The sequence below is a fragment of the Notamacropus eugenii genome, chromosome 7 (genome assembly GCF_028372415.1).
Source record: "Notamacropus eugenii isolate mMacEug1 chromosome 7, mMacEug1.pri_v2, whole genome shotgun sequence".
Classification (NCBI taxonomy): Eukaryota; Metazoa; Chordata; class Mammalia; order Diprotodontia; family Macropodidae; genus Notamacropus; species Notamacropus eugenii.
The window spans coordinates 15,975,787-16,047,875 of record NC_092878.1 but is presented as its reverse complement, the minus strand read 5'-3'; the positions used below and the strand labels follow the sequence as shown (position 1 = coordinate 16,047,875).

General features: G+C 36.0%; 2 protein-coding genes and 1 pseudogene across 2 annotated transcripts; 2 read left to right on the top strand and 1 right to left on the bottom strand.

The window, feature by feature from the left end:
• Window positions 1-15,827: 15,827 nt before the first annotated feature.
• LOC140513209 (eukaryotic translation initiation factor 3 subunit I pseudogene) lies at window positions 15,828-55,607 on the bottom strand (annotated as a pseudogene).
• On the top strand, window positions 25,952-26,890 carry LOC140513210 (olfactory receptor 4K14-like). Its single transcript, XM_072622680.1, has one exon. It carries the CDS (start codon window positions 25,952-25,954, stop codon window positions 26,888-26,890), a length of 939 nt encoding a protein of 312 aa, XP_072478781.1.
• Window positions 54,985-55,920, top strand: LOC140514621 (olfactory receptor 4K13-like). Its single transcript, XM_072625123.1, has one exon. The coding sequence runs from the start codon at window positions 54,985-54,987 to the stop codon at window positions 55,918-55,920; it is 936 nt and encodes a 311-aa protein (XP_072481224.1).
• Window positions 55,921-72,089: the final 16,169 nt, after the last annotated feature.

Here is a 72,089-nt window from a genome sequence, read left to right as displayed (position 1 = left end):
GCAATGGATGCATCAAATCAATAAGCAAGGTCAGTATACTCCATTTTCCCATTGTTACTTTCAGAGTCTCCCTTGATTGTCATCTTTTTTCAAACTTTCCTTCTTTGAAGGTCACTCCAACTGTTTATATATTTAGAGACTGTATACTTGTTTTTGGTCTTCAGGTTATATGCCCTTTTCAAATATTTTAATGTCAGAGAGTGTTCCTTTTTAATAGCAGGAGATGCAGAAGTCTTGGTCCCAGAATCACTAAGACTTGAATTCATATTCTGCTTCAGGCAAATGTCACAGTAGCTGTGTGACCATGGGAAAGTTATTTAAATTCTATTTGCCTCAGTTTGCTTAACTATCAAATAGGGATTATAACAATAGAGTCAATAGTAATATTGCCTAAAGTGAACTTGTTGGAATCAAAATAAAAAGGATTTACATCAATCTAACTAGGCATATGCATTAAACATGTATTATGTTCCAATCACTGTGTGAATTTCTTGCTATACAAACCAAAAAAAAATACCCCTGTTCTCAAGGAGCATATATTCTGTTGCCAATATTCAAAGACATTGACAGGGAACCTTTGACAAAATGGACTTCATGCTATGGTAAGAACTTTGTGGTCCATGCTTCAAGGCGTTTTATCTACCATGGATGTTCTAGGGCCAAAAGTGTCCACATATTTACCAGGATAGGAGTGATCCTAAGCAGGAAGATCTGAATAATATTTTAATAACTGAATTGACTAATCAGGTAGAAAAATAAATATTTTCAACCTAGAAAGTTCCTGTCATAGAAGATCCAGAAATGTAACAAAACTGATCAACATATTAAAAAAGAAATCTGAAACAGTCTTCCAGAAGTAGAGTCAAGATGGAAGAGTAAAAAAAGCACTCAGACAGGCTTTCTTAACATTCCCTTTCAAACACTTTATAGTGATTCGTCAAATCAAATTCTGGAGCTGCAGAGACAACTAAAGTTTAGGGTGAGCCTTTCTTCTATCTCAAGATAACTTAGGAGGTCAGAAAGAGAGCTCGGTGAGATGGGAATGGAGGCAGGCCTAGAGCCTACAGTTATGTAACAATAGTTGTGGGACTCAGTAGTGGCAATGGAAACAGCAGCAGTTTGGGAGCTCTGAGAGATGGTAAGGGGACCTGGCAACTCTTTAGAAATTGATTGCATGGGACCACTGTGAAGTACTGAATGCAGGAATAGAAAGAGTTTGAATAATTCATTGGGTGTGTTCCTTGGTTCCAACCCATGTAGTCTTCAACAAGAGTTTTCACAAGTGGAATGAACATCTCTTAATTTTGGTTACCCCATGAGAAATTATGTGGTGAAAGATTGATGATGATGATGATGATGATGATGACGATGAATAGAACTTAGGTAGCAATTTAAGCTATGCAAGAGGTTTTACTTATGTCAACACTCATAGCAGCCCTGTGAAGTAGGTGCTATCAGGTCACCCTGCTAACTATGTATGTATGTAATGGTCAGACAGTTGGAATTCTTTTTGTTGGTCTTTATTTCTGTTCTTGTATTTTTCCCTATTGGTGAATGATATATGTGCTTGATTAAAGGAGATTATTAAGCTTCAAAAAAGGACTTGTTTACATCAGCGAAATTTTTACCTCTCTTTCAATATGACCAAATCTGTTATTTAAGATATCATTTCTTCAGTATTTTTGTGCCACTTTTACCAACCTCTTAATTGCATGTTCATAATTTTCTTTCTTTGCTCTCATTTTTTATCCAAATTATCCTTTACCTGTGCTATCTGACTTTAAAAATCATTTTTAAGGTATCTTAGAAATTCTTGTTGGATTTCTGTCCAATTTTTTTTTCTTTTTACGATTTTGACTTCATTCTCTACTTCTGAATTTGTGTATTAATTTTCTCTTTTACCATAGTACATTTTTGTAGTCAGAATTTTTTTCTTATTTGTTCATTTTTCTACACTATTTCTTCATTTTGATTTTTATGTTGAGGTTGGGCTCTATTGCCAGAATGCAAAGGCACTCTCTCAGACTTTAGTTTTTTTCACACTACCATTTTTAGAGGGTTTTGGAAGTTTTTGGTGCTTCCAAGGTGGTGTGATCTATGGAGAGGTGTAGTCAATGCTCTCATGGTCTGTACTCCGGTCCTTATCCAGAAAGAGCCCCTAAACTCCAGGGATTACAATCAATACTGTTCCTTCATATCACTCCATACTCCCTTGGGATGAGAAGTGATATTTTTCCTCAGGGTCCCTGATCTCTTTTGACCAAAAATTATACAGCTCTTTGGGGCTCAACTCACCAAGTCCAGCACACAAGCCATTCTCCACTTCTGCTGCATGGAGAAGTACTCAGTTTTCCACTCGAGTTCCAAGGTTCTGCGTACAATACAATCTCAGGGCATTGACTCCTCCAGCACAGTCCAGAGCCAGGATAATGCACTGAAGCCCAGCCTCTAGCCATCCCCACCACCAGGGGCTCCTTCCACAGAACTATAGCCACCACAACTGGGAAACAACAGACAATTATCCTATTCCTGCAAAACCACATAGTTTCCTTTTAATTATTCAGATCTCATCCTCATCAGCATAATGTTACATTAAGCACCCCAACATACATAGGGGGTCTGCCATCACAGGTTCTGAGATCTGCTTTTCTAAAAGGAAAAGCAACTTTTGAAGAGTTAACAATCTTCTTTAATCAAGCACATTTAACATTCACCAATAGAGAAAAATACAAGAAAAGAAATAAAGAACAAACAAACAGGAATTCAACAGTCTGACTATTACACATATACATAGTTCACAGAGAGGGAAGCACTAGCATCTGTGTTTTCAAAGCTGGGGGGCTGCTTAGTGACTTTGCAGAGTCTTATCTGGCACACAAATCTTTTTCCAAAAACTAAGGCCCTGAAAACAGCTCCTTAAAAAGCAGAACTGGCCAAATGGAAAAAGAGATACACAAACTCACTGAAAAAATATTCTTTAAAAAGTAGAATTGGTCAAGTGTAAGGTAATGACTTTATGAGCCATTAAAAAACAACAAAGCAAAACAAAAAGAATGAAAAAAACTGAGGAAAATGTGAAATATCTCATTGGAGAAACAACTGACGTGGAAAATAGATCCAGAAGAGACAAATTAAGGATTATTTTACTACCTGAAAGCCATGACCAAAAAATAGAGCCTACCACATCATCTCTCAAGAAATTATCAAAGAAAACTGCCTTGATATTCTAGAATCAGAGGGCAAAACAGAAATTGAAAGTCTACCAATCACTGCCTGAAAGAAATCCACAAATGAAAACTTCCAGGTGTATTATTGACAAGTTCCAGAGCTCCCAATTCAAGGAGAAAAAATTGCAAACATTCAATTATTATGGAAAAGTAGTCAGAATAACACAGTATTTAGGATTTACTCCATGAAAAGCTCAGAGGTCTTGGAATGATGTTCTAGAGGGTAAAAGATGTAGGATTACAACCAAAAATCACCTACTCAGAAAAAAATGAGCATAATCTTTTTTGGGAAGAAGGAATGTTTAATGAAGTAGAGAACTTTCAAGCATTCCTGATGAAAAGATTAGAGGTGATCAGAAATTTTGACCTCTAAACTCCAGAGTCAAGAGAAGTATCAAAAGGTAAACAGGAAAGAGATATCATAAGGGATTCAATAAAGCTAAACTGTCTATATTCCTACACGGGAAGATAACACTTGTTATTTCTAAGATCTTTTTCATTATTATCAAGATTGGAAAGGGAATACAATGACAGAGGATGTGTTTTGAACATGATCATCATATAAAAACAAAATTAACGAGGGAGAAAGGAGTCCACTAGCAAAATGGGAAAGGGAGAGGTAGAATGGAGAAAATGATCTCATATAAAAGACACATGCAAGGAAGAGCTTTTATTTTATTTTATTTTATTTTTTACAGTGGAGGGGAAAAAGAAGGAACTGCGTGGTGGAGCACATGAACCTTGCTCCTTTATGAATATGGAGTGGAAATGATGGACAGATTTAATGGATTGGATCTGGTAGACAGAGTGCCTGAAGAACCATGTACAGAAGTTTGCATTTACAGGAGCCAGCAACAAAAAGCATCTATAGAAAAAGAAAATCAAGAAAGCAAAATGAGTGTCTAATTAGGCCTTATAAATAGGTGAGGAAAGTTGGAAAGCAAAACATAAAGGAGAAAGGGAAAGATATACCCAGTTGAATGCAGAATTCAGAGAATAGCAACGAGTGCTAAGATTTTTTAAATCAACAATACAACGAAACAGAAGAAAACAATAAACTGGAAAGACATATCTCTTCAAGAATATCAAGGAAACACTTCATGCAAAAAATGGCGATGATAAAAGACAAAAATGGTAGGAACTTGACAGAGGCAACAAAGGAAAAAAAAGAAGTGGGAAGAATGTACTGATAACTATTCAAGAAAGATCTTAACGTCACCAATAATCACAATAGTGTAGTTCCTGATCTACAGCCAGATATCCTGGAGAATGAAGTTAAGTGGATCTTATGAAATTACTAACAATAAAGCTAGTAAAAGTGACAGAATTCCAGCTGAGAAATTTAAAATCCTAAAAGATGATGCTGTTAAAATGCTGAACTAAATATGTCAGTCAATTTAGAAAACTCAGCAGTGGTCACTAGATTGGAAAAGATCATTTTACATCCAACTCCTAAAGAAAGGCAATGCCAAAGAATGTACAAATTGTTGAAGCCATTTCCCATGCTAGCAGGTGTCTGCCTAAGAGTCTGTAAGTTAGACTTTAGCAATGTGTGAACTAAGAATTAACAGAAAAGTAGGCATATAAATCAAACCTACTCAAAGAAAATCCCATTTTCTCTTTTCATAGATAAGTGCAGTGTCATCCTAGGTTCTCCTAGGCTACCCCACAGATAAAGATCTAGACGTTGAGTCAGGAACATCTGAGTTCAAATCCAGCCAGTAAGTGGACATTTAGCCATATAACTTGAGAAAAATCATTTCATCAGCCTCAATTTCTTTCTCTGTAAAGGTGTGGATAATTGGATTACCTACCTCACAGTGCTTTTGTGAGGACAAAATGAAATGTTAGTAAAGTGCTTTACAATTCTTTTTTTTCAATTACTTTATATATGTGTGTGTGTATGTGTATGTGTGTGTGTATGATTTATTTTAGATTTCAACATTCGTTTCCACAAGATTTCAAGTTCCAAATTTTCTCTCCATCTGTCCTCTCTCCCCACCCCACGACACCATGCACTCTGATTAGCCCTTCCCCCAATCTGCCCTCCCTTCAATCACACTCCTCCCTTCCCTTATCCCCACCTCCTTTTATTCCTCGTAGAGCAAGATAGATTTCTGTACCATATTACCTGTATTTCTTGTTTTCCAGTTGCATGTAAAAACAATTTTTAACGTTTGTTTTTAAAACTTTGAGTTCCAACTTCTCTCCGTTCCTCTCTCCCCACCCATCCCCACTGAGAAGGTAAGGAATTCGATATATGTTATACATGTGTAGCTACGCAAAAGGCTTCCAGAAAAGTCATATTGTGAAAGACTGATTATATTTACCTCCATTCTATCCTGAATCTCATTTATTCTATTATCTCTTTTGACCTTGCCCCTCCCCAAAAGTGTTTACTTCTAATTACTTCCTCCTCCTATTTGCTCTCCCTTCTATCATCTCCCCACACCCCACTTACCCACTTCTCCCCTATTTTCCTGTAGTGTAAGAAAGATTTTCATACCAAATTGAGTGTGCATATTACTTCCTCCTTAAGCCAAATGTGATGAGAATAAGCTTCATTTTTTTTTACCTCTCACCTCTCTCCTTTTCCCCTCCATTACAAAAAGCTTTTTCTTGCCTTTTTTATGAGAGAAAAAATTTCCATTCCGTTTTTCCCTTTTTCCTCCCAATATAACCCTCTCTCACCCTCTAATTTTATTTTTAAAATATCATCCCTTCCTTACAACTCATCTTGTGCCCTCTGTCTATATGTATATACTTACTCCACCTCCCTAAATACGGAGAAAGTCTCAATAACTACCAATGTTATCTTTCTTTGTAAGAATTGAAACAGTTCAACTTTAATAAGTCCCTTATGATTTCTCTTTCCTGCTTATCGTTACACGTTTCTCCTGATTCTTGTGTTAAAAAGTCAAATTTTCTACTGAGCTCTGGTCTTTTCACCAAGCATGCTTAAAAGTCCTCTATTTCATTGAATATCTATTATTTGCCCTGAAATATTACACTCACTTTTCCTGGTTAGGTGATTCTTGGTTTTAATACTTGTTTCCTTGACTTCTGGAAAATCATATTCAAAGCCCTTCATTCCCTTAAGATAGAAGCTGGTAGATCTTGTATTATACTGATTGCATTTCCACAACACTCAAATTGTTTCTTTATGGAGGCTTGCAATATTTTCTCAATTGTTTTTCCAATGAGACATTTCACATTGTCTGCTATTTTTTAATTCCTTTGGTTTTGCTTTATAATTTCTTGACTTTTCATAAGGTCATTAGCTTCCATCTCCTTCATTTTAATCTTTTTTTTTTTTTTACAAATCACTTTTCAAAATTTGTCTTCAGTGTTCTACAATACTTTCCATATATCTACAATTTTTTCCCCTGCTTCTCCTTCTCTCCCCGCTACATCCCCACTCCTTCCATGAGATGTTATACAATTTTATATAGGTTCTACACATATATTCCTATTAAATATATTTTCACCTTAGTCATGTTACGTGGAGTAATTAAAACGAATCGGAGAAATCATAAAACAAACCAAAACATGATACAAAAGAAAATGATCTGCTATATTCTCTGATCAAATTCCATAGATCTTTGCCTGGACGTGGAAGGCATTTTACCTCAACAGACCATTGGGAATTTTTTAAGTTCTTACATTGCAATGAAGTTCTAACCCTAACAGAAAAAGCTTCACACACTGTGGTTGTTGCTCAGTATAAAATTCTCCTGGTTCTACTCCTTTCACTCAGCATCAGTTCATATAAGTGTTTCCAGGCCTCTCTGAAGGCTTGCCCTTCATCATTTCTTACAGTAAAATAGTATTCCATTACATTCATATACAACAATTTATTCAACCATTCCCCAATTGATGGGTGTGCTCTTGATTTCCAGTTTTTGCCACCACAAAGAGAGCTACTGCAAAATTTTTTATAGGGGGAGGAGCCAAGATGGTGGAGTAGAAAGACACATATATGCTAAATCCTAACCCACAGCCCATAAAATACCTGTAAAGGACTCCCAACAAATTCTGGAGCAACAGAAGCCACAGAACAAAGAAGTGGAGGAGATATCTGTTCCAGAGACACCTGATAAATTGACAGGAAATGTCCGGGGCACCAAACATGGAATAGAGCCCAGCCCTGCCTTGGCCTTGAGGCACCTAGGGGAGCAGATCCAAGCAGGCTTCAGGGACAAAATCTCCAGTGGCCACACAGGTACCTCCACCCACAGGCCCCAAAGGTCAGTGAGGGTGTCTTATCAGCTTGCCAAGAGGGGAGATGGGTGTCTCCATAACTCAGGCCCCCCAGGAGGCAGCAGCAGAGGCAGAAGCAGACAGGGCTCTCAGAGCAGGCAGGAGCTCGAGTCCATTATTGAAGGTCTCCACGTAAACCCCCTGAGGGAACTGAGCCCCTAAATGTGGCTTCTCTGCCCCCACCTGAGCACCTGAACTTAATCTCACACTGAATAGCAGCCCAGCCCCCACTGAAAGAACTGAGGCTGGGAAGCAGCATTTGAATCTCAGCCCCCAAGTACTAGCTGGGCAGATCTGGAGGCGAGGTGGGTGTGGAGAGGAAACTCAGAAGTCAAGTCACTGGTTGGGAAAATGCCCAGAAAAGGGGGAAAAATAAGACCATAGAAGGTTACTTTCTTGGGGAACAGATATCTCCTCCCATCCTTTCAAATGAGGAAGAACAATGCTTACCATAAGCGAAAGACACAGAAGTCAAGGCTTCTGTATCACAAACATCCAAAATATATATTCCGTGGGCTCAGGCCATGGAAGAGCTCAAAAAGGATTTTGAAAATCAAGTTAGAGAGGTGGAGGAAAAACTGGGAAGAGAAATCAGAGAGATGCAAGAAAAGCATGAAAAGCAGGTCAACACTTTGCTAAAGGAGACCCAAAAAAATGCTGAAGAAAGTAACACCTTGAAAAATAGGCTAACGCAATTGGCTAAAGAGATTCAAAATGGCAATGAGGAGAAGAATGTTTTAAAAATCAGAATTAGCCAAACGGAAAAGGAGGTTCAAAAGCTCACTGAAGAAAATAGTTCTTTCAAAATTAGAATGTAACAGGTGGAGGCTAATGACTTTATGAGAAACCAAGAAATCACAAAACAAAACCCCAAAAGAATGGAAAAATGGAAGATAATGTGAAATATCTCATTGGAAAAACAACTGACCTCGAAAATAGATCCGAGAGACAATTTAAAAATTATAGGACTTCCTGAAAGTCATGATCAAAAAAAAGATCCTAGACATCATCTTTCATGAAATTATCAAGGAAAACTGCCCTGAGATTCTAGAACCAGAGGGCAAAATAAGTATTCAAGGAATCCACTGATCACCACCTGAAAGAGATCCAAAAAGAGAAACTCCTAGGAACATTGTGGCCAAATTCCAGAGTTCCCTGGTCAAGGAGAAAATATTTCAAGCAGCTAGAAAGAAACAATTCAAGTATTGTGGAAATACAATCAGGATAACACAAGATCTAGCAGCTTCTACATCAAGGGATCGAAGGGCGTGGAATAGGATATTCCAGAAGTCAAAGGAACTAGGACTAAAACCAAAAATCACCTACCCAGCAAAACTGAGTAGAATACTTCAGGGGAAAAAATTGTCTTTTAATGAAATCAAGGACTTTCAAGCATTCTTGATGAAAAGACCAGAGCTGAAAAGAAAATTTGACTTTCAAACACAAGAATGAAGAGGAGCATGAAAAGGTAAAGAGCAAAGAGAAGTCATAAGGGACTTTACTAAAATTGAACTGTTTACATTCGTACACGGAAAGACAATATTTGTAACTCTTGAAGCTTTTCAGTATCTGGGTAGTTGGTGGGATTACATACACACACATATACACACATGCACATGGGCACGCACGCACACACAGAGACAGAGAGCACAGAGTGAATGGAATAGGATGGGATCATTTCTTTAAAAAAATGAAATTAAGGGGTGAGAGAGAAATATATCGGGAGGAGAAAGGGAGAAATGGAATGGGACAAATTATCTCTCATAAAAGAGGCAGGCAAAAGACTTTTTAGTGGAGGGAAGAAGAGGGGAGGTGAGAGAAAAACATGAAGTTTGCTCTCATCACACTTGACTCAAGGAAGCAACAAAATACACACTCATTTTCGTATGAAAACGTATCTTACAATACAGGAAAGTAGGGAGAAGGCGATAAACAGGGTGGGGGGGATGATGGAAGGGAGGGCAATGGGAGGAGGGAGCAATTTGAAATCAACACTCTTGGGGAGGGACAGGATCCAAAGAGAGAATAGAAGCAATGGGGGGCAGGATAGGATGGAGGGAAATATAGTTAGTCTTACACAACACATCTATCATGGAAGTCATTTGCAAAACTACACAGATATGGCCTATATTGAATTGCTTGCCTTCCCAAAAAGAATGGGTGGGCAGTGAGGGATGAAGAGAAGTTTGAACTCAAAGTTATAGGAACAACTGTCGAATACTATTCTTGCTACTAGGAAATAAGAAATACAAGTAATGGGGTACATAAAATTATCTGGCCCTACAGGATAAAAGAGAAGATGGAGACAAGGGAAGGGAGGGATGATAGAAGAGAGGGCAGATTGGTGATAGAGGCAATCAGAATGCTCGATGTTTTGCAGTGGGGGGAGGGGATAAATGGGGAGAAAATTTGGAACCAAAAATTTTGTGAAAATGAATGTTAAAAGTTAAATAAATTAATTTTAAAAAAAGAAAATGTGTATTCTTTTCTATCCCCAAACAATTTTCTCCAGATATCTATCATATCAACATATCAACCTTTTCCCAAGTTTTTAACTTCTTCCTTGTTTATTTTGAGGTTAGATTTATCAAGTTCAGAAAGTAGGAAGTTTAAGTCTCCCTTCAGTATAGTTTTGCTCCCTATTTCTTCCTGTAACTTCCTTAACTTCTCCTCTAAGAATTTGGATGCTATACCACTTGGAGCATATATCTTTAGTAATGAATTTGCTTTGTTGTCTATGTTGCCTTTTAGCAGGATATAATTTCCTTTCTTATCTCTTTTGATTAGACTTATTTCTGCTTTTGCTTTGTCAGAGATTAGTATTGCTACCGCTGCTTATTTTTTACATCAGCTGCTGCACAGTAAATTGTGCTCCAATCTTTTATCTTTACTCTATGTGTATCTCTCCTTTTCAAATGTGCTTCTTGTAAGCAAAATATTTTTGGATTATGGTTTTTAACCCATTCTGTATCTGTCTCTGTTTTATGGGAGAGTTCATTCCATTCACATTCACAGTTATGATTACTATTTTTTGTCTTTCTTGCCATCTCCTTTTTCTTTGCTTATGTTTTTGGTTCTCCCTTTCCCTCCCCAATACAGTTTCAGTTTTTGACCACTGCCTCCCTCAGTCTTCCCTCCCTTATTTTATCCTGTCTTCCTTTTAATCCCCCTTTCCCTTACTACTTCTTCCCTACCTTTTAGCCTCCCCTTCCTTTTCTTTCCCCATTCCCCTCTTCCTGCCTATAGAACTAGTTTTAATTCTTTACTTACCTGAGTTTGTTGCACTCTCCTTGAATCCCATCAAATGAAAATACCTCTCAAATAATACTGATCTTCCTCCTCTCTTTCCTTCTACTTTAAAATATATTTGTGCCTCTTCCTGTGATGGAATTTATTTTTTTTTCTTTCTGCCTCCTCCTTTTCACATCTCCCATTACAATCCCATCCCACCTTTAAACCACATTTGTTATCATCACATCATTTATTTTATACCCACTCCCTCTATCTATGTATATCCCTTTTACATTTCATAATAAATATACAAGTCTCAAGATGAACAAGTATCATCCTCCCTTACGGGGATGTAAAGAGTTTTCCCATACTATGTAACATGTTTTTTTTTTTTCCTCTTGTTTACCTTTTAATGCCTCTCTTGATACCTGCGTTTGAAGATCAAATTTTCTGTTGAGTTCTGACCTTTTCATCAAGAACGACTGGAAATCCTTTACTTCATTGAATGTTCATCTCCATCTCTGAAACATTATGCTCAACTTTGCTGGTTAATTAATCCTTGATTGTAGTCCCAGCTCCTTTTCTTTATATAATATCATATTCCAGTTCCTTAAATCTTTTAATGTAGAAGCTGTAAGGTCCTGTGTGATCCTGACTGTTGTTCCTCGATATTTAAATTGTTTCTTTCTCGCTGCCTGCAGTATTTTCTCCTTCACTTGATAGTTCAGGAATATGGCAACGATATTCCTTGGTGTTTTTTATTTAGGGTCAGTTTCAGGAGGTGAATGGTGAATTCTTTGATGACTATTTTGCCTTCTGGATCTAGAATTTCTGGGCAATTTTCCTTGATGATTTCTTGAATGAGGTTGTCCAGGCTTTTTTTTTTTTATCATGGCTTTCTGGTAGACCAACAATCCTTAGATTTCTTTCTCCTGTATCCATTTTCCAGACCAGTTGTTTTTTCATTTAGATATTTTACACTTTCTTCTATTTTTTCAGTCTTTACATTATGTTTGACTGGTTCTTGATGTCTCATAGATTCATTAGCTTCTACTTGCTCAATTCTATTTCTTATCAAATTATTTTCTTTAATTAACTTTTACATCTCCTTTTCCGTCTGTCCAATTGTTCCTTTTAAAGAGTAATTTTCACTAGTTAGGTTTTGTGCTTCGTTTTCTATTTGCCCAATTTTCCTTTTTAAGGAGCTGCTCTCTTTAGTGAACTTTTTCTTCATATTTTAAAAATCATTGGTCAATTTTTCTTCTATTTCTCTAATTTTGCTTTTAAAATTGTTCCTGAGCTCTTTCAAGGAAGCTCTTTGTTCTTCCAACCAGCTGACCTCTTTGATTATTTGTGTTTTGGTCCTTTGTCCCCATAGAAAGATTCTATGGTCTTTTCTTTTATGCTTTGCTTTTCATTCATGATAGTAAGCCTTTTCCTGGCTTTTAAGGATGATCTCTGTGTCTGTGGCACAGGGAGCTCTGTTCCACCATTCTTGTCCCTAAAATTTGAGGTTTTGAGTGTTTTGACCTCTGGTTCTTTCAACTAGATATTCAATTCTGCAGCTTACCTGATGATAAACTGACTGATGTTTGAAAGCAGAGACTGTTTAAGTCTTTTTGGGTTTCCCAGCAATGACCCTGGACGTAGCTCCTTAAGTGTGGGGGAGGATTGGTCTGGACACAGGAAGCTCCTCTGCAGAACTAGAGCATAGGCAACCTGAGGAAGTGTCTTCCAGATTCCACTGGGTTACTGAGACACTCCTACAGTCCTGATGTTGGCAGTTGCTGGCTGGAGTTCAGGAACTTCACCCAGTGGGACTGTCTGGGACAGCTCTGACTCTGCACTGTTTGCCTTTGGCCACAGCAAGAGGAACTCTCCTTAGAGATCTTTCTAGGGTCCCGTGCTGTGAGTCTGTTTACCCCTTCTGCTGTTCCAACTTTTCCATGTTTTTTTTTTTCCCTGGGAAATAATCTCTGGCCTGGTCAAGGTCAACAAGGGGAGGGAGATACCAATTACTTCACCATCTTGGCTCCCTCCATTTTAATCTTCAAGGAATTATCTTCTTCAGTGAGCTTTTGAATCTTCTTTTCCATCTGGTCATTTCTATTTTTTAAGATATTCTTCTACTCATTAGCTTTTTGAATCTCTGCCATTTTAGTAAGTCTATTTTTTAAAGTTTTCTTTGCTTCAGCATTTTTTGGGTCTTCTTTACCAGTTGACGCTTTTTTCATGACTTTCTTGCATCACTCAATTCTCTTTCCAATTTTTGCTCTACTTCTCTTATGTGATTTTCAAAATCCTTTTTGAGTTCTTCCATGGCCTGAGATTAATTTTTATTTTTCTTGGAGGCTTTTGATGGAGGTGCTTTGACTTTGTTTTCTTCTGTTTGCATGCTTTGGTCCTCCTTATCACCAAATTAGCTTTCTATAGTCTGATTCTTTTTCTGATTTTTGCTCATTTCCTCAGCCATTTACTTGACTTTCGAGTTTTTTGTGAAGGTCGTTGCCTGCTTCCAGTGGGGTAGGGAGTGTACTGTCAGTCGATTGATTCCCCCCACAATCTGTGAGCCTAGAGCTCCAGAAACAGTGGTTGCAGTTGCCTCTGCTGTTGCTGTGACTGAGGCGGATTCTGCTTCCTCCCCCTCTGCTGTCCTGGGGCTGATAACTCCACTCTCCTGCGCTGGTTTTCACAGGTTTTTCCTACTGACCTTCCAATTTATCCTCAGTGTTTTGGCGTAATGAAATATGGAAACCATTACAGGTATGAGAGATTTAATCTCCCCAAGGCCAGCTCAGGTCCTGTCTGTCTTGGCGTGACCCACTTTGTTCTATGCTTTGGTCCCTGTGTGTCGGGATAAACACTTCCTGGCGAGCTTCCAGGCTCCTTGGGGATGGAGATTTGCTTCACTCCATCATTCTGTGGATTTTGCATCTCCAGTATTTGTTTAGAGCCATTTTTACCGGTATTTTGCTGGGCTTGGGGGCAACACTCTGAAAAGTGCGTGCTGTTACTCAGCCATCTTGGCTTCCCCCCTTCAAGTCTTTTTCTCAGACAATACATCAGTGCATGCTTTTATTTGGTGATCATTGGACTTTGTTTCATTTCAGTTCTCTTATGGGCTTGGGGTCATTTTTTTTTTTAACACTGTAAATTAGACTCCTGGGAAGGACATGGAAGAAACAAGGCAGAATTGAAATTTTAAAAGAAAATGTTCCAAGAATAAAAATCAAAGGCTAGACAAAGAGGCAACATCAGTTATAAAGCATTTTAAGATTTGCAAAGCACTTTACAAATATATCATTTTAACCTCATAAAAGCACTAGGAGGTAGGTACTCTTATTACTCTCCCCTTTATATATGAAGAAATAGAGTCTTGTGAATTGTCTTGTCCTGAGTTGCATTGCTAAGTATCTGAGGCTGGATTTGAACTCAGTTTTTGCTGATTCAAGGTCCAGTTCTTTATCTGATGGTTGACCTAGCAGAACACTATATTTATCTAGGGAAAGAGAGAATAGGATTTTATTTGGCTAGCTTTGATTCATATGCCAAATTATTAATTCTAACTATTAAAAAATGATGCCACTAAACAAAGAGGGAGCTTATTATGATGATCATGGTTATTTTATTTAGTTATACTTTTAATATTTTTGTTTACTTTGTCACTTTGAGAAGGTTCTATAGCGGCAAACAGCATAACACATCCAGGATGACCTGCTAGCAGAGGTTCTTAGACCTGTTTTTTTTTTAAAAGGAAGGCAACTTTTGAGGGGTCAACAATCTCCTTTTATTACAATGAATATATTAAACAGACAAAATACAATCAGAGAAATAAAGACTGACAAGGATACTAACTGTTTGACTATAAACAATACATACATCACAGATCAACAGACAGATGCAACTGTCTGACCATTACATACATATATAGTTATCAGAGTGAGAAGTGTCAAAATCTGGGATTTCAAAGTTGGAGTTGTCCTTAATAGCTACCCAGAGTCTCATCTGGCACATGAACCTTGTTCTAAAGAATAAGCCCTAAAGCAAAACCTCACCTCAGAGTGTATATACACTTTTCAGAGGTAAAGGGCATCATGACCCTCCTGAAATAGTGCCTTATTGGAAATTAGCAAAAGGTGTGGGCTTTCCTACAAAACAAGCCTCCCCTAAGTAAACTTCCCTTAATGAGCTCCACCTCAGGCCTATTAACAAGTGGGGAAGATCTTTAACTCCTTTTAACATTACATTAATATTATAGCTTCTCTTCTGTTCTGAAAGTAGATCTTGAGTCCCTGATGAACTCTTAGGTTGCATTTACAGTCTGTTTATTCACCACCTTTAGTCCACATTTATATCACTTTCTTTTACTGAATTATTAGTTTCCTCTATTAAGTGCAACATATCAAATTCATAACTGGTGCCTCATTATAACTTTTGTGTTCACCTTATCTCTCCAGTCAGTCAAACTAGTCTTGAGAGCAAAGAATATATTAGGTTCACCACAAAACTATGTACAGTATTTGGACACATTGGGGGTTCAATAAATAATTACCTGATTGGTCAGCATTCCCCTCAGAAAAATTCTTAATAGACTTGAAAAGTATAGTGAAGTTGTCTACCTCATGTCAAACAAAAGGAGATTTCAGTCAGGGTAGCGCCACAGTGTGAAAGAAGCACAATTCCACTTCTCCCACCTTCTGCTCCATCCCCACATCTAGTAGCTTACCTGATTCTTAATTTTTAGGTATTTATTTTGCTGCCAGATGTAACATACTTTACCAGTGTACAGGTAATGTTAAATTACCGTTGCAAGCTTATGTTTACCCAAAGTTATAATAATATCAAATAATACAGATTTAATATCATATATTTGCAACTGAAAGGGGCTTCAATCAAATCCAAACTTTTAATTTCACAGATTAGAGAACTGAGATCTAGAGGTTAAGTGACTTGCAAAGATTATACCCAGTTAGAGGGTGAAATAACGGAAATTCAAACCTAGGTCTTGTGACTTCCAGTGCTTTTTATCTTATACCATACTATAATTAACCATGAAATTACCACATGCTACATAAAAGTTTCATTTTAATTATTGTTGTATTGTTTGTATTTTAACTGTTATTTTAATAATTTCATGTATAAAGGGCACAACTAGCTCTTCCAGATTTTGTTGCTGCATCATCTCCATCTCCATCTCCATCTCCACTAAAACTATGATTTTATGGGTGTGGAGAACAACCTCTAACAATTCAAATCAACAACTATTGTGCAAACCACATCTTATTCTTTGTTTTTCTTTCTGATATGTGATATATCTCTGAGTGGCATATTGACTTTCACAGTGACACAAAGTCAGTACAGGTAAGATTTGAATTCAAATCTTTTTTTTTTACTATTCCATTTGGTTTAGTGTCCACAAACTCATTAATCAGGGAGTAGGAGGTTCAGGAGACTCCAGTTCTGACTCCTTACTCCTCAAACTCAAACTCGAAGTATTGTGGATCGAAATAGTGAATTCAGACATAGCCATTCTCCCCACCACTGCTGTAGCTCTTGCCATCACGATGGAAAGCAACACTGTTGATGGGGTCAAAGTGACCCTTGACTCTTCTAAATTCCTCTTCAAAGGTAAAGTGGAAAAACCTGGCCTCAAACTTGTCAATTTTGGTAGAGGTTGTGGTTACACCTATGGCCTCCTGCCCACCACCCAGAACGATGTGGTCGTAGATGGGAGAAAGAGCAGCTGAGTTGACAGGTCGCTCCATTCTGAATGTTTTTTAGTGCTCAAGGGTTGTGGAGTCAAAGAGCTTGGCAGTATTGTCCTTAGAAGTAGTGACCAATATTGTCATGTCTCGAGACGTCTGGATGTCATTGATCTGCCTCGAGTGCTCCTTAACATTCACCATCACTTCACCAGACTTAGCACTGTACTGGTTCAGTTCCCCATTTTCATGGCCAGCAATGATGCACTCCCCCAAGGGTCCCCACATGGCACTTGTGATCTTGGCATCAGCATTACAGGACATCTTCATGTGTGGTTCATTGCTATCCATCTGGCTGGGGTCTCGAAGATCAAAGAAACTGACAAAGCACTGGTATCCCATCTGCTTGTCCGTGGAGAATTTGATGATGTTGCCTCCAAAGTCAAATTCACCTATACGGACAGATGAGTTGGTCTTCAGCAAAGCCAGCTGCTTCCCTGTCTCACAGTGCCAGAGGCGGCAGCTGTTGTGGGCAGAGTCGGTAAGGACATGTTTGGTGTCCCAATGAGCATCCACACACCACACAGCTCCAGTGTGCCCTGTGTAGGTGCCCAACCTTTCTCCGTTTACCTAGTATCATACATTGACAATGGGGTCCTTGGCCACAGCGAAGAGCAGGTCTCCCTCGCGGTTGTACTTGATCTGCGTGATGGATAGCTTGTGGCCCTGGAGCAGGATTGACCTCATCATGGTGGCTGAAGAGACTGCCTTGAACCCAAATCTTGAGTCTCTGAGGCTGGCAAACTATCCAATTGACTATGGTTCTATCCATATGTGCCAGTATCAAGGTGTTAATTGTGGTAAAAGAAAATATCAACACTACCAGAAAGAATAAAATTTATCAAGTGCTTTCACATATATTTGATTACAGTGCATGGAACTTTGTTGGGATGGTATAGGAGTGATTATGTCACTAAATATGTAGTGGCAGTGTTTCTCAATATTTTCTTCTTCCTTGCACACAATCCTAGTTTAAGAGGACTAATTATTTTCTCCCTTTAGTCATAAGTAAAGAGATGTCTAGTGTTGAGCTTAAGGGCAGTTTTCCCCATAAAAGTTCTGGCAAAAAAAAAAAAAAAGAATTTAAAGTCTATTTGATAACATTCATATCACATTTTCTTCTTCCTTGTCATCAGTAAATTTGGAGAAAAACTAACTACCATTGCATAATATATATCTTTAAATTAAAAACCTAAATATACATCCTCCCCAAAGCAGAAATCAAATAATTTTTAGAACGAAATATGAATTAATTAAATCATTCTCTGTGATTTTGAAATTTAAAAGTGTCTACTCCTGCCTCTTCTCAATCTTCTTTTGGGTCTCTGTAATACCACAAATCTGGGTGAACCAATCTGTTACAAACACTTACTAATGGTCAATTGAGTAGAAATTCCACAAAGGAAGAGTATCCAAAAGAATGTAGCCCACAGCATCAAATCCATTAGCTTGGCAAAAATATAAGAATGAGAAAAGATCATCAGATTTGGCAATTGAGAAATTATTGGTTACTTTTGAAAGTGCAGTTTCATTTGAGTTTTGAAGTCAAACATCAAATTGCAAATGATTGAGGTGAAGAGAAAGTAACTGAAAGTGGCAAACATTGACAGTTGTTTTCAAGGTATTTGTCTGAGAAAGGGAGGACTGACAAAGAGCATAGTAAAATCTAATGATTTTTCTTTCTTTTTTTGAATGAAGGAGATGGGTGTGTTTGAAGATACTAAAGAAGTTAACAGTTGATAGGTAGAGGTTGAAGATCTGAGGGGGAGATGATTGAGGATTCAATCTACTAGGAAGGATGGTAAGAAACGGGATCAAGGGTACCTGTAGAGAGACTGGCTTTGGCAGAGAGGAAGGCCATCTCATTATTAGAGACTGAGGAGGAAAGGAGAGAGTGGGAAATGATGTTGAATTTTTGAGATGAGGAGAATTAGAAAGAGGTAACTCACATTGAATGGCCTTAGTTTGTTCATCAGAGCCAGTGGCAAGTTCCTCAGCTGAGAGAGATGGAGGAAGAGTTGGAGTGGGCACACAGAGAAGTTTGAGAAGATCTGTGAGGAATGAAACATAGTATCAGTTAGGAAAAAATAAAACAGAAATGCCTTGATATAGTAAGGGTCCACTTCAGGTTGGATAGCATGCATTTGTAATGTACTCAAATCTTGTCATTTCTTTCTTCATAACATCACTCTTATAGGTATAGTTCACTCGACTCACAGTCATCAACCTAGTTCTATCATCATTTCTTACCTTGATTACTGGATTACTGATATAACCTTCTTACTGTCTGCACTGCCTCAAGTCTCTGCCCATGCTAATTCACTCAGTTAAGATTTTTCTGAAATGCTGTTCTAACCTTGTCACTCCCCCACATTCTGCCTCTGCTCAGAGCTTCTTTTGACTTTCAGAGTCAAATATAATGTCATCAATTTAGCATTGTAATTTTTTCATAGTCTTATTCCTTGTTATCATTCTAGTCTTTTGCCACCTCATTCTCCTTTATTCAGTCAAGCGAGGATTCAGCAACCTTGGCCTACTTGCAATTCTTCCTCACAGAGGACATTTCATGGACTCTGGAGAAGAAAGTGAGATTGGTTGCCTTGCGCAGCCCTGTGTCACTCAAGTGAAAGTCAACTGCAAGTCAGATCATCATCTTGATGTCATGGTCCCCTTTGAGAGTGAAGGACAAACACAACACAAGGACCGTTCATATTCCATCTCTTTTCCTGGCCACTGGCTTCCCCTCAGTCCTGGAATACTCTATTCCCTGACTTCCAATTTTTAGTTTCCTTCAGTTCCTTCAAGGCTCATTTCAAAGACAACCTTCTGTAGGGGGCCTTTCCTGGTTTCCTAGTTGCTAATGTATTTCTCTTTTGCATTACTTTCCATTTATTCTAGCACATCTTTTTTATTTGTCTAGATATTTTCATTTTATCATCCCTATTAGAATATGAGCACCTTGACGGCAGAGATTTATGTTTTAATTTTTTTTTTTTTTGTATCTCTACCACTTAGCATAGCACCTGATTCACAGTGCTAAATAAATGCTTATTGGCTGACTGGCCAAATCATCTATGTGAAGGACAGCGCTTGTTATTAACCCCATCCATAACTCGCAAGATCATCTGTACGTACAGAGGCCTGAGGTTTGTTTTGTTTTTGTTTTTTGTTATTTTTCCTTAACTGGTTGCTTCTCAGGAATCAGTTTTCTCTCCCTCTTACTTCGTCTCTTTCCGGGAAATAATGCTGCTCCAGAACGCACCTGCTGACATATGCTGAAAAAATTCTGTGAAAAGACATCTCAGGAGTAATAATCATGAATTTCCATAAAGAGCAGATTTGTTGCCACCCAAAAGCTGGTCAACATCTATTTGAAATATTGACATATATTGTTGCTCTTTCTTTAATGGAGCTCAAATCTTATTTGTGCCTAATTTCAAGATTTGTTGAAGTCATCACCTCAAATTAAACATGACCTAAACAATTATCTTGTCATTATCTTGCTGTCTATATTGTTTGCTCCTCTATACTCCCTATCTAAACTATTTGTACTCAGGGGATTATAGGGAATTTTTAGACACAAACTGTCCTATGATCTCTAAGTCAAAATTGGCATATGACTGATTATCAATTCATAGGCAGGTTTACCTGTTAGAAACTGTCGATTTACCTCGCTGGTATAAAATCTGTAACATATGATCTTCTCAATCCTTTGCAGTCATATATGTCACAACATCATATTTCAATGACAGCTCTCAAATAATATCAACACTATGAACAGAGTTTCATGCTGGACACTAAGGATATAAGTATGAAAGAAATAACAACTTTGGAGTTACTACCCTCAAAGATCTTACAATATAAGTTGGATAAAGGAATATGACATGCATGCTTCAAGTAGAAACTGAGAAGCATAAAACACTCTTAATGGTAATATTGGGAATTTTAGAAAAGAAACACTTATTTCAACTTTTGTTGAAAGGGGGTGATGATCAGGAGAGTCTTCCTGAAAGAGATTGCATCTGAAAGGTACCTTGAATGAAGAGAAAGATTCTAGCAAATGGAAAACGTGGAGGAAGTACATTCCAAGGACAAAATACTGAAGAAAACATTCAGGGAAAGACTTCTTAGAAGTTTGCTTATTTAGGGGCTTTCTATTTACGTTTAGTTGTTCTTGGTCTTGAATTTTGAGAGATGATTTGTCAGATAATAATCTCATCCTAAGGAGCCTTAGACAAAAAGAGGTCCCAGAGGACTACAGAAGATTAGTCTTTTCCATGAACCTTTTGCCCTGCTCTGCACAAAACTCAATGTGGGAAGTTCCTGATTTACCACAGGGACTACACTACTTCCCTGAAGTGAATATAAAATATTATACACCAAAAAGAGTGCTCAGTCAAAGATCATGTTCTCTACTAAGCAACACTAGATGCCCATCACTCTTCACAAACTTATATCCAAATGAAAAATCACTAATTGTACAGGGACTGCATATGGTAAGTCATTTCTGTTATTTTTCTACCTCTATAGTTATTTCCCTTTTCTCTACCTTATAATAATGCAATTTGTTAATATCAACATATGGCATTTACATAGCTGATAGGAAAGAGGCAAAAGCCTCACTTAACAGGGACATAGGATGGAGTTTTAGAATATTGAACATAATCTTCTGTCTCAGAAAACAGAAGAAAGGTTAAGCTCATTTTTGTTTTCTTTGATTTTTCTACTTTGCTATTTTTTTAGGGTGTTGGGAGTGGGGAGAGGTAGAATTTTGCTTGTACTCACATGTAAAATTAATCATGCCAGGAAGCACAAAGAGACTCATCCCCTCAATGGGACTTATCTAGTCTCTCCAGTATTAAGAAGGCAGATTCATCTTGTGGCTTTCATTATTAGAGTTTTAATCAATCCAATAAAGAAAGCAGTGAAAGAAAACCGGAGGAAATTATTGATCTTTTTGAGAGTAAATTTATTTTGTGTAACCCCACAGGATCCAGTATATTTGAAAATATAGCATAAGTTCACAGAATCAGATTTTTTAGACCTAGGAGATCTTAAGTTCTTCCATTCTCTTTTTATCTCCACCTTCATATTATGAATGCAGGAATTTAAGACAAAAGATAATAATTGTCATATAGCCATTTAGTAAAAGAGTCAGAATAAGAACTGTGACCATGTTTACCTCCATCCAAACCTCATTCTGTCCTACCATATCACCTCCAAGTTTTTAATAAATTCTTTCTAATGCTATCTATCTTGAGAGTAGTGGTGGTGGGGAGAATGGAAGAAAAAATAAAAAGAAATAAATTTACATGATAATTTTATTACGTGCTTAAAAGGAACATCAAGTTGTACATAATGGATTTGCAGTTTCACGTACAATCATATTTTTTATTATGCTATCTTATATAAAGTCTTGTTTTATTGCATATATTAAAATTAAACACATAAAACTAAAATTACATTAAAAATTCTATTTTAGCTTGACTTAATCCTTTGTATCTGGAAAGTGCTGTATAAACTAAAGGAAAAAAAATCCCTTCCAGTTTCTTCTTGTTTTCTTTCTGATTTCTCCATTTTTCCTGTCTTAGAATCGGTATGAAAATGAAAACAAAAACAAAATTTTACTCAGCCATATGTGTGTGTATCCATTAAAGAAACCCAAAGTAAAGAAAGATCTTAGTGAGGGAATATTTTCGCGGAACTTAGTTGTATGGATTTCAATTATTGAAAAATATTTCCAATTATTTCCAATATTTCAATATTCAAAATCCACAGTAGTATGAGTTTAGATTTTTTTTCTGACTTGATGACTGGAAATGGAGTTAGAAAATACTATTATGAAATTTTAGCAACATTTAATCAGTAAGCATTTGTTCAGTGCCTACTGTGTGGCACCTGCTGTGCTGAACAGCAACATATCTCAGGAACTTGTTTTAAGGAGGAAATATCAATAATTAAGTGTTACAAATCATAAGTAGTAGGATCCCCCAAACAACTAGAAAACAATAAGTTTTCTTAAGTGAAGCATTGCTTCTCTAAAATCCATTTCTATATTAATTTTCTACAGATATTCTTTTTTTTTGTAAAGGTGGGACACACAATTTTTGACTACACTTGTTGGAAGTATTGCCTATTATCTTTGGGGGTGAAACAATGAACTTCGCCAGAAAGAGCCAAGGTTAAACAAAGGTTTAACAAAGGAAAACTGAATTTGAGGACTAGTCCCACTGCTTTCTATGTCATATTGGGCAAATCCCATCACTTCTCTAGGTCTTAGTTTCCATGTCTGCCAAAGGAGGATTTGGAGAATTTCCATTAAAATTCCTTATAAAAAAAAATCTCTGATTTCTTCCATCTCAAAAAATGCCACTATTCAGTAGTTTTTCATTATGAAAACCCCTTATACCTCATATAATAAATATTTGCTTGCAAAGTAATTTCTTTCTCTCAGGGGATTTATGTCCATGGGTACATGACCTCACAACATTTATTTTAACATAAAAATTTACTTCAAATTTATATTAAATGGAGAATATGTTTTTAGTGAGTTTTGAAGTCTCAATGTACAAACATTTCCTCTTCAATCAGTGCAAATTCCCCCCACTTTTCCCGAAGGAACTCTCTTCTAATGGAAAGAAGCTAATTTCAAATGATAATCAAACTTAAAATCTAAGACTGAACTACTTTAATCCTGTGAAATTTGAATTTTTCATCTCACTTCAACAAAAGACTGAAGAACTAGCTAAGACACTAGATGAGCGAGTCTGAAAATCTTTCTGCCTTTTATCTTGAGAAATCATGCAAAATATTTCAATGGTCATTTTGCTCTTTATCTTTATGACCTAAGGAGCTTATTAATAATTTAATGAACAGGGATGACATAATTTTCCAGTACTCTTCATAAGAGTTAAGAAAATTTCAATCAATCACTCACTAGACAATTATTAATCACTTAATATGTACCAGATACTGTGCTAAGGGCTGAAGATTTTCACTTGAATGAATTTGTAGAATGCATGATTTAAATCACTCTTATGGCCTTGAGGTCCTCTAGATCCTCAAGTACAATCCTTTCACTGAATCCAAATTTCAAAGAATAAATCTCCTTAACAAAGTGATTTGTTCTGTAAAACTTGGACTCAGTCAGAAAACCACACCCAAGTACCTAGAAGGCCACATGTGTTCTCCAGGCTACAGGTTCCCACCTCTGACACAGGACTTAAGAAAGAAAGGTTATTAGTGGTAACGGTGCAAAAAGCAGGCAATATTAATAATGAAGAAAGGAAGGTAAAGGGTTCCAATAGCTAAGGAAGAAATGATTGAGCTTAGTGTATCTTCCTCTGTGGATGCTTAGGCAGCTTTTTCTTTTCCTTTTGGTCCAGACCACCTGTGATTTAATTGGTGCTGGAAATCCCCCTCCTAAACAATAGTAAAGTTGGGCACTTGCCTGCAGTTTTTAGTCTTAGAGCTTTCCTGAAGCATTGATATGTTAAATGACTTGGCATAATGTCTCACAAGTTTTTCTACTGTGAAAATACGTAATTATTACATCTTAGGGTACTGAATAGTGTCTGTTTTTAAATGAAAAAGTTTAATCTGTTTCATTGGGCAATTAATGTGCAGCTTCTGCTTCTCTCCCAAGTCACGATATTGTCATAAGGTCCTATAATTTAGACTTGAAGCAAACTTAAGATTATTTATTCTATCTGTATCGTTTTACAGCTAAAGAAATAAAAATTTCCAATTTCATTGGACCAAGCCAATGTCACATAAATAGTAAGTAATAGAGTGCAAGTTTTGAACTCCTCTCTTTCTGAAACTTTCTAGTTGTACCAAACCGCTTCTGAATTAGGTCAATAAAATGGATTTCCATTTAGTGATTTCTTTTAGTTATTGATTAGTCACACATAGAACATCTTTCTGGATCATTTCAGGGTCTGGATTTTGGTCATTCAGGTAATGATTATGTTAAGTGCCTACTATGAGCCAGAGAGGTGGATAAACTATTACCATGCTGAAATCTCAGACTGCATTTTAGAGTTCTCTGATTAAGATGTTAGATAAAGTCATTTGCTTTGGTTCTACATAGCAATCTTTTTTTTTGTTTTTTAGCATTTCTTACTAAATCTGATAGTTGACTTTAATTATTTTTCTTCACTTGGATTCACAAAATCATGGAATGTTAAATATTGGTGGAATATTTGAGACATATTTTCCCTCAGATTTTTCAACTTTTTTTTTTTAAAGTCTTCTTGGCTTTTTTAGTACCCCTTGACTTTTAGCAAACTTACACATAACCCTAATTCAGTATGAAAGGAAATAAGTTCTAGAACTTGTAATGCATAAGACAAATAAATATAATTATTCATAAAATTAAAGTATCTGGATTTAAATTTGATGCTAAATTTAATTTAATGAAAATAAAATAAATGGTGGTTTGTTAGCACATGCTTTTAATATAACAACACTTGTAAATCTGTCTTAAAATGCACTTAAATAAATTACTGTGAACCATGATTTTATGTCTTATTCAACCACAGTTTTATTTTCAGTATAATTTTTGAAACAAATATCTGCACATGATGTTCAGCTTCCAGTCTCTTTTTTGCCTTGCATTTGATTGAGAATAGAATTGATAAACCTGATTCACAGGGATAATTTTAAAAAAATCTACTGAAAGTATAATGGACCATTTTTAAAAATTAAGAATGGAATATTATTTTCCCAGTTTATGCCAAACATTTAACTTAACTGGTTGAATTATAATTTAGATCTTCTGGTTATTGTAGGAAATCAATTATATCATCTTTCATTTGTTGAAATTGGTTTTTGACTTTTTTTCTGGCTCATTATGAATAGGACTTCTTGTCTAGACCTCATTCATTTAGTTTTAATCAGATTTTCTTCAGCTGTTTCTTCTTTTTTAAACATGTCCTCCCTTTCCAGCCTACCTCCATCTCTTTCATATTCTCTCTCCATCTTTAAATTTTTTCAATAAATGAAATTATTTTTCAGATATTTCAATAGGATAATGTAGTTATTTTTTTTTCAAATATTCCATATACCCTTTTGACCAGATGTCCCTTTTCCATTGGGGCATGTGCATCTCAAATAGGTACCCTTAATCACTCAACCCATGTTGTAATATCTATCTATTTATCTATCCATCTATCCATCCATCCATCCATCCATCCATCCATCCATCCATCCATCCATCCATCCATCCATCCATCTATCCATCTATCTATCTATCTATCTATCTATCTATCTATCTATCTATCTATCTATCTATCTATCTATCTATCTACTTAGTTGCAAGACTGGTTAAATGAATATAAGATGTGGCCTCATATTTATGTGGGAGAGTATTTATTTGAGCATTAAAGGCAGAGAATTAAGCTCTTTTACATTCTAATAACTATTTTTCTCACTTTTTCCTAGTAGGCTTTATAGTAAAGACTTGAATAAATGGCTGAAGTAAATCATTCTACAGTGTCTGAGTTTGTGCTACTGGGACTCTGTGATTCATGGGAACTTCAGATTTTCTTTTTCATTTCCATGTTGGTGCTCTATCTGATAACTGTCTTAGGTAATATCTTTATTGTGATTTTAGTTATCACTGACTCTCATCTCCATTCCCCCATGTACTTTCTGTTGTCCAACCTCTCTTTTGTTGATTTGTGGCTTTCTTTAGTCACTACTCCAAAGATGATCACAGACTTGCTCAAGGAAAACAAAACCATCTCCTTTGGGGGCTGCATGTGTCAGATCCTTTTTGTGCATTTTGCTGGAGGGTGCGAGATGACGCTGCTTGTGACCATGGCCTATGACCGTTATGTAGCCATATGCAAGCCACTTCACTACACAACTATCATGAGCCAAAGAAGATGCATTTGGCTTGTAACGATCTCATGGACTATTGGATTTATACACTCTATAAGTCAATTAATTGTGATTGTGGAATTGCCTTTCTGTGGCCCTAGAGTAGTGAACAGTTTCTTCTGTGACATCCCATTGGTGATTGAGCTTGCCTGCATTGATTCCCATTCCCTGGGAATCTTGATGAATTCTGATAGTGGTATTCTTACTCTGACATGCTTTATTGTCTTACTTGTCTCCTATTCTTATATCCTTCTCACAGTCTGTCATTACTCCAAAGATGGGGCATCCAAGGCACTCTCCACTTGCACTGCTCATATCACAGTGGTGGTGTTATTCTTTGGGCCCTGCATCTTCATCTATGTGTGGCCACTTAACATAACATCAGTGGACAAATTTCTTGCTGTGTTTTTCTCAGTCATCACACCTCTCTTGAATCCAGCTATCTATACGTTGAGAAACAAAGAGATGAAAGTTTCCCTGAGAAGATTTAAAAATCTTTATGTGAGTTCTAGGTGGAATTTGTAAGAGCTTTGTAATTAGCAGTTCCATGTTCTACGCATTTTAGTGAACCTCCGTTCAATGGCTGCTAACATGTTACATACAGTTCTAGTTTCTTTATTTGTGTGTGTGTATGTGTGTATATATATTTGTAAGTATATGTCTATATATTTATATGTATATCCTATATACAAAATTTGTTTCTAAATAAATTAACATATAATTTGTTGTTATTCGTTGTAAGCATATTATTAATTCAATTAGTATTTATAATAAATAAATAAATTATATATATGTATCTTACTCTAAAAATTTAATGCCTGAGCAATGCACCATAATGATTTGAAATCATGCCCGCAGAAATATACATCTCTCCTCATACATCTTTATCTTTCATGTGGTACAAATGGATTAATTGAAATAGCAATTGGTTTAGTGACTGTGTTCATCCTGAAGTTCCACATGGAATGTAAACTCTATTTTTTTAAGGTTGAAAAAAAGGCAATGCAGGAGGCAGCAAAGAGTATAGAGGTTGTAGATGTCATTGCTGAGTGTTTTTCACCCATTCAGACAGAATTAAATGAAAGTAGACCTTACACTTCCCCTATTTGTCCCTACAATTCCGAGCACGGAATGTCTTGCATTTGTTTTCTTATCCCTTTGGCTATGATTATGTGTTATCTGTAGAGTCTAATTATCAGTGCACAATTTGAGAAAAGATCTATTACTAGTGCTTATTTGGATTACTTTGTTGGTCTTCAAGGCAAAAATTATATATCACAATCAAGTTCTTCTGAGATAAAGTTAAATGTGTCATGATTAAATTATCCGAAATTATCAGAAATTATTTTACAACACTAATAAAAACATATTGATGGGGATGATATTATCAATATCCTTTGATTCTAGAGGGAAAAGGGCAAAATACAGCAAAAAGAGGTAACAAAAGATAACAAAAATAACAAACATCAACAAATTCTGGCATTTATATAGCATTTAAAGGTTTGGAAAGTGTTATTCACAGACTTACATCATCTAGTAATCAAAATTACCTCATTTGGGACAAATAGTATAGAGATCATTTTCCTTAAAATAAAAATGATGGGGGAGATCATATAATCATATTGTCATTCCCTTTGTCTCCACTGAAATGGATGCCAGACTTTGAGAGAATTATAAACGTTTTCACAGTTACTGTGACCCTTTGTTGGACCAGTTTTTATCGTACTAAATGTCATATAAATTTAAGGATCTGAAATTAATTCATTTTAGTTTCCTTTATTCCAGAGTGCATCCTTTCTTTATCTCCCTGTATTGATCTATTCAGTTAGCATGATTTTTGCCCCTCAAATTGCCTTTCCTTTTAAATTGGAAAATATTCATCACACTTCAATCAGAGAAGAATTTTTTGGGCCAATTGTGTTCTGTATATAGAAAAAAAAAACCAACTTCAGGCTGGGAGGGAAACAGCAACAGTTACTATTGATAACCACTCTTAAGCTAGGAGGGTGCATAAGCCAGGCCTTGGGCAGGGAGCTAGTGTCCTCCAGTGTACGAACTTCAGAGTGTAGAAGGTTTAAGATTTTGTGAAAGGTAGGGAAGGGAAGGGGAAGGGAATGGAAGGGAAGGGAAGTGGAAGGGAATGGGAAGGGAAGTGGAAGGCAAGGGAAGGGAAAGAAAAGGGAAGGCAAGGGAGGGGGAAGGGAAAGGAAGGGAAGGGAAGGGAAGCAAAAGAATTTAGTCAGTAAAACACCACTTAACTGGGCATCTTCTGACCATCCAAATTTCCCTTTCTTGGAGAGGAGAAGGAAGGGAAAAGGGAGAAAGAATAACTGAGTTATCCACCTAGGTTAGTCCCCATTCAGGCAGCTCTGTCTACTCACAGATGTTGGGTACATCATTCCTTGCCAAAGAAGACTATGCCATCTGAATGGAGACCCAGCTAGGTGGGTAACTCAGGTCCTCCTCGCCTACCTTTCTCCCCCTCCCCTTCCTTCTTTTCCAGAGGAATTTAAATTTGGATGGCTAGAAAATGCCCAGTTAACTTGGGTTTCACTAGTTTGATTCCCTCCCTTCCCTTCCCTTCCCTTCCCTTCCCTTCCCTTCCCTTCCCTTCCCTTCCCTTCTTTTTCTTTCCCTTCCCTTCCCTTCTTTTTCTTTCACTTCCCTTCCCTTCTCTACCTTTCATGAAACCTTAAATCTATTGCACAGTAGCTTGTACATTGGAGGACTCTAGGCCCCTGAATAGGGCCTGCTTTCTGCACTCTCCTGGCTCTAAATCAATTATCAATAGTAGCTGCTGCTGTTTCCCTTCCAGCCTGAAGTCATTTTTTTCTATGCCTCACTAAAGGGGCAATCCCCTGATTATTTCTTAAAGAAGCCTAATCACTGAATGGGCATTACTTCACCCTAAGTGAGTTCCTAAATAGACTTTGAACTAAAAGGGGCAAGTCTCCCAGTGTATCCTGGGTCATCTTCAGTCATCCTGATGAATATCTGGTCACTGGATTCAGATGACTCTGGAGGAGAAGTGAGGCTGGTGACCTGTACAATCCTCCGTCACTCAAAACAAAGTCAAGTGCAAGGCATGTCATCATTTCTCTGATGGCATGGTCTTCTTTGCCAGTGAAGAAAGAACATAATATCTGTGTACAAGTCACTTGACCAGTGTCAGTTTCTTCATCTGTAAAAGTGAGGAAGAAAGAGCACCTATGTCCTAGTGATTTTATCAGGATAAAATGACAAGTTTATAAAGTGCTTGTAAATCTTAAAATACTTTATAAATGTTAACTATTACCTATTTTGCTAGCCTTCCAATTTTCGCCTTGGAATTTTTTTTAATCCAATACTACCTGGTTTCTTGCATGACTAATGTATGAGATCCTCCAAAAATTCCAGTGTACACTACAATCTTCTCCATCTCTAAAGTAATGAGAGAAAGGGAATAAGGATTTGTAAATTATCTAGTATGTGCCATGTACTATACTAAGAGCTTTAAAATGGAAGGAAATAAGCATTTATTAAATGTGTACTATGTGTCAAGTGCTATACAAAGGAAGATAATAAGCATTTAGTAATCATCTACTATGTGCCAAGGACAATGCCAAGCACAAAAAGAAAGAATGCAACCACCACTTTTCAAGAGATTCTATGAATTGATTCCCTCAACTCTTTGGGCAGAGAGGTGGGTAGGGAGGTGGAGGAAAAAAAAAACAACTTGGAAATAGAAGCTATGCAAGGGTTATTAGTAGTATCCTATCTCTGGACTTGCTTGAAATTCTAGAATCTGATAGAATTGATTGTTCCTGGTTTGGCAGAAGATTTCGTCTCACTCCCAACTAAAGAGCCAATTCACTTTTGTATATGCTTTCCTATAATTGAATCGGTACAATTTCTCTTCTATTTATTGTTTTCTTGGAAAAGATGTGCTCCCTATGAGAAATTTGTGATAGTCATTTATATAAATCAATATTCAGTGAGAAGAAGCTAAGTTGGTAAGTACAATTTAAGGGATACTGTTTTCCATAAAAACAACCAGTTTATTTGTCCCTATTTTAATGTAAACTCCCTGAAGGGGGGAATTATCTTCCTTTAAAATCTATATTCCCGGGAAGGAGGGGAGGGAGATGAGCATTGTTTGAGAGGTACTCTCATCTGATTTGTTCAAAGGAGGGAACAATAATCTTAAGTAGATAATCCTAACTAGCTCTATAGGTAGTAGGAGGGGAAGGGGGAAGAAAGGGGAGGGTGGCTAAAAGGGAGGAAAGAAGCAATAAGAGTAAAGGGGAGTAAAAGGGAGGGGGGCTAAAATAAGGAGGGGAAGGCTGCAGGAGGAGGGGGAGAAAAGTAAATACTATTGAGGAGGGGAAGGGAGACGGGAGAGCTAAAAGCACAAATGGTGGGAAAGAGGTTGGAGGGAAATGCACAGATTGTAATCATAACTGTGAATGTGAATGGAATGAACTCTCCTATAAAACGGAGATGGATAGCAGAATGGATTAAAAGCCATAATCCAACAAAAAAAAAATCTATATTCCCAGAGTTCAAAGCAGTGCCTACCACCAAATAAATGCTTGTTCAAATACTTTCATTCATTTGGCAAAACATTCAGTTTACATGATACTGATATTTTAAGGCCTTCACCAATATTGGCTTTGCTTCTATAAACTTTTTCACCTTTTTTTTTTTAGTGTTATATGGAGCTACAAGTACTATTTTTAGAAAGATAAGAATAGATCAGGTTATGCAGAAATTTATGAACTAAACAGTATTTTACATTGGATTCTAGAAGCAATAGAGATGTATTGGAGCTAATGGAATGGATGTGTGAGGGGATGATGATAGGGTCAGACTTGTACTTTGAGAAGATCAATTTTTCCACCAAGTAGACTTAAGAAATGGAGATCAGCTATCTGGTTAAAGGAATACTCTAAATGATGACTGTCTGAATCAAGGTAGCAAACCTTTCTTGCAGCAAGTCCAAATGGATAATATGCCTGCCCTTTTGGTACAACTTGCTGTGTGCTTTAATGACTAGACAATTCTTAGCTTTTGAAGCCTAGGAAAAACCAGCAAGATTCTTTAATAATTCTCAGAGGGATTTACTGTATATCGCCTAAGCTTATGACCCAAAGATATTTCCTGTCTTTTTTTTTTCTTACTAGGAGTAATATCATCTATAAGTCTTTATTACTGGGGTCAAAACAAAAAAAAAATTAACAAGAATCTCAGTGTGTCCTTGTCTCTTCGAAAAAGTTGATTCTCCAGGTATTATTCTAACTCTTGTAGGTTGAATGGCCAACATAGTATTACTGAGCATTTTCTATTTCCTCAGTAGAACATAATAATTTCCTCATACATTTGATGTGTGTGTGTATGTGTGTGTCCATCGTTTGTTGTCAAAGAAGACCATGTCATCAGAGAAATGATGATATGACTTGCACTTGACTTTGTTTTGAGTGAGGGAGGGCTGTGCAGGTCACCAGCCTCACTTCTCTTCCAGAGTCATCTGAATCCAATGACCAGGTATTCATCAGAATGACTGGAGATGACCCAGGATGAGGCAATTGAGGTTAAGTGACTTGCCCAAGGTCACACATCTACTGAATGTCAAGTGTCTGAATTGAGATTTGAACTCAGGTCCTCCTGACTCCTGCACTGATGTTCTATCCACTGCACCACCTAGCTGCTCCCATAGATTTGACAATTGCATGAAAAAGGTGGAAGTTTTGCAATAGGAAATGAACATAAGGTCATAGTCAAGGTCAACTATTTACCAGGAAGACAATTATTGAGCCTATAAGAATTAGGAGGTCTTTGTCACTCATCTTCTTGAGTAAATTAGAGAGTTTCATATTATGAATGGAAAACTTTAGATTATTGCATACATTCAATAAGCACAGAGGAAGTCAAAGGTAGAACTCTGTTTGAAATCCTCTAAAAAAGTCAACAGTGGATAGATTCCTTGACATGGAATTAGAAAATACTGAGTTCAAATCCACTTAAGATTATTACTACCTATGTGACCCTTGACAAATCACCTAATTAACCTCTCCAAACCTCTGGTTCCCAATATTCTAAATGAGGGATTTGGACTGGACTCCTAAGGCTCCTTCCATCTTTAAAATGTTGGTTCTAAGCAGATCTCACAATTGAACCCAGAATGTATCTGCAAAGAAAGAATACGACTTTCTCGTTCTTTTATATTGGTATGTTCAATACCATCTAATAAAATCTGAGAGCTGGAATTTGGGAAGAGAGGTAGGAATGGTTTTAGCTCTTTGCTTTATTAGAACTTTCCCACTTTGATTGCTCAGTTACACTCAGAAAGTATTTATTTGTTTATTGAGTGGCTGAGAAATTTCCTGGTTGTGTTTTAAGCTTGATTCTTGTTGTTCTCCAGCAAACATAGCTGACTCCCTTCTTTCAATTACTACTGTAGTGGCATTCAATGTTTAATTGTTTTCTAATTATAATTGTATACTGGAGTCATATCTTCAAGTAGGTCAAACTATTCTGGAGATTAAGAAACTTGTTCCATATTATTTCTTTGTCATCTCATAGTACCTAGGTCTGTGCTCTTTAGACATAGGAAGATGCTAAATAATACTTAATTTGCAATGACAAGTATGATCAGATAACTTCCCCCTTCCAGATATTGTTAAAGATATGATACCATGGCCTTGGTGCAAAGGTGGCCTAAATTCATATCCTATCTGTGGTACAAACTAGCTGTAGGTAAATTGTTTAACCTCTCAGTGCTACTAACTGATTCTTAAAACTATTAGTTGAAGACTACTTGAAGACTGGTATTGATCGAAGGAGTAACCACAATGGAAGAATCTCATACCAATAAAATCACAGATACAAAGCAAAAATTTGAATATGACTATTGTGACTGTGTCTCACCAATGCCAAAACACACAATCAAATCTGTCAGTTCAATGGGAAAGAAAAAGAGAATCAGACTGTTCAGCTTCCTGTAGGATATTTTACTTTCTCCCCTTCTTATTTCCTCATCAGTTCTCCCTGTCCCCCAATCCCACCAAAAAACAAAACAAAACAAAACGAACTCCTAGTACATAGTTGGGCAGGCAGGCAACTAGCATGAATTAAATATTTTTTCTGTTATTTTTTACAAAAAAATTCAAAATATTTATTTGAAGTTTCAAGCTCCAAAGTGTATCTTCTGTCCTTCCCCTCTTCCTTCCTTGAGGTGCTAAGTTATATATGTTCAATTTTGTAAAACTTTTCCATGTTAGTAATTTTTTACAGGAAGACTCCAGTAAAAGAGAAAAAAAGAAAGAAAGTGAAAAATAGCATGCTTTACTCTGTCTTCAATGCATATCAGTTCTTTCTCTGGAGGCAGATAGTATACTTCATCATTAGTCCTTTAGGATTGTGTTGAATTGATCACTGTACTGCTAAGAAAAGCTAAAACATTCACAATTCTTTGTTGAATGATACTGCTATTACTATGTATAACATACTCCTGCTTCTGTTCATGTCACTATGCATCTGCTCATGAAAGTCATTCCAGGTTTTTCGGAAATTATCCTGCTTGTCGTTTCTTACAATTCGATAATATTCCTTTAAAATCATATATCACAACTTCCAATAGATGGGTATCGTTTTGTTTTGCAATTCTTAGCTTCCACAAAACAGCTGCCATAAAAATTTTTCTATAAATGGGTCCTTTTTCTTATTTTTGGATGTCTTTGAGATAGAGACCTAGCAGTGGTATTGTTGAATCAAAGGTTATGCACGGTTTTATAGCATAGTTCCAAATTGGTTGGATCATTTCACAGCTCCACTAACAATGTTAGTGCCCTAGTTTTTCCACATCCCCTCCAACATCTAATATTTTCCTCTTTATTGTATTAGCCATTCTGATATATATGAAATGGTACCTCAGAGAAACTAGCATTTATAAATGCTTACTATATGATTTTGAAAATCAGTTACTTTGGTGCTATTTAAAGAGCATATTTTTGAGCAAATGATTGCCCCACAGTTCTAAGACTGTGTGAAGCAAAACTCATGGTCAAACCACGTGTAGACATGAGTTATACAAATGACCCTGTCAAGTACACAACTGTCTTTAGTATTATTATTATTTTTACAATTATTATTTTTTGATTAGATCTATGTTTGGAGGTCACAGGAGATTCCTGATTAAAAGCTCCATTTAACCATGCAAATGGACATCTACTCTACCCATTACAGCTTTAGAAAGTTTCCATGGGGCACTGAGAGTTTAAATAACAGTGCAAGAGTCAAATATTCAATATACATCAGAGGCAAACGTTGAACCTGAGAAGACTTTGAGGCACTTTATCCATCACAGAAAGTTTTCTCTTATTTTATTAATATCATCAACTGCATGTGATTGATGGAACCCATTTTCTTAGGTTTTGTCAAAATATATTCTTTAGCAAGAAATTATGACAGTAAAAGTAATTTCTGCAATAATCCCTTAGAGAAAAGTTATGCTTTCACATATGTGCTTCTACTACAAAGGGAGTTGAATTTGAAATCAAGGGGACCTAAGTTCAAGATTACTGACCTTGGGCAAGTAATTTAATCTCTTTTGTTTCAGTTTTTTTATCTTTGTTCTTAGGATAATAGTACCACTCAGATCATGGGATTGTTGAGAAAAAGAAAGTCAAATGATATAGTATGCATAAAGTACTTTGAAAATCTTAAAATGCTCGTAATTGTAGTAACGGCACACATCAATGTGAAAGTGGTATAGTAGTAGTAGTGGTGGTGGTGGTGGTGGTGGTGGTGGTGGTGGTGGTGGTGGTAGTAGTAGTAGTAGTAGTACTAGTAGTAGTAGTAGTAGTAGTAACAGTAGAAGTAGCAGCAGCACCAGCACCAGAACCAGAACCAGCAGGAATACTATTTGACTGACGTGGCTAGAGCTTTCTTGTAATGTTCTTGGAAACAGTTTTACCACGTGATATTTAACCTCTCTGATGCACAATCCCAGACCAGAAAGACTAATCATTGTCTCCTTTCAGTCCTATGGAAAGAGTTATTGACGGTTGAACCAAGGATTATTATTTTTCACAGAAGTCTTAGGGAAAAAAAGTGAATCGAACAACTACTTGATACAACTATATCCCATTTCTTCTTGCCCTGAAGACCCGAAGAAAACTAGTCTTTGTCATCACCTAAAATTCTTTTAAATTTTTTAAAATCTACTTTTAAACCTGACAAAATGAAAGTAATTTCATTATTAATAACGTTGAATATCTTGCAAGTAAGAATCTATCCTTTTTTTTTTCTCCTTTAACTCTTCTGTTGGGTTTTGGTTATATCATATATCTGGATGAAATCTAAAAAAAATTGTGATATCTACTGTCTCTAAGCAGTCAGATCCTGTGCACCATAGACACAAATATTTTTAGGATTAATTTTTTAATTTTGTTCCAGTTTTGATATTAGATTCAGCTTTACATGAATTCCTCTGCATTATAGGATGATAATTTTGAAAAAGAAAGCAAATAACTATCTTCCTAAATAAAGATATCACTCCACCTCTAACACTTGTTTTGTTGCAAATAATATTACTGTTACATAATGCAATGTCCTTGAAGATAAGGACCATACAATTTTGACAACTACTACACAAGGGCTATGTAGCAAACTCTAAAGGTGATTGTTATAATGATGATCATAGTGACAATTAGGCAATGACTCATTATCCCTTCTCTCCTGTGTATGCTCTTTAAGATACCTTTTATGACATGAAAATTTCTTTGTGTATCATTTTAATTTTCATGCAGAATTTTTAAAAATAACCAATACAATTTCTCCGTCACTCATTTTAAAAATGTTTTCATTGATGTATGTTATTCTTAACATCACCATTGTTTCAAGCAAACTCCTTATCTTCTCAGATAACTATCTCTATTAACATATAATATTTTTTAAATACAGAACAGAGAAAAGAAACCAGCATAGCTGATCAATGAAAAAGAATCAAAATACTTTTTCAGAAAACGTCTGAAAATATATTTAATGTACATCAGTTCTAACACTAACTTTGAGTAAAGTGCATTTTTACATGCATTTTAAGGAAGTAATAAAATGTTGTTCACTTGAGGGGGAGCAGTGAGAATGGAGAAGAGTGAGAAGTAACTAATTGATTTATCCTTGTCAAGCCCTGCCATACACATTTTGTGGCAGGGAAGGTTTGTGACATGCTAACATATTTTTTTCCAGTGTTTTGTTGAGAAGCTCTCAGTATATAGAAGCATTATGTTAGTTTTTCTGCTGGTTGCAATTTGGTAAGCATACTTACTTTTCTAATTCTGTTTTTTCAGTAGCAGGACTTAATTAAATTCTATACTTGCCTTTTGTCAGTCATTATTTTTTTGCTTGTTTTGAGTGTCATGAGTTAACTTTAAACAGATAAGAACTTTATTCTTTTAGCTAACAAATGATGTGGACTCTATTTTATTTCCAATCTAGGTGAACAAGGTAATCCTGGGCACCTGAATTGTTCTATATCCCTTATGTGTCAGACTGCTAATCGATAAGCAAAAATGGGATAAGTGAAGTCTGCACATGCTGACTTACTACTACTGTTGGGTGCTGAGGAAGGATGCTGTTGAAGTGAAATACAACAGGAAATTATCTGTAGCTTCATTTTAGATAAGTTAAATGAGCATACTTCTGCTTAGCAAAAAATTAATTTCTGATGACTCCTATTGGTGTGATTTTAGGTAAGTCATAATTTTCCTGGGTCTCCATTTCCTTATTTGCAATATAAGATATTTGGGTTAAATGGACGTCAGAGTTGCCTTCCATATAGAGATCTATGATTTCCAAAATGAAATGAAATTGATTTTGAAATACATAAATGTGATTTTCATGAAAATTATGGGTGAAGGAACACCTATAATTTGGGGAATGGATAACCAAATTTTAAAATAGGAATATAATGGAACACTATTGTCCTCAAAAAAGTGATGAATAGTTTCAAAGAAGCGTGGGACTATTGTACATGATAATAACATTAGACTGATGAACAGTTTTTAAAGACTTAAGATCTCTTGATCTTTGAAGGCAGCCATGATTGAGAGAATCCCAAATATTAATGTATAGTAGTAGTAGTAGTACTAGTAGTAGTAGCAGTGCTAGTAGCAGCAGTAGTAGTAGTAGCAGTAGATGTAGTAGTAGTAGTAGTGACAGTAGTAGTGTAGTAAATGGATAGAAAAGCAGCTGAGCATGAAGAACTGAAAGTAATGGGTCATGAAGCCCTGCTTAAATATCTAAGTAAAAGGAGATTTAAACATCTAGATACCCAGTTGATAAAGCTGAACTATATGACACAAAACCACCACATGTAGTCTGGTCAACAGTCACAAAAACATCCTTATGGTAAAACAAAGGGGCCAAGGTCTCGCAGTGCATCTTGGGCTGTCTCCCGTCATCCTGATGAATATCTGGTCACTGAATTCAGATGGTTCTGGAGAAGTGAGGCTAGTGACCTGCACAGCCCTCACTCACTCAAAACAAAGTTAAGTGCAAGTCATGTCATTGTTTCTCTGATGGCATGGTCTTCTTTGGCAATGAAGGACACCCACAAAGTACTTTTGGCTACTAGAAGTTCCCAAAGACAGTTATGATAAAGGATTGGGTATTTGGATTCTACAAGGTTGAGGATCAGAGGCCTGCTGAAAATCAGTGTATCAGCCAATAAACATATAATAAACACCTACTGTGTGCCAGACAAACTCATGACACCAAGAAAGGTAAAAGATAATTTCTACTTTCAAGGAACTAGCCTTCTAAAGGAGAAGCTCAGTCTCATAGGGAAAGCTCTAGTGTCAGAAACAATATGCTAGGTTAAGAAAGAAGTTATACGCAAGAGCTGGATTCTGCCAGGAATGAAAATAATGTCTTTGAATGAGAGGAAAGTAAGACTTTGCTCAGTTTCTGATATAAATAGTGATATATAATCAGAGATGTGTTTAGGAAGGTTGGTGCTCACTCCCTTCACATTTCTTAACCTTCATCCATATGAGCATGTAATACTAAACATGGAGGTAAGTGAAGAATATATGTGACCCTCCCACTAGATTGTTGGTTTAAATGACCATCATCTAAAGTGTATGTTGAATTCTGACTTTCTAGTGCATCATGTCTCTCCATACTACCTCATCATTCATTTATTGTAGTCATGATTATTCACTTCCCTGATCAAAAACCTTTGAAAATCTTTAAAAAATTATTTTCCTTTAAACTATTATAATTATAGTAATAGTTAGCTTTTATTTAATGCTTCAAAGTTTGCAAAGAATTCCACATATGTTGTTTCATTTGATCCTTAAAATAACCCTGAGATGTAGGTGCTATTATTTCTCTCTTTTTACTGGTGAGAAAACTGAGACAGATATAGGTTGTGTCTTGTCCAAGGGCACACAAGTCATATATATGTAAGGGAAGATTTGAACTCTGTTCGTCTTGACTTCAAGTCCTGTCCTCTACCTACTGTGCTACCTACATTGCACATGTTAACTATCCCCCTGATTCTGCACATTTTACTCTGAATAAGCTCATTAAAGTCTTCTCAAGCTCTTTTGAATTCTTCACATTTTTCACTTTTTAATAGTACAATCATATTCCATCCTATTTATATGTCAAGCTTTGTTTAATAATTGCCCAGTTGTAGGATACTTCTTTACAACAGAAAGTGTGGTTTTGCATATGAGTCCTTTTCGAATGTCTTTGGGGTATATGCTGGTAATTGAATTGCAGGGTCAAAGGACACAAGTGGTTTAATGATATTTAAGGTAGAATTCTAAAATGTTTTCCAAAATAGTCTGAAAAATTGATAATTCTACCAATAGAGGATTACTATACCCGTCACCCCAGAACTCTTCCAAAAATTCTCATTTTCAAGTTTTATGTGTGTTGCCAAATTTCCAGCAAATCTTTCCAAGGTGATCATAACTTATTCTCACCCAGGCACTTATATACTTCAGTCAAATTGGCCTCCCTGATTTCCAATTCATATAAGATCTCATTTTGCCTTTTCTGTCTTTGTGCTTAGGTTCTTATCATGCTCTTCCTCACTCCATCATATACATTGACTTTGTATATGTCCCCTATGTATGTATCTATGAGCATAGACTATAACCTTCTTAGAAAGCAAACACCTTGAAGGCATAGATATCCTTACATTTGTATTTTTATCCCTGTTGCATAGGAACACAAATAATGTTACAGTGACCCTAGTAGAGTAGCCATTTAAGCATGTTTTTCGACTGAAAGCAGAGGTGTTTCTGGACCAAGTGATGAAAGCCCTAGCTCAAAAAAGAGTCAGAGTTAAGGAAAGGAACAGGGCCTTATTGATCCCCTACTATATTCCCAGAACTCCGCTAAGCACATTACAAATATTGTCTCATTTGTTCCTCACAAATATCAGAGGAAGTAGGTGCTAAGACCCCCATTTTACAGCTTGGGAACCTGAAGTTAAGTCACTTGCTCAGGGTCCCATAGATACTAGGTCTTCAAAATCGTATCTGCACTGGGGTCTTTTTTGACTACAGCCCTTGCAGTTTATCCCCTGCATCACCTAGCTGCCTTATGTTACCGAGGTATAACAGGAGACAATTGAGCCATAATGTGGAGAAGCAAACACAGAACTTGTCTTTCAGCACCCTTTTGGGTCATGTGGTCTGTATAAGTCCTTAAATCCATGGAAGGAATGAGTTGACTTTTTCTCTTGAGTGCTTGACACTTTTACTCAGTGTAAGTCTGGCATAAGTGGGGCATTTAGTTTTCTAATGATTCACGCTTCTTTCCTCTTTTTGATTTTCATGCCCAGAGTAGAACTTAAAGACTGTAGGACTGTCTAAGTCTGTGAGAGAGAAGAGAATGCTTAAAGATTTGATTTCATGACTGTCCTTTCTATTTTCTCTCAGGTTAAATAAAAAAATAACTTTCCTATATGTAGTTAGGTGGTACAGTAAATAGATGATAGAATTAGAGTGTACAAAACCAAAGCAGGAATATAACTTCAGAAATTTACTAGCCATGTGAAAGTTATCAATTTATTAATTACTTAACTTGGATTCAGTTTTCCCTGGGTAAGGTAGGAATAGTAGCACTTATCTCATAGGACTGCTTTATGGATTGGATGAGGTCTTTGTTAAACATTTTGCAAACATTAAAGCACCATCTAATAGAGACTCACAAATTAGGCAAATTTTGATATATCAGGGAAAATCCTGTGGGTAGGGAGAAGGAAAATCAAAAAGGCTGAATCTTCTACAGGAATTCTTGGGAAGGGATTTAAACCAAAGACAGATTTTACATAAGAAATCCTCCACACTGATCCCTATCTATTTAAACTCTGAATTTTTGTCCTTGATATTAGTTATAAAAAGATTGTTTTGGTAACTGTGGAGGATGGATTGCAGAGGGAAGATACTTGAGGGAAGCAGACAAATTAGGAGGTTACTAAAAAAAATCTGATCAATAAGGAAATGAATTAGGGCCTTAGCAGTATTAATGGCAAGAAGAAGTGGAGTCAGCAGGTATTAAAATAGAATGATTATTGAGGGTAAAAGAGAGGTAGCAACCAAAGACAACTTCAACATTTGAATATTAGGTGATCAGGATGATGATGATTATATAAATTAAATCAAGGAAATTTTATGGAATTCAGTGGATATCTCTATGCCTACCAGATAAAGCCTCCATTTTAGTTTCTTTTGTTATAAACATTACATTTTGTGCTTTAATGTGTTACATAGATGATCTTTTTATATCAAAAATTCAGACTTAGAATATGCCTATGCCTTTGGTGAAATTAGCACTCACTTTAATGACCACATAGCAAATATTTCCCTTGAAACCTAGGTAAAACCAGCATGGCTCTGTAAAAATTCCCATGTGAATTGGCACTTCTGACTTCTATGCTCATTATTATCTAAAAGTGTTTCTAATATTTTTCCTCCTGCCCACTTGAGAGTTCATATATGTCTCATCCTTGAAGTACTTGTTCCTTGATGTCTTCTTCTAGGTATGGTAAGTTGAATGGTCAGTGTTATGTTATATGTGTTGTATTAGAGCCATGCAGCAGATTACTATATAGACTAAGTAATTGAATAGAAAAGATGAAGTTTTGTCCTTCAAGGATGGCAGTTTTAGGAGGGAAAGTAACAATGGGGAAAAACATTTCATTTTTCCCCATCTCACCATTTCTTCTCTTGCATTTATTCTTTTGCATGAATCATCCTCCATGTCTAATTTGTCCTTCCTTCACCTCCCTATGTTGATTTCTGTTATTACTTTCTCAGTCACTCAGTAGGTGAGACTGGAAAACTGAGAATAATTGTTTACTCATTCTTTTTCTGTCCCCCATTCATAACCAAACAGTGGCTATATACTTTCAGTATTACCTCGAAAATATCCCTTGAATCTATTTGCATCCATAGGTCACATAGCTTCTAAACCAATTTTCAGAAATCTCTCATCAGACCTTGTCATTCCCTTATTTATATTTATATAGGTTTCCTTTCACATTTAGGATCAAATATAAATTCATTTGTTTGGCATTTAAAGCTCTTCATAATAATAAAAGCTAGCATTTAAATGTGCTTTATGGCTTGCTAATCACCATACATATATTTTCTTATTTGGTCCTCATAAAAATCCGATAAGATTCAGATAGAGAGAAATTAAATGACTTGACGAAGATAACACAACTAGCAAGTGTCTGAGAAAGTATGTGAATTCAGGAGTTTTTGACTCCCTATCAGGAATTGATCTATCTATCTATCTCTCTGTCTATTCATCCATGTATCTATCTGTCTGTCTATCTGTCTATCTATCTAACCTGTTACACAGTTAAAGACATCTCGTTCACATCCAGAGTTATGATTGTAACTATGTTTTACCATTACTCATAGCCAAATCATATAAATTTTCATCTCTTTGCTCTCAATGTTATGCTTTCTCTCTTCAAAAAGAAAAAAAAAGTGGTAAAAAAGAAAAAGAGAAAGTGTCAACATTAGTAAGTTTAAATGGAAGTTGTCTGATCCTCTCCTTAGTCCTTCCTTCCTTCATCCAGTATCCATTTACAACCCTGGTTCTTAGTATCTCTTTGGTTTTCATTTCCCCTTTGTGAGCTGTTGTCTATAACTGAAGATTATTTTTTTCTTGGACTATTCCATGCTCAACTTTACCCTGTCTCTTACCCTCACTCTATGCTCTTTCCTTTTCCCTCCTATTTCTTTGTTTAACTTAATGTATTTATATACAAAATTCCGAGTGTGTCTGTGAATGTGGTGCGTGTGTGTGTGTGTATGTGTGTGTGGTATGTATGTGCATACGTGGGTGTGAGACAGAGACGGAGACAGAGAGACACACACAGAGACACCGAGACAGAGAAAGAAAGAGACAGAGAGACAGAGAAAGAGAGAGATTATTTAGTTTCCAATTCATTTTTGGTCTATCTTTTCATGGCCTCTTATTACAAATAATTTTTTATTGCATTATTATCTGAAAAGGATGAATTCACTATCTCTGACCTCCTGAACTGTATTGTGAGGTTTTGATGCCCTAGTCCATGGTCAGTTTTTGTATATATGGCATTTGCAGCTGAAAAAAAAAAGTATATTCCTTTCTATCCCCATTCAATTTTACCCAGAGCAACTTACCCAGAGTTGTATTTACCTCCTTAACTTCTTTCTTGTTTATGTTGAGGTTAGATTTATCAAGTTCAGAGAGAGGGAGATTTACTTCCCCTACTAGTATGGTTTTGCTGTCTATTTCTTCCTGTGACTCCCTTAATTTGTTCTCTAAGAAGTTGGATGTTAAAGCACTTGGAGCATATATGTTCAGTAATGATATTGCTTCTTGTCTTATGATGCCTTTTAGCAGAATATAGTTTCCTTCCTTATCTCTTTTGATTAGATCTACTTCTACTTTTGCTTTGTCTGAGATTAGGATTGCTACTCCTGGTTTTCTTACATCAGATGAGGCACAATATATTCTGCTCCAAACTTTTACCTTAACCCTGTGTGTATCCTCCCGATTGAAAAGTATTTCTTGTAAACAACAAATTGTTAGATTATGACTTTTAATACATTCTGCTTTCTGTCTCCATTTTGTGGGAGAGTTCATCCCATTCACGTTCACAGTTAAGATTGCAATTTGTGTCTTTCCCTCCATCCTCTTTTCCCCATTTTTACTTTTAGTTCTCTCCCTTCTCCCTTTCCCCCCACAATGGAGTTTTAATTTTTGACCACTACCTCCATCAGTCTTCCCTTCCTTCTTTCAACCCCCCTCACTTTAACTCCCCTTTACCCATACTACTTCTTCCCTCCCTTTTAACCTCCTCTCCTTTTTCTTTCCCCCCTTTCCTTCCTTCTGACTATAGAGCTTGTTGGATTACTCACCTTAACTGAGTTTGTTTTTCCCTCCTTGAACCAAAGCAAATAAGAATAAATCTCAAGCAATGCTCATCTCCTTCCCCTATTCCCCTCTACTGTAATATATTTTTCTGTATCTTCCTGATTTAATTTACCATTATCTGCCTCCTTTTCACATCTCCAGTCACAATCACTTAATACCCTTAAATTGCATTTTACTATCATTTCATTTGCTTTGTATCTGCTCCCTCTAACTCTGTATATCCCTTTCATGTATCATGATAAATATACAATTCTTAAGATTAACAAGTATCATCTTCCCTTCTAGGGATGTAAAAAGTTTGCTTATATTGAATACCAAGTTATTTTTTCCCTTGTTTACCTTTTTATGCCTCTCTTGAGACGTGTTTGAAAATGAAATTTTCTATTGAACTCTAGCCTTTTCATCAGGAAGGTCTGGAAATCTCTTGTTTCATTGAACTTCCATCTCCTTCACTGAAATATTACCCTCAACTTTTCTGGGTAATTGATCCTTACTTGTACTCCCAGCTCCTTTGCCTTACAGGATATCATATTCCTGTTCCTTTGACCTTTTAATGGAGAAGCTACAAGGTCCTGTGGGATCCTGACAGTAGCTCTTCAATATTTGAATGGTTTCTTTCTGGTTGCCTATAATATTTTGTCCTTCACTTGATAGTTCTTCAATTTGGCAATGATATTCCCTGATGTTTTTAATTTGGGATCCCTGTTAGGAGGTTAGCAGTGGATTCTTTCAAGGACTATTGTGCCCTTTGGATCTACAACTTTTGGGCAGTTTTCCTTGATGATTTCTTGGAAGATATTGTCCTGGCTCTTTCTTTCATCATGGCTTTCTCTTAGCTCAATAATACTTAGATTTTTTCGCCTGGATCTATTTTCCAGGTGAGTTGCTTTTCCAATTAGAGATTTTACATTTTCTTCTGTCTTTTAATTCTTTAGATTCTGTTTAACTGATTCTTGATGTGTCATTAGTTTCTACTTGCCTGATTCCAATTTCTATCAAATTGTTTTCTTCACTTAACTTTTGCATCTCCTTTTCCATTTGTCCAATAGTTCCTTTTAAGGAGTTATTTTCTCCAGTTAGTTTTTGTGCTTCCTTTTTCATGTGTCCAATTTTCCCAGTTAGGTTTTGTGTTTCCTTTTCCATTTGTCAAATTTTCCTTTTAAATTCTTCTGTGATTTATTTTTTCATATTTTTAAAATCATCGGCCAGTTTTTCTTCTACATCTCTAAACTGTCTTTTAAAATCCTTCTTGAACTCTTCCAAGAATGCTTTTTGGACTTGAGACCAGTTAATATTCCCTTCTGAAGTTTCAGATGAGAGTACAGTCTCAGTGCTGACTTCGTTGGTATTCGTGTTTTGGTCCTTGTCCCTATGGAAAGATTCTATGATCTTTTTTTCTGCTTTGCTTCTTACACTTGATGATCACTGTCTTCCTGGCTTTTAAAGTAGATCTGTGCTTCTAGGGCACAAGGAGCTCTGTCTCACAGTTCTTGTACCTTGAACTTGAGGCTTTGTGTGTTGTGGTCTCTAGTTGTTTCAGGTAGACTCAAATGCTACAGCTTGTCTGGTGCTGAGCTGGCTGATGTGGGAAAGCAGAGGCCAGTTGAAGTCTTTCTGTGTTTCCCCAGAGTTGTCCTGGAGCTAACTGCATTTCGTGTCGGGGAGGGGTGGTCAGGCTACAGCAGGTCTCCTTTGATGAGCTAGAGCATAGGCAAGCTCAGCAATTGGTGAGCCCATCTGCCCTAGTGTCTTCCCAATTCCCTTGGGGTGCTGAGGTATGTCTGGGGTTCTGGCTTTGGTGTTTGCGGGCTCCACTCCCCTGGAACTCAGGATCTACTCCCGCTTTTGCTGAGGTACAACTGTCTGGAACAGTGCTGGTCTTGCTCTTGTCCCCTTCATCCACAGCAAGAAGGACCCTGCTTAGTCATTTTCCTAGTCTCATGTGGTAAGCGACTGTTGACTCCTTTGACTGGTCTCACTGTTCCAGGATTTTTCCTGGGGAAATATTTTATGGATCTTTCAAGGTCAACAAGGGGACTGGAAGAGCACTTACTGATCACTTTGCCATCTTGGTTCCCAGATGTTCAAGTCAGTGCCTTGCAGACCTTTAATATGTGGGCTGGTAGTCTCTGGTGCTGCTGCTGCAGATATCTGGGGCTCTAGGACTCTCACTAACTCGGTTCTGCTGGACTCACCTCCTGGGTTGATATGTCCGAGATTCTGCAGCGTGGCCACTGCTGCAGACCGCCCAGTGCTTCCTCCTCAGCCCTGCCACAGTGGGGACAGTGCTGGTACAGTCTGCGCATTGTGTACTGTGTGCTCCTCCAGTCTCACACAACAAATCCTTCTCATTGACCTTTCAGTGTGTCCTGGTTGTGCATCTGCCACAGCCTGTCACCTATTGGATTCTGCCTCTCCAAAATCCATTCAGATTATCTTTTTAGAGGTATCTGAAGGAGTTTGCCTAAGAGCTCATATGAGTAGTTGCTCTCATTCTGCCATCTTGGCTCTGTCCCTCATTTCATATTTTTAACCTTTCTCCATATAAGCATACACTATTAAACACCAACAAAATGGGTGAGGAACACACTTAACCTTTCCCTGTAGACTGTTGGTTTACTTGACCACCATCTAAAATTCACAGTAAATTCTGAATTTCTAGTGTATCGTCTCTCTGCATACCTCTACATTATTCATTTATTGTAGCCATGACTATACACTTCACTGATCAAAATTCTGACATCTTTAAAAGTAATTTTCCTTAAAATGATTGCAGTCATAGTAATAGCTGACACTTATATAATGCTTTGAAGTTTGGAAAACATTTCCTATGTGTTGTTCCACTTTATCTCACAACATTCTGGTGACGTACAGGCTACTATTTCCCTCATTTTACAAATGAGAAAACTGAGGCAAAGGGAGGTTGTGACTTGCCCAGGTTCTCTCAAGTAGTATGTATCTAAGAGAAGATTTGGAGTCTATTCTTCTTGACTCCAAATGGAGCACTCTACAAATCGTGCTACTTATATGTCACCACCAAACTGCTCATTTTATTGCTCATTTTGGTTCTGCTCATTTTACTCTGTATCAGTTCATTAAAGTCTTCTCAAGGTCCTCTGATTTCTTCATATTCATAATTTTTATAGAACAATTATATTCTATTATTCTTATACATTAAGCTTTGTTAAATCATTCCCCAGTTGAAGGACATTCACACTCTTTCCAGTTCTTTAGAATAAAAAGTGAATATAGACTATAGCCTTGTTGGAAAGTAAACTCCTTGATGGCAGGAATTTTCTCACATTTGCATTTTTATCCCTAGTGCTTAGGAACACAAATAATGTTACAATGACCTAATATAGTCATTATTTCATGTATGTCTTTTGACTGAAAGACAAAGTAGAAGAGTTCCTGGATCAAGTAGTGAAAGCCCTGGATCAAAAAGGGTCAGATTTAGGGATGGGACCAGGCACTTATTAATTCCCTACTATGTATCAGGTACTGTGCTAAGAACATTACAAAATGTTATCTCATTTTTTCCTCCACAGCTATCAGGGTAGGTAGTTGCTAAGACTCCCATGTTTCAGGTTGGGAATCTGAGGTTAAGTGACTTGCTCAGGATCCCATAGCTACTAAGTGTTCAAAACCATATTTGGACTTAGGTCTTTTTGACTCCAGTCTTATTCACTGATAAACTTTGTAGCAAATTCAGATAGATAATATGTCTATCTCTTTGGTGATATTTGTATCTACTTTAATGATCAGACAACATCACCTAGGTGCCTCAGTTTACTGAAGAATAACAGCAGACAATTGAGCCATAATATGGAGAAGCAAACATGGAGCTTGCCTTTCATTACTTTTGTGACTCATGTGGTCTGCATAAGTCCTCAAGTCCATGCAATAATGAAGTAGACTCTCTCTCTCTCTCTCTCTCTCTCTCTCTCTCTCTCTCTCTCTCTCTCTCTGCAGTGATTCACACTTTTACACATTATAAGTCTGGAATATTGGATATGGCAATCAATAAACAAACATTTAATTGCCTTATATGGAATACATGGACTATTTAGTTTTCTAATGATCCCTCTTTCTTTCCCCTTTTTGATTTTCATGCCCAGAGTAGAACTTACAGACTGGAGGACTGTCTAAGTCTGTGGGAGAGAACAGACTACTTTAAGTTTTGACTTTATGGACGTCCTTTCTATTTGTCTTCAGGTTAAATAGAAAATTTTCTATATGTAGCTTTGTGGTGCAATAATTAGAGTGTTAGATCTAAAGTCTACAAAGCCTAAGCTGAAATATTATGTCAGAAATTATCTAGCCATGTAAACCTTATCAATTTATTAACTGTTTAATCTGCCTCCAGTGTCCCTTCTGTTACATAACAATAATAGCACTTATCTCATAGAACTGTTGAGGATCAAATTATATATATATATATATATATATATATATATATATATATATATATATATATATATATATATATATATATATATATATATATATATATATATATATATATATGTGTGTGTGTGTGTGTGTGTGTGTGTGTGTGTGTATAACATTTTTCAAATATTAAAACACTACATACATTGTAGATATTAATAAATACGTCAGTCTGAGTGTTTTCATGAGAGTGAAGTATATTTTCATCCTTTTGTGTAGAGACCCAGAAAGGAGACAACTTTTGATACGTTGGGGGAAATCCTGTGGGTAGGAAGAAGCAAAACCAAAGAGATTCTGATTTTCTTAAAGCAATTTTTGTGAGGAGATTTAAGCCAAAGATAAATTGTATATAAGAATTGTCCAGCATTGACCCATATGTATATAAATTCTGAGGTTTGGTTCACGGTATTAGCTATAGGAAAACTATTTTAATGTAAGTGTGGAAGATGGACTGTATAGGGAAGAGACTTGAGGGAAGCAGAGAAATTAGAAGGTCACTAAAATAGTCTAGTTTATAACGAAATGAACTAGGGTCATTGCAGTATTAATGGCAAGAAAGAAGTAGAGGCAGTAGGCATGTAAATAGAATGATCTTGGTGGATGAGAGAGGTAGTTACCAAAGATTTTTTCAACTTGTGGATCCTGGTGACCAGAATGATGGTGATTATACCAATAAAACTAAGGGAATTTTAGAGTTCAGTGGAAGTCTCTAGGCCTACATAATAAAGCCTCCATTTTAATCCTTTTTTCTATAAATATTCTTTTTTGTCCTTGAATGAGTTACATAGATGAACTTTTCTGTAACAAATTCAGATACAGAATATGTCTATCCCTTGGCGAAATTCGTATGTACTTTAATGACCAGACAACAAATCCTTCCCTTGAAGCCTAGGGAAAACTTTCATGACTCTGTAATAATTCCCATGTGAATTTCCTTTTCAGTTTTCTAGGCTCATTATTATATAAAATTGTCTCTATTTTTTTTCCTCTGCCTGCTTGGGAGTTCATATATGTGTCTTTCTGGAGCCCCAGAAAACCCCTTATCTTCAATGAGTCTGCGTCTCATTGAAGAGCTTCTTCTCTGATGTCTTCATCTAGGGATGGTAGGTTTCATGGCCAATGCTATGTTATACACGGATTTTTATATTAGAGCTAGACAGATTTCTATATAGACTTGGTAACTGAATAACAAAGATGTACTTTTCCCAATGAAACAGAGTTAAGACAATCATTCTCAAGTAGTATCTCGATAACTATATCTGGATTTTCCAGAATTAGAAGATCCAAAATTTTGTTATTCATATTCCAGATTAAATAATTGCACTTAAATTCAAATCTATAAATATTTATTAAATTCCTGCCAGTTTTTTTCAGTATTTTATTTATTGAGGATACATAGATGAAAAAGATATAGTCTCTGCCATGAAGGAGTTCACAACCTGAATGAAATGGACTACCAGAACCCTTCCATGTCTGTATCCATGATCCTATTAGGTATTGGGGTTACTTCAAGCCATAATTATTGCACTAATGGGGGACACATATGATAATGAGTATTTTATGGTTTGTGTAGAACTATTCACTATTTCAAATGAAATAAATGATTCAAATAGAGCAATATGAATATAAAGATCCTTGCTAATCTTAAAGCAGATATAGATATATATATATGTATGTAAATACATGTGTGTGCATGTATGTATATATACATATGCTAATAACTATCTCAATAGTAATTATTATTTGATGCATGATACTAAAGAATTTATGTGCACCATTTGTTGGTGAGCATAACAACTCTGTGAGGGAAGTAGCTATTCTAGCAATTGAACAATGGAGGAAACAAGCTGTGAGAGGGTAATTGATTTGCTTATGATCCCAAAGTATTGGAACATAGTTCTCTTCTGCCTCTAAGTCTACCACTCTTCCATGATCCTTCTCATGTACACGTAGAAGTATGAGAACAGCATAGGGAGCCAAATGTGATAAGAATAAATTGGAGAGCACTAAAAAGCAAGAAAGGTGTGATCACTTTTACCTGGATGGATCAGAAAAGGCTAAATGGAGTAAGGGATACTATAGCTGGTGCTTGAAATGCTGAGTGAGAATTTCCTATGCCTCGATTAAGGCTATTCAAATATGTAAAGGCAATGAAGAGCAAGATGAAAAGAGGAAACATGCAGTTTTCTGTTCTGTTTTGTTACAGAAAAGCTACAACACTGGTGGCATGAAAAGCCCTAAAGACAAGACTAAGGGAATTATACTTTATATAAATTTATTTATCTATTGTAGTTTGAAAAACATGGATGGGGTCTGAGATGGGGACTAACCTAACAGACAAGAAGGTAATATTGTCAGCTATGTAAAGAATGAATCAGAACATGGGTCTTTAACTTGGGGCCTGTGAACTTATTTTTTAACAATATGAATTTTGATAACTTAATTTTAATGTAATTAAAACCAATAAATTTTATCTAATGACTTTACAAACATTCTAAGGAGTCCGTGGTTTTCACCAGACTGCCACAGGGATACATGACAAAAAAAGATGAAAAAAATCTGTATAAGAGATGGGAAGCAAGGAAAGTAAGGAAATCTTTTAGGGGTTATTACAACAATCTAATTCAATTTCTTTTAATTTGACCAGTAAACATCAAGGGCAAAAGGCTGAGAACCTGAATTAAGTTTTTATTTTTGCCAATGGAGACTAGGGAACAGCTTCAAGCCATAATGTAGAAACAGATCTGGAATAACTTAGTAACTGTCTAATGTTGGTACGGGAGAGAAAAAGAAGAAAGGGTCCTATATTGCTATAAATTTCTAGGCTGGGTGATTGAGATAAGTTGGCAGAGGGCCAGGGTTAGGAGGGACTGTAACAATGGGAGAAATATTTCCTCTTTCTCCATTCACCATGTATTCTCTAGCATTTGTTCTTTTGCATGAGTTATCCTCCATATCTGACTTGTCCTTCCTTGTAGCCCACATGCTGATTTACATTATTATTTTCTTGGTGATCCAGTAACTGAGACTGGAAAACTGAAAATTATTTTTTTTTATTGATCCTTCTCCACTACCCCCATTCATACCTAATTAGTAACTCAATGCTTTTAGTATTTCCTCTAAAATATCATTTGAATCTATTGCCATTCTTAGTTCACATAGCTCCTAGAATGATCTTCCTAAAGCTGTTATCAGACTTCTCTCCTGTATCACTTGATACACTTTAGAGGCTTCTTTTTACTTTGGGGATAAAATATAAATTTATGCAGCATATAAACCTCTTTATAATAATAACAGCTAACAATTATAGTGTGCTGCTTTAAGTTTTGTAAAGTCCCTATGTGACTTTTCTTATTTGATCCTCACAATAAATAACCCCATGAGATAGGTTACTATTGTCATTTTAAGAAGAGTCAATTGAGGCTCAGAAAAATTAAGTGATTTGCCTGTGGTAACACAGTTGGTGTCTGAGAAAAGATTTGACCTCAGGAGTTTTTGACTCCATGTACAGGATTTCATTCATTCATTTATGTATATATTCATCTATTTTTTTTTTATTTTGCAGGTAAGACTACCCTATTCACATCCATAATTATGCTTATAATTGTGTTTTCCCCTCAATCATACCTTCTTATAAATTTTCCTCTCTTTGTCCTCACTGTTATCCCTTTCTCTCTTCAAAAAGAAAAAAATAAGTCATGGAGAAGAGAAAAAAAGAATGTCAGTGTTAGAAATTTTCAGTACAAGTGCTCTGATCCACTATTTAGCCCTTCCTCTCTTCATCCAGTATACATGTAGATCCCTGGTTCTTATCATCTCTTTGTTTTACATTACCCCTTTATGTTCTCCGTAGTTGAATTCTTTGTTTGTTTGTCTATTCCCTCCTCAACTTTACCCTCTATTTTAACCTCTCTCTACCCTCTTTCTTCTTTCCTTTTCCCTTCAATTTCTTTGTTTAACTTATCATCTTTATACATCAAATTCTGAGTGTGTCTGTGACTGTGCTGTGGGTATGAGTGAGATAGAGAGAAAGTAAGAGAGAGAGAGAGAGAGAGAGAGAGAGAGAGAGAGAGAGAGAGAGAGAGAGAGAGAGAGAGAGAATCTTCCTTTGGCTCAAATAAAAATGATTCCCAGATATCCCTCTCCCCCAATTTTCATCTCTATGAAATATTCTTTCTATACCCATTCAAATTTAGAAAAAAATTACATTCCTCTTTCTATTTTTCCTTTGTGTCCTATTTTTTCTTTTTCCTTTTTCTTCTCTTAAAACCAACGAAACATAAACAATCAACTCTGTCTGTGTTTCTTCACTTCCCCACTGACCATTTAAGACATTAACCCTATAGGGATCTTTGGCCCTTCATCTGTATTAAATCATAAGCAACTGATCTTGATTCAGATTTTTAAAATTTCTCAATGTATCATCCTGTACAGGCTACACAGCTAACCCTGGAGACAGGAAAACTTGGCTTCAGACTCACTTTGAATGCATATGAACTGTGTGACTCTGTCCAAACTGCAATCTCTCAGTGGTCCAGGTACTTCTGTAATACTATACATTTCAAAGAGGATGCTGGTTTACATTGGTAAAGAAATTTTGGTCACCAAGAATGAATGAAAGCACAGTCAGGGAAGAAAGTATTCATATCTCCTACGATCCTTATATATATGCATGCACCTTTATTGTATATCTCTATATAACTGTCATTTCTATCTTTTTATCCAACTATATAACTATCTCCCTCTTTCTGTCTCTGTCTCTCTCATCTCTATTAAAGCTCTGTTTTTCCCTTGTACGATTACACTATTTGGCAGGATGTTAGCTTCATGTAGAAAAATTTTTGCTTGTTTTTTTTTCACATATTTTATTCCAGTATTTATTTTTGCTTTATCATAATTATGGCATAATTTAGTGTGATCTTGACTGTAATTCCTTGGTAATTGACTCCTGTACTTTTTTCTTCTGCAGTATTTTTTTTTCCTTCTGGATCCCAGAAATAATCTGAATATTTCAATTTGCATTCCTTTTGAGAGTCAACTGATAGTCTTTTCCTATGTTCTTTTTTCTTCTGGTACTAATAATTCTTAGATAGTTTTATTATTTCTTGAACTATTGTGACCTGGTATTTTGTTTGTTCTTATTCTTTTTCAGAGAATCTAATCATTCCTAAATTACTTCTCATTGTTCTTTACTCCATGTGCAGCAAGTTTATTGTAGGTAAATTTTATAATTTTTTTCATATTTTGACTTTTTTCCTAATATTTCTTGTTTTCCATCCATTGAATTACTGAGCTGTTTGCTTCATTCTATTTTTCAGGACGTCTATTACTTGGTCATATTTTTGAACTTTTGTCTAAGCTATCCTTTTTATAATTTTTATTGAATTCTAATTTCATTCTATTTTATTTTATGATTAATTTCTTCTGTGTACAGTTGGAGTACTTATGCAAAAGTGATTTGTACTTAGTTTTGAGTAATTCTCGTCTGCTGAATTTGCTTATTGAACTTCTAACTCATGATATTTCTTCATTGTGTTAGAAAGTTTTCTGTTTGCTCATGCTCCTCAGTACATGAACTCTAATTTTTATGCCAAGGCCATATTCTGTCCTCGCCTATTCCTTCCAAGAGGAAGGGATGACTAGATCCTAGTACTAACATACATAATAACATACATAACTGATCTCATTACTTTCAATATCTTCCATATTTGAACTACTTAAAGCAGACGACCTAGGTTTCCTAATAAGTAGGACTGATCTAGTCACTACCCAGAGGAAGGGCATGTATTTATAATATACTATGTGCCAGCAATTTTGCTAGATGCTGTGAATACAAGGCAAAAAACCAAGTCAGCTGACAAATATGGATGTAATGTACATAGAATAAATACAAAGTAGTAAATATTAGTGATTTTCTAATTCTACATAGTGATCAAATTAATAATAAGGCTAGATGGAAGCTAAGGGGTCACATCTTAAATACTGGGCTATAGAAAACTAATTCCTGACCTTTTAAAAATGTGAGGAACTTTTCTTATTATCTAATAATTATTTAAAATCCATTTATTAGAGGTGAAGGGCAATCTGATATTCCTTAGTGTCCAAATGTACTTTAAAATTTTGAGCAATAACTATAAGAGCCCAAAGGGTCTCTGTCCCACATATAGGAGTCATTGGAAAAGAAATATTTCTAATTAGGTAGATCAATTTGAACATTTTCACAGAAAACTATTCTGTTCTACACCTTTAACTGTAAAAGCAATTAGTAGCTTGTAGATAATCATCAGGAAGAGAGGATTATAGATCTACAAATGGAAGTAAACTTAAAAGTCATCTGGTGAGACCTCTTCATGTCTGATGGAAGGAAAATTGAAGTCCAATTAGTAAATTACTTGTGATTGTTTCATTCTACCAAAATGGTTAAGGCTGTAGAGATGCAGTCTGTCCTTTCTCCAAAGTGGAAGTTAGTTACTCTGATTGTCTCTTGATTTTTATGATTTACTACCTCCCCTTTTTATTTTAACAATACACCATCTTTAATACTTCTGGTATTACTTAAGGCCCTGCAACATATTTCAAAGAGCTTTTAATATCCAATATTTTCTGTATTAAATCAAAATATACTTTCCACACTACTCCAAAATAATCAGTAATACTTATCTAAAACTAGTTGTTTTTCAGATTCTGCACTTCAAAGAACTTCTGTATATTTGAAATTTATGAAGTAGGTGAAGATGAAGAATAATTCTGTGCTAAATGAGTTCATTTTGTTAGGACTCACCAGTTCTTGGGAGCTCGAGATTTTCTTTTTTGTAATCTTCTTCCTGGCTTATACATCAATCATGGCTGGTAACAGTCTCATTATACTTATGGTGATCTTTGACTCTCACTTGCACTCTTCTCCCATGTACTTCCTTCTGGCCAATCTGTCCTTTCTTGACATGACCCTTTCCACTGTTACTGTCCCTAAGATGATCACAGACTTCTTCAGGGAGAGGAAAACCATCTCCTTATGGGGTTGTATGGCCCAGATGTTTCTAGTTCACTTCATAGGAGGCAGTGAGATGAGTCTACTTGTAGTCATGGCTATAGATCGCTATGTTGCAATATGTAAACCACTGCACTATACAACAATTATGACGCATCGAATTCTGCTAGGAAGTGTGTTTCTCTCATGGGTTGTTGGCTTTGTGCACACTATGAGCCAAATGGCCTTTGTCGTGAACCTGCCCTTCTGTGGTCCCAACGTGATTGATGATGTTTTTTGTGACCTTCCCTTGGTGATGAACCTTGCTTGTACTGATACCTATATCCTGGACTTCCTTGTCATTGCTGACAGTGGGCTGCTGTCATTGATCTGCTTTGTCCTCTTGCTTGTCTCCTACACTGTCATCTTGCTCACTGTCCACCGTCGCCCCTCTGGTGGGCTTTCAAAGGCTCTGTCTACACTGTCTGCTCACATCACAGTTGTTACTCTCTTCTTTGGACCGCTTATCTTAATATATGCGTGGCCAGCTAGTAGCTATGCTTTGGATAAGTTCCTCTCAGTATTTTTCTCTGTTATTACTCCTCTCCTGAATCCAATTATCTATAGTTTAAGGAGTCAGGAGATGAAGGCAGCCATGATTAGACTGAGGAGCCGGCACATCACTTCTAGGCCAGTACCCTAGATAAAGCTTGAGATGATGAAAATTTTTACTACACAACCAGGATAAATTCTTTTTTGAATGTTGATTATTTTAATTAATTTTGAATATGTTTATTTTTAGGAAGAAAAATAAATTATATTTACAAAACCATTTATAATTAATTTCCTGGGAATGTGTTTTCCTTCTATATATGGCTGATTGTATTTGTGTATGTATATGTGTGTGTATTTATTAAAGTAAAATAATTTATTAGCTGGAACTAAATTTAATTTTAGAATTTTCAATTGTAAAAACATATTAAAAAGAATCATATGTAAAAACTTCCCCTTGATTTGGTGATCTGTAACCTCTCTTCTAGATTAATCTCTGCTTCTATTTTGCTATAATCATCAATACAACTTGGCTTAAAATCTATTCATCAACAGAAAGGAATCAATGAATTTTCAAACCTTTCAGAGGCCCTTAGTCAAGGCATGGAGTCTCTCTGCCAAATTCTCCCGTTAAATCAAAAAAGAGTGAGCGGTGGTGAAAAATGCTCATTGTATGTCAACCTGTTTGATTGTATAAGACTATAGGTCTCTGACTTATGTATGTTATATTATTGTATATGTATATTATATGTACATGTATAGGACATCATAACACATATACCATGCATACTACACATTAATTCACACACATATATTATATGTATATTATATTGTGACCTATATGTATGTTACGTTATATGTATATGTGTGTGTATGTACAATCCAGAGCTGAAAAGCATAGGGGCTACTTATACAGACACACTTCAAGGGAATAACAAAATAAAACAAAGCCAAAATTCCAACAATTTTAAGTATTCACTGACATGAAGCCTATACAAATATTCTGAGTGAAACAGAAATTTCAGCTAATTAGTAACAGAAATTGGAGCAACATTTATGGTATATTATATCTATCATGTGTTATGACAGCCAGTTGAAAAAAGAGAAATCGAGACCAACTGATCATTTAGTTTATATAGACCACACTGTAAACTGAGCATAAGAAAAGAAATTCTATGATGTCACACTCATGTTACGGGACCAGTGGTATCACATTATATTTAGGGTAATAATTAGGATGATAATAATAATATCTTATATTTGTGTGATACTCTAAGGTTTGCAAAGTGTTTCACCAATGCTAATGTATTTGATTCTCATATCCACACTATAGTTTAGATACACCATGCTTATACCAATTTTATAGGTGAGAAAACTGAAACAGACTGAAGTTAGTGACCTGCCCAGGTTTACACAGTTAATAGGTATCTGAGATGAAATTTGAACTCAGTCTTTCTGATTCCCGATCCAATCCTCTATCCACTACACCATTTCATCAGCGACTCCTTATATATGTCTTCCATTAATTTTAGTGATTTAGAGGATGATTTGGCAAAGGAGACTGAGGAGTGGTCAGAAAGCTCTGCAGATAGAAGAAAGAACAGAGAAATGAAAACCCACAAAGAAAAGAATATCCAGGAAGTGGAGGTAATCAAATGTCAAATACCTCAAAAAGATCAAGAAACATGAAGACAAAGAAAAGGCAACAGATTTAGCATTAAGAGATCGATGATGACTTTGGAGAGAATCGTTTCAGTTCATTGATAAGATCAGAAGCTAGTTTTCAAAGCTGTGACTAGTGTGTTGAGGGAGAGTAACATAGATTTTTTTTTTTCAAAAATTTCAAAGATACCAGCAGTTGAGTTATTAGACAGTTATGTGAGAAGATGGTAGAGTTTACAAAGACTTGTTTTTTAAGGGTGAGAGGTACTTGGGTATATGTTGACCACAAGCAATGCCATGGTAGAACAATACATAGTCCATTTTAAGTAGTACACAGGGATATTTCAGGTCACTAATGTGTTCGTCCTTCATTGCCAAAGAAGACCATGCCATCAGAGAAATGATGACATGACTTACACTTGACTTTGTTTTGAGTGAGGGAGGGATGTGAAGGTCACCAGCCTCACTTCTCCTCCAGAGCCATCTGAATTCAGTGTCCAGATATTCATCAGGATGGCTGAAGATGACCCTGGATGCACTGGGAGACCTTGAGCCATTTAGGCCAAGGTCTTTGCAGAGCTGCTTTGAATGATGTATATTTTAAAAAATTAGGATTATAGTTAACACTCTAAATAGTCGTCTGACCCATAATATATCTGACATCCATAAATTTGTCTAACACCTCAAGCCTATTTGCAGAGTCACAACCAGCACCATCTTTAGGGGAGGAAAGCATGGAGTGGTAATAAGTTCTATAAGTTTACTATATATGGAGTATTTTCCCTTAAACTTCTTCAAATTATTACAATAACAGTACGACCATGAAGTAGTGCTTGGGCAATGACCTGCTGTTCTTCTATCTATGAACTTCAGAGTGAAATGGATTTAAAGTTTGGTCTTTGAGAAAGAAATCTATCCTGTAAACCCCAAGTTAGATAGCCAACTTTCAGTCATCAACTTTTACATTTCTTCTAAGAGGAAAGGGAGACAGAGGCAGAGACAAAGGCAGAGTGAATATACATAGTAACTCTCTCTTTTGACGAAAAACCCTGAGGGTCTCATCTTCCCAGTATGAATTTGTTTTTTTTTTTTCTTTTTTCAGTAAAGGGGCCATCCTTTGACTCCTTTCTTAAAGAGGCTTAGTCACTGAATGGGTATTGCCTCACTCAAAATAAGAACTTGAAAAGACCTTAACTTAAAAGGGTCCAGGTCTACCATTGCATCCTGGCACATCTCCAGTCATCCTGATGAATATCCGGCCACTGGATCCATAAAGTTTTGAAGCAGCAAGTGACACTGGTAACTTTGCACAGCCCTCCCTCACTCAAATTAAAGTAAACTTTAAGTCATGTCAATAGCAGTACAGAATTTGGTGGATAAATCTAGATTAATCTTACCTTGAGCTTGCTTCTGTCTTGGCCTCACTCTGAACAGACTAAACGAGTCTTAAGTGCTTTCATTTGTCCTCTACCAGAAGTCTACTCCCCACTCCTCTATGACTTTAAGTTATTTTAATTGTACTGCTTTAGTAATTTCTCAGCATGTTATGCCTTAACAGAGGTGCAAAAGTAGAAGTTGCAATGACTAGTCAATTTATCAATTATGGTACATTGGTTATTTAACATACTGGTTACAGAAGCAGTTTGTATGGGCTTATGGATAAAGGCAACTCTGAAGACATTCTTGCCAATCTGGTATTCCCAGAGCTTATGCCCTCACACATCACGATACTAGAATTTCAGTATTATAGCAACAAATATAAAGACACAGAAGGAAAGAAATGAAGAGGGATAAGAATCTGGGAATGGAAGACAGAGTGACACACACAAAGGAATAAAGGAAGACAAGTGTAGGAAAATGACTCTCTGACCTAATATACTAGGGGAATGGTTTTCCTTGTAACCACACGACTGACAGTTATGCACTGCAAACAACTGCCCTCTTCCCTTCCTGAAGTCCATATCTTTCCCCAATCTTATAGCCTTATGAAATCTTCTCAACCAGATCATAAGGTTTTGTATTCTTAATTCTTACCCTCTGGGTAGGCTAATAAGTGGTAGAGATGGGACCTAAAATAAAGTCTTCTTCTTTTAACCAAGAATCCTGCACACGATGTATGAATATTTTCATTTTATTGTCTTTATATATAGAACAAACTCTAATAAGTTCAAAGTAGATAAGCAACTTGAATACTAAGGACAATATTTTTAAAATTCAAAAAAAAGAAGAGAATCAGATCAGGTAAGTATCGTAGATATGACTACAGAGAAGTGCAAACCAAAGAAGAATCATAGATGTAGAGCTGGGAGGATCTCAAAGATGTTATTGACCTTACATTTTAATGCTCCTTATTTTAGATATAAGGAAACTGAAACCCTGGGTAGTCAATAAATGTGACTGTAGTAACAAATAATAGGTATCAGAGAAAGTTTTTCAACCTGTGTCCTTTTACTTATGCACCAATTGCCTTTCCACCAAGCTGGAGTCAAATTGATCCCAAACCAGAAAATCTTTATTACATGAAAATTTTCTTACATCTCAAATAATTGGCTTTATTATTTTTTAAAATGTGCTTATCTGTGGAAATTGTTACCGTGGAGAAATATTTTAACTAAAGAAAAGCCTTGATATCTTGAAGTAATGGGTATGTCCTGCTCAGTTGTCACTTGATGATGTGGCACTTTTGTGGACTACTCCACTTTATATGTAAATTTCTATACCCTCATAAATGGAATATATCACATAAACTCTGTAACATCATTATGTTGGACAAAAATGGATTGTCTTGGTGACATGCATCCATTAGTGGGGACCCATAGAAATGTTACAAACACATTTACATTTGCTCTGTAATGATTATTCTTGACTAGGTTACGTTCTGAGCCATTAGTAGAAATGCAGCAATATTGTTAAAAATAGCTAAATTATTCCATTTTCTATCAAGTAAATCCAAAAACAAAGTGCTTACAGGGATCCCTCCTGTCACATATTTCCTTTAAAACTGCTAGTACAGATAGATGTTTTGCCCTTATTTTTCAGACTGATCAAGAAACAAATTTATCTCAGGTTCTGTTTTATCAAAGCTTCCATTTAAATTGACAGTTAAGACTGTATCAGCACTTCTAGATAGGTTTGTCACACACACACCTCCAGGCATGTTATCCTTTGGCATATCATTTGTATCAAGAACAGAATTATAAAACACAAATCTCATGCCCCACAGGAATGCATTTTAAATCAGATGTATCTTTTCTTTTTTTCACTTTCACAAGAACCAAGAGCCATAGCTCTTGAGTTTGACACAGCTCATAGAATTTGACACCTAGGATATCTTAAAACATGTGTGAAGAAAGATGGGGAAGTGCAAGAGACTTTGGGGAAGGTCCTTCAGCTATTGTTGTTGAGAGGTCAAGAACGGGAATAGAAAAGAGGGGCGTGTTGTCCTAAGGGAAGAAAGAGTTCGCTGACTGAGCCACTTCTGGTTATTTGGAAAGCTCTTCTGGTCATTTGCCATAGTAACTAAATATTAATTTTCTTAAAACACAACAGAAAATATTCTGTTTCCTTCTGTGTTCCAGTTTCATAGGTCTTTCTCTGGATGTGGATGGCATTTTGCCTTAAGAGCTTTTGGGAATGATTTATGCCCTTCTATTTCGGTGAAGGGCTAAGTCTACCACAAAACTTTCCTCATACACTGTGCTTATTACTGCATACAGTGATCTTCTGGTTCTTTTCCTTTAATTCAGTATCAGTTCACATAAGTCCTTCCAAGCCTCTCTGAAGTCTTCCTATTCATCATTTCTTATAGCACAATAATGTTCCATTACATTTCATATACCACAACTATTTCAGCTATTCCTCAGTTGATGGACATTCCCTTGATTTCCAGTTTTTGACCACCACAGAGAGAGCTGCTACAGATAATTTTGTACATTTGAGACTCTTTCCCATTTTTATGACCTCTTTGGGATACAGACCTAGAAGCGATATTGCTGGATCAAAGGGTATGCATATTTTTGTAGCTCATTGAACATAGTTCCAGATTGCTCTCCAGAGTGGTTGGATCAACTCACAGCAAGACCATCAATGAATTAGAGTTCCAAGTCTCCCATATCTTCTCAAGTTTTTATCATCTTTCTGCTTTGTCACGTTAGACAGCAGGATAGGTGATGTGGTAACTCGGAACTGTTTTGATTTCCATCTCTCTAATCAGTAGTGATTTAGAGCATTTTTTCATATGACTATAGATAACTTTAATTTCTTCCTCTGAAAACTGCTTGTTCATATCCTTTGACCATTTATCAATTGGGAATGACTTTTGTTCTTGCACATTTAACTCAGTTCTCCATATATTTTAGAAATGAGGCTTTTATCACAGACACTAGTTGCAAAAGTTCTTTTAAATTTTTTGTTTTTTGATTATTTATTTTCAGTGTTCTACAATCATTACCATACAACTTAGATGTTTTCCCCCCTTCCCCAACTTCCACTCTACCTCTCCTCTCCCTCCTCAAGACAGCACACAATTTTACATAGGTTTTACACATACATTCCTATCAAATACATTTTCACCACAGTCATGTTGTATAGAAGAACTAAAATGAATGGAAAAAATCATACAATAAACCAAAACGTAATAAAAAAAGAAAATGACCTGCTACACTTTGTGATTGAATTCTATAGTTCTTTCTGTAGATGTGGAAGTCATTTTTCCTTAAAAGACCATTGGGAATTTTTTAAATCCTTGCATTGCAATGAAGTTCTAAGTCTACCAGAAAAAATCCTCTCACACTGTGGCTGTTGCTGTGTACAAAGTTCCCCTGGATCTGCTCTTTTCGCTCGGTGTCAGATCATATACATCTTTCCAGACCTCTCTGAAATCTTCCGCTTCATCGTTTCTTATAGTTTAATAGTATTCAATTACATTCATATACCATAATTTATTCAGACATTCCCCAATTGATGAACATCTCCTTGATTTCCAATTTTTGGCCACCACAAAGAGTGCTGCTATCAATATTTTTGTAAACATGGGACCCTTTCCCATTTTTATGATCTCTTGGGGATGCAGTCCTAGCAGTACTGGTGGGTCAAGGGTATGCACATTTTCATAACCCTTTGGGCAGAGTTCCAAATTGCTCTCCAGAACGATTGGAACATATCACAGGTCCACCCACAATGAATTAGTGTTTCAACTCTCCCACATCTCCAACATCTATCATCTTCTTGTTTTGTCATGTTAGCCAATCTGATAGGTGTGATGCGGTATCTCACAGTTGTTCTGATTTGAATCTCTCTGATCAATAGTGATTTAGAGCATTTTTTCATATGACTGTAGATATCTGCCATTTCTTCCTCTGAAAAACTGCCTGTTCATATAATTTAGCCATTTATCAATTGGGAAATGACTTGCATTTTTGTACATTTGACTCAGTTCTCTATACATTTTAGAAATGAGGCCTTTATCACAGACACTAGCTGCAAAAATTCTTTCCCAGTTTTCTGCTTCCCTCCTAATCTTGCTTATATTGGATTTAGTTGTGCAAAAAACTTTTCAGTTTAATGTATTCAAAAGTATCCATTTTGTACTTCATAATGCTTCCTATCTCTTGTTTACTCTAAACCTTTTCCCTTCTCCATAAGTTTGATAAATACACTATTCCTTGCTCCACTAATTTTTTATAGTATCAATCTTTATACCTAGATCATGCACTCATTTGGACTTTATTCTTGTTTATGGTGTCACGCAATGGTCTATGCCTTGTTTCTGTCACACTTTTATTCAGTTTTCCCAGAAACTTTTGTCAAACAAAAGTGAGTTCTTATCCCAGAAAGTGGGGTCCATGGGTTTCTCAAACAGTAGACTACTATATTCATTGACAACTGTGTCTTCGGTACACATTCTACAGCACTGGTCTACCTTTCTGTTTCTTAGCCAATATCAAGTGGTTTTGATCTTTGTTGCTTTATAATACAATTTGAGATCTGATAGAGCTAGGCCACCTTCCCTAGCATTTCTTTTCATTAGTTCCCTTGATATTCTGGACCTTTTGTTCTTCCAGATGACCTCTGATATTATTTTTTCTGGTTGTAGAAAATAATTATCTGATAGTTTGATTGGTATGTCACTAAATAAGTAAATTAATTTAGGTAGAATTGTCATTTTTATTTTACTGGCTCAGCCTACACATGAGTAACGGATGTTTTTCCACTTCCTAAGATTTGACTTTATTTGTGCGAAAAGTGTTTTGTAATTGTGTTCATATAGTCCCAAACATTTTGTAGTGTATATCATAGCTTTAAGTGGGATTTTTCTTTCTGTCTCTTGCTGTTGAACTTTGTTAGTAATATGTGTAAATGCATAATATTTGTGTGGGTTTATTTTGTAACCTGCAACTTTGCTAAAGTTGTTTATTATTTCAAGTAGTTTTTTTATTTGAGTATCTGGGATTCTCTAAGTATATCACCATATAATTTGCAGAGTGATAAGTTAGTTTCTTCTTTGCCTATTCTAATTCCTTCAATTTCTTTATCTTCTCTAACTGCTACAGCTAACATTTCTAGTACCATATTGAATAGTAGTGGTGATAATGGACATCCTTGTTTCACCTCTGATCTTACTGCAAACACATCAGGCTTATCTCCATTGCATATAATGCTTACTGAAGGTTTTAGACAGATACTGCTTATTATTTTATGGAAAGTTACCTTTATTCGTATGCTATCCAGTGTTTTTAATAGGAATGGGTGTTGTATTTTGTCAAAAGCTCTTTATTCATCTATTGTGATAATCATGTGGTTTCTATCAGGTTTGTTGTTGATAGAATCAGTAATGCTAATAGTTTTCCTAATATTGAACTAGCCTTGCATTCCTGGTACAAATTCTTCCCGATAATAAGGTATTATTTTCATGATAAATTGCTATACCCTTTTTGCTAAAATCTTATTTAAAAGTGTAGCATCTATAGTTATTAGAGAAATTGGTCTATAATTTTTTTGCTCTATTTTGTCTGTCCCTGGTTTAGGTGTCAAAAACATATTTGTGTCATAAAAAATATTTGGGAGGATTACTTTTTTCCCAATTTTCCCAAATAGTCTGTATACTGTTAGAATTAACTGTTCTTTAAATGTTTGATAGAATTCACTTGTAAATCCATCTGGCCCTGTAGATTTTTTCCTAGGGAGTTCATTGATGGCTTATTCAATTTGTTTTTCTGAGATGGGGTTGTTTAAATATTCAACTTCCTCTTCTGTTAATTGGGGCAATTTATATTTTTTTTAAAATAATCATCCATCTCATTTAGATTGTCGAATTTATGGGCATAAAGTTGGACAAAGTTGGTATGGTAACGGCATAGCACACCGAGAGGAACAAGTCTTATGCCTGACCAGCAGGCTGCTCGTCCTCCTGTGTAGCTCTCGAGTAAAAGAATGAGGCAGGAGAGCGGGTCATGAAGCAACTCGGATTTTTTCAAGCAAGCACTCTGGTTATATAGTCTCTGCCAGTCAGCCCAACGAGCCATGGTAACACACACAAACAAACCCGAAACTATAGTAACAAACACAAACCAGGGGTGGGGCCATCCCTTCCAACGCCATCTTGTTCACCCTTCTCTGCTCCAGACTCAGTTTACCTGATGTCTGTCAGTGTGGTGTCCCAGATGGTGTGGTAGTCAGCACCCCTTATACAAAGTATCTTTCCCTCTACTGTAATATAATTTTGAACTTTTTCCTGTGATGTAATTTACCATTTTCTACTTCCTCCTTTTCATATCTTCTGTTACAATCCCTTCACATGTTTAAATCACATTTTATCATAGCATAACTTGCTTTATACCCACTCTCTCTGTGTATATTCCTTTTATATTTCATAATTAAAATACAATTCTCAAGATGAACGAGTATCATCTTCCCTTATAGGGAGGCAAACTGTTTGACCAAATTGAGTTACAAATTTTCTTTTCCCCTCTTTACCTTTATATGCCTCTCTTGAGACCTGCATTTGAAGATCAAATTTCTATTGACTTATGGCTTTTTTATCAGCAAATCTGGAAATTCCTTATTTCATTTAATGTCTGTCTCCTTGCTTGAAATGTTATGCTGAATTTTGCTGAGTAATTTATCCTTGGTTGTAGTCCCAGCTCCTTTACCTTGCAAAATATCGTATTCCAATTCCTTTCATTTTTTATTGTAGAAACTGCAAGGTCCTATGTGATCCTGACTGTAGCTCCTCGATATGTGAATGATTTCTTTCTAGCTGCCTGTGGTATTTTCTCCTTCACTTGACATTTCTGGAATTTGGCAATGATATTCCTTAGTGTTTATAATTTGGGATCCTTTTGGGAGATGAATGGTAGATTCTTTCCCTGACTATTTTGCTCTCTGGATCCAGCACTTCTGGGCAGTTTTCCTTAATGATTTCTTAGAAGATACGTTCCAAACTCTTTTTTACATCATGACTTTCTGGTAGGCCAATAATTCTTAAATTTTCCCTCCTGGATCTATTTTCCAGGTCAGTTGTTTTTCCAATTAGATATTTTAAATTTTCTTCTGTCTTTTCATTCTTTAGATTTTGTTTGACTGATTCTTGATGTCTCATAGAGTCATTAGCTTCTACATGTCCATTTCTAATTTTCATCAAATTGTTTTCTTCAGTTAACTTTTGCATCTCCTTTTCCATCTGTCCACTTATTTTTTGTAAGGAATTATTTTGTCCAGTTAGTTTTTTGGCTTCCTTTTCCATTTGTCCAGTTTTCCCAGTTAGTTTTTGTACTTCCTTTTCCATTTGTTCAATTTTCCTTTTTAAAGAGCTATTCTCTTCAGGGAATTCTTTCTCCATACTTTTAAAGTCATTGGCTATTTTTTCTTCTATTTCCTTCTTCAGCTCTTCCAGGAGTGCTCTTTGTGCATGTGAGCAGTTCATAGTCCTTTCTGAAGTTTCACATGGGAGTACAGTCTCAATGCTGACCTCTTTGGTATTCCTGTTTTGGTCCTTGTCCTCATAGGAAAATTCTATGGTTGTTTCCTTCTTTCTTTGCTTCTTGGTCATGATGGTGAGGCTTTTTGTGTTGTATCCTCTGGTTCTTTCAGCTCAGTGCTGAAGAACTTGGTGCTTAGCTGGCTGGTGTGGGAAAGTAAGGCAGGTGAATTCTTTTGTTTTTCCTTGAATTAGCCCTGGAGCTAGCTTCTTATGTGTGGGATAAGAGGGGGTCTGGTCACTGTGATCTCCTCAGCTGAGCTGGACCAAAGGCAAGCTCAAAGCTTGCTCATTCTGGCTACTGTATATAGTGTCTTCCCATTTCCCCTGGAGTGCTTAGGCACACCTGGGTCCCCTTACCTATTTTTCTAGCCATTTGCTACAAGTGTTGATCCCCATCTGCTGATCCCGCTGATCCAGGATTTTTCTGGGGAAATATTTTATGGTTCTTTCAAGGTCAACAAGGGGAGGAGTAGAGAGCATTTACAATCTCCCCATAATTTTTGCTCCCAGACATTCTAATAGGTGACCTACAGACATTTAATCTGTGGGTTGAAAGTCATGGGTGCATCTTCTACAGGTACCTGGACCTCTTCAGCGGCTCTCACTCACTTGGCTCCTCTGGACTCTCACTCTGAACTGCTCTTTTGCCATGCTGCTGCTTCCTCAGACCTCCCTGGGACTTTCCTGCTCAGCCCTCCCGCTGCTGGCCAGGACATGCTGTGCTGTGTACTTTATGCTCCTCTACCCTCATGGAACAGATTCTTCTCATTGATCTTCCAATCTGTCCTGTGATGTAAAACTGCCACAGTCTGTCTCCTATTGGATTGTGCAACTCCAAAATTTGGTCAGATTATCTTTTTAGAGGTATCTGAGGGAATTTGTCTAATAGCTTAAGTGAGTAGCTGCTCTCACTCTGCCATCTTGGTTCGGGCCCCCAATAGACCTTTCTGGTTGGTCTTCCAGGATGCTTGGGGCCAGAAAACTGTTTTACTCTGTTGTTTTGTGGCTTCTGCTGCTCTAGAATTTTAGAGTCATTTTACAGGCATTTTATGGGCTATGGGGGTTGTAGTGGAGCAGGTCTGTCCATCTTCTCTGTCATCTTGGCTTCACCCCCTACAATCTTCAATTTTATGGGAAGCATTATAGGAAAATAGGGGCATTTGGTCTTAGAAGTAGGAAGGTCCTCTTCCTGTCTCATTACATAATAGCTATATGTTCTTGTTCAAGTAAATACATCTCTTAGTGTTCTGAAAAATTAAGTAAGACTTTTAGTTACAGAGGAAGTGCTCAAATACATAGCTAACGGGAGTTCTTTCAAAAGCAATTTTCCATACTTGTAAAATCACAAATCTAGTTTAGATGGAAAGGACCCAGGTAAATAATTTTAAACACTCCAAGTTGCTATTCACATACCTATAAAATAACAGTGCCATCATCATTATTACTGATCTTTCTAGAACAAACAAGTCACTAATGCAAAGTAAAGTAAGCAGAATTAGAAGAACAATTTATACAACGATGAAAATATTATAGAGAAAGAAAACTCTAAAAGACTTCAGGACTCTGACCAATGTATCTATAATCTACATGGCCAAAAAGAATGAAGGTGAAACTACACTGCCACTCATCTGAGAGACAAACTTAAAATACAGAAAGACGTCTTTTGGGCAATGGATAATGTGGGAATTTCTTTTGCTGCACCATGTAAATTTAAATTGAGGGATTTATTTACATTTATGCTAAACTTGGGAAAGGAACAGGTAAAGTAATAGATGGACTAAAAACAAAACGTGTTATTTGAAAAATTAAAAACAAAGTGATTTTAATCAAATAGAAGAGTGTCTACTAGTAAAAATAAAAAAAAAATACAACTCTAATGCCCTTGATGATTTAGTAAATAAATTACTTGAACTTGAGAACAGACGGAAATCTTGCTCTTAGCCACCTGGACTTGCTCCACAAAAGTATAAGAATTTACACCAAAAAAAAAAAAAATGCAGGTAAAATCAGAAAGAAATGTTATTTTGAAGAAAAAAAATTAGAGCAAAATGTTCTTGAAAAGATCCAGTTTTAAAGCTTTATGGGGAATTAGTCTAAATATGTTAGAGCAAAAGCCATTTCTCCAATTGAAAAAGGATCAAAGAATATAAAAAGACGTTTTTCGAAATAAGACAAGTACACTGTCAAACACCCTATGCAAAATGTATTGAAATTATTTGTAAATTCAATTACACCTAGTCAATTACATTCAGAGAATAAAATGAAATTACAATTATTGTTGAGACTGTAGGTGGAGGCACACTAATGGGTTTTAGTGCAAACAACCATAAAGCAAGTTGGAACTATTCCCCAGTTAATAACAAAACTTTTGTGAATAATTTTGTCCTAATAATACCATAATTTGGTTTACCATGAGGAAATAAAAGAAAATTAGAAAGGACCCATATGTACTGAGATATTTGTAGTAAAACTTTTAATTTTAGGAAGGAATAGGAAACAAAATTGGAGCCTGTAGAATAAGGAATAGTTGAATAAATTACAGCACATGGGTATAATAGCAAGTTATGGTGCTCTATGAAATGGGAAAAGAAATACCTAGGACTTCCATGTATTGATTCAAAATGAAGCAGGCAGTGCATGAAGAACAATTTATATAATGACAGCATTGCAAAGAACACATCTGTGAAAGGTTTGTGAACTATAATCAGACATCACAGGTGATGTCTGAAAGATTGATGATTTCTCATTGCCATTTGGCAGAGGGTGAAAGAAGTAGAAGTGTAGGCTGAAATATAAATTTTACAGATATGACAAGTTAATGAATTTATTTTGTATGATTATTTGACGTAGAGGAGTGGATAGTTAGATAGATAATATGATTGTGATACAAAAAAGGAGGAAACATAGCATTATTTAGTCACTAAAATGCACGGAGCAGATCATTAGGAAGGTTAGATATGCACACATATAAGAGTGGGAGTATTGTAATTACCAGGTTAAATTAAAAATAGTTCAAAATTTTACATAATGAAGATTCATGACTTCATATGATAAAACCAGAGAAATGCTCATTTTGGATCATAATAATGAATAGGAAAAATTAAGAAAAAGATAAAAATAAATAAAATAAAAATAATGTATAGTTGTCAGTGGTCTGCTGATAAATGCTTAACCATAATAACAACAGCATCAATAACAACAAGAGCAACAGCATTACATGACACCATTTTTAGTTTAATCTGCATTGTTAATATTTTCTGTATCACTTAAATCTGAGCAATTAACAAAACAATCAATCAAGGCCTGATTGGTAGCATTTTCTGATTTGCGAGTTGTAAATGCTCACACTGAAGACTTAACATTCAGTTCCTACAACCTGAATCAAGCTGGCTCTATCACATTCTTGTGCATGATCCAACAATATTTAAGAACATTTAATAATGTCATAATACTGAATATTTATAATCTTTAAACTATGTAGCACGAAAGGCTTTCAAAATAGAGAGCTAGCAAAAAAAGCAGCACCAGGATCATGTGGCAATGGGACAAGACATATATCAACCCTGTTATTCTGTCTTCTAATGTAGTTGTCCCAAAGATGCTTTTAGAGTGTCTACAAATGATGGATTTGTACCTCAATATTTATTCAATTACAAAAAGCACTTGCTAACTACACCCATACCATAATCTGCAGAACAAAAACTAAAAACAGCATGAAATATAAACATGGGACGTTAAATATAAAACAAGTTTGAAGCTTATCCTTGAGCCATTTTATGAAAATCCCATAAAAATGATGGGAATAATGAAATGATATTGTTGATGACATTTGTAATAATTCGAAGTTTTTGGAGTAATGTTAATTACAATATGAAGTGCTCAGATTACTTAGTTTTAGTTTTCTGCTCAGATTAATGTAAGGAATTTTTGTACACAAGCTGTTCTATGATATGTAATTCATACTTGGCATGTGACCAATTATCAATTCATAGGCAGGTTCAGCAGTTGGAAATTGTCAGTTTGTCTAGTATAAAATCTGTTACATATAATCTTCTCAGTCTTTTGCAGTCATATATGCTGCAACATCATACTACAATGAAAACTCACAAAGCAAATCAACACTATACATAGAGTCTCATGCTGGATAGAAATAGGAAAAGAAAAACCCTCTCTAGTTACTCCTCTGAAGGATCTTACAATACAAGATGGATAAAGGAATATGACATGCATACTTCAAATAGAAAGTGATAAGCATAAAACACTCTTCATGATATTATTAGGAATTTTAGAAAAGAAACACTTCTTTCAACTTTTGTTGATAGGGGGTTCTGATCAGGAAAGTCTTCTTGAAGAAGATTGCACCTGAGAAGCACCTTGAAAGAAGAGAGGGATTCTAGCAGATGGGATATGTGGAGAAATTACATTCTAGGGACAAAATACAGAAGAAAGCCTTCAGGGAAAGAACTTAAACTATGGCTTCTTTTGGAGCTTTCTATTTATATTTGGTTGTTATTGGTCTTGAATTTTGAGAGATGATTTGTCAGATGGTTATTTCATCCTAAGGAATCTTAGGCATGAAGAGGTCTCAGAGGACTATAGAAAATGAATCTTTTTCATGAACCTTATGCCCTGCTCTGCCCAAAACACAATGTGGGAAGTTCCTTGATTTACCACAGGGAGTACACTACTTTTATGAAGTGAATATAATATATTCTATTAAACCAAGGATGATGGTCATTCAAAGATCAGTGACCTCCACTAGGAAGACTAGATGTCCATCATTCTCCACAAACTTGTGACCAAATGAGAAAGCACTGGCTGAGAGACTGCATATGGAAAGCCATTTCTGTTATTTTTCTACCTCTTTCGTTTTCCCCCTTCTCTCATCCTCTTTTACCAGGGTAACAGGACAGACGTTTAAAATATTGAGCATATGAAATGGTACAAAAATACAATACTAGAAGAGAGAAGAAAAGTTTTGTTCATTTTCCTTTCCTTTCCTTTTTCTACTTTGCTATTTCCAAAGTTTCCACCTTTACTGAATTGGGGGAGAGGGAGAGTTTTGCTGTAGTCACAGAATTGTAAAATTAACCATGCCACGTAGCACAAAGAGACTCATCCCTTCAGTGGGTCTTACCTATTCTCCTCAGTATTAAGTAGGTTGATTCATCTTTTCCTTATTAGATTTTTAACCATTTTAAAGAAAGCAGTGAAAGAAACGAAGAGGAAATTATTGATCGCTGAGAGTAAATTTATTTTGTGTAGCCCCAGAGGACCTAGGATATTTAAAAATATAGAACAAATTTTTAGAATCATAGATTTTTAGAGCTAGAAGACCTTAATTTCTTCCATTTCCTTTTTATCTCCACCCCAATGTTATGAATTTAAGCCAAAAGATGCTACCTCTCAATTGTTTATATGTGTGTGAGTATGTGTGTGTGTGTGTGTGTGTGTGTGTGTTTAACTGTTGGGAAGAATGGTAGAAAAAAGAAATTTACATGATAAATTTATTATTTATTTAAAAGGAATAGTAAATTCTGTATCATAGGTTTGTAGTTTTATGAGCAATCATCTTTTTAAAAATTATACTATGTTATTGAAACCCTTGTTTTATTCCATAATTTAAAAATAAAATAAATGAAATTAAAATTGCTTGGACTTAATCAAAATTCATTGGA

Bases quoted from the DNA above. Each gene is read 5' to 3' on its own strand.
- LOC140513210 (XM_072622680.1), top strand. From the start codon at position 25,952: ATGGCTGAAGTAAATCATTCTACAGTGTCTGAGTTTGTGCTACTGGGA.
- LOC140514621 (XM_072625123.1), top strand. From the start codon at position 54,985: ATGAAGAATAATTCTGTGCTAAATGAGTTCATTTTGTTAGGACTCACC.